The sequence below is a fragment of the Nicotiana tabacum genome, chromosome 1 (assembly GCF_000715075.1).
Source record: "Nicotiana tabacum cultivar K326 chromosome 1, ASM71507v2, whole genome shotgun sequence".
NCBI lineage: Eukaryota > Viridiplantae > Streptophyta > Magnoliopsida > Solanales > Solanaceae > Nicotiana > Nicotiana tabacum.
The window spans coordinates 209,216,872-209,288,960 of NC_134080.1; the positions used below are offsets into that span (position 1 = coordinate 209,216,872).

At 38.1% G+C, this 72,089-nt stretch overlaps 3 protein-coding genes and 1 non-coding gene across 7 annotated transcripts; 2 read left to right on the plus strand and 2 right to left on the minus strand.

The window, feature by feature from the left end:
* Positions 1–9,197: 9,197 nt before the first annotated feature.
* On the plus strand, positions 9,198–12,811 carry LOC107764311 (nudix hydrolase 11). Its single transcript, XM_016582871.2, has 4 exons — positions 9,198–9,580; positions 10,314–10,456; positions 11,813–11,932; positions 12,012–12,811. Exons 1-4 carry the CDS (start codon positions 9,253–9,255, stop codon positions 12,213–12,215), a joined length of 795 nt encoding a protein of 264 aa, XP_016438357.1. The 5' UTR covers positions 9,198–9,252; the 3' UTR covers positions 12,216–12,811.
* Positions 12,812–15,194: 2,383 nt separating this feature from the next.
* Positions 15,195–18,024, minus strand: LOC107764312 (magnesium-chelatase subunit ChlI, chloroplastic). 4 transcript variants are annotated; one of them, XM_016582872.2, is made up of 3 exons: positions 17,786–18,024; positions 17,544–17,662; positions 15,195–16,386 (listed from the first exon to the last, which is right to left on the minus strand). In XM_016582872.2, exons 1-3 carry the CDS (start codon positions 17,895–17,897, stop codon positions 15,337–15,339), a joined length of 1,281 nt encoding a protein of 426 aa, XP_016438358.1. In that variant the 5' UTR covers positions 17,898–18,024; the 3' UTR covers positions 15,195–15,336. The 4 variants fall into 4 exon arrangements, with proteins under 4 accessions (XP_016438358.1, XP_075086044.1, XP_075083663.1 ...); XM_075229943.1 differs by having other exon boundaries at positions 15,195–16,380; positions 17,822–18,007; XM_075227562.1 differs by having other exon boundaries at positions 17,822–18,007.
* An 8,075-nt stretch (positions 18,025–26,099) lies between these two features.
* On the minus strand, positions 26,100–26,182 carry TRNAL-UAA (transfer RNA leucine (anticodon UAA)). The gene has a single exon. It is a non-coding gene; the product is annotated as a tRNA-Leu (tRNA).
* A 7,807-nt stretch (positions 26,183–33,989) lies between these two features.
* On the plus strand, positions 33,990–34,454 carry LOC142164725 (uncharacterized). Its single transcript, XM_075223167.1, has one exon. The coding sequence runs from the start codon at positions 33,990–33,992 to the stop codon at positions 34,452–34,454; it is 465 nt and encodes a 154-aa protein (XP_075079268.1).
* The last annotated feature ends 37,635 nt before the right edge of the window (positions 34,455–72,089 follow it).

A 72,089-nucleotide genomic window follows, 5' to 3' on the forward strand; every position in this document is an offset into this window, starting at 1 on the left:
TGTCATATTATTACGGAGTTTTTGTCAGCTGGCTACCAAATCAATAATTTTTAAAAATAGGATACAAGTTAAAAGGTAGCACAAATATAGGGTACGATTGCAAATCCCCCTCCTAGGAAGGGCCGCACCTTTGTAATGTATGCAGTCTACCCTGATGCAAGCGTCAGTAGTTGATTCTACGGCTCGAAATCGTAACATATAAATTATACAGAGACAGGTTTACCGTTGCCATAAGGCTTCCAACACAATATACCTTATCTAATTATCAAAATGGAAAAAGAATTTTAAAAACAAAAAAAAAAGGAATGGATTGGACAGATCAAGACAAGGTGTATAATATTTATTAGAGGACAAAATTGACCAGTAAGCCATATACATATAATAACGAATTAGGAAGCAATTCAGAACCAAAATGTGGTTCTTTTGAACTCAAACTACACAAATAAGTGGTAAAAAAAATTATATTTTTATATATAGCGCCATAATACCTAGCGATATACACTAACAGTAACGGCACCGTTAATGTATAGCGCCAGGTATTGTGGCGCTATACTGTAAAATCTGACATGCCCAGGTATAGCGCCACAACACCTGGCGCTATACATACATCATTAATGTATAGCGCCAGGTATAGTGGCGCTATACATAGATATTTTATATCCCCTCCGTCTTCCATGTCGATTCATCCTCCATTATTTTAACTCCCCTCTCTTCTTGGTCTCCCACCCCAGACCCGTTTCTGCCATTTTTTTTAAAAAAAAAATAAAATTTTTGGGTCCGCCCGACACATAAAACTCGAAGAACGTAGGTCCCACATTCGAGTAGAGCTTCGTGTTATTGTTGATTCACACTTTCGGAGTCAAAATTTCAATCTTTTTGCTTTCCCAAAATTCTAAATCGAGGTATTTTGATTTATTTTACGTTGAAACATTTATAATAATGCATATTATTTGATTTGTATGTGTTCTATTTCGGTTTGTATTTTTTTCGAAACTAGCATGTTAAATTTATCCGGATTTAATATTAGTGTTTTCTAAAAAAATATAAATTAGTAAAATAAATTTATCTGTTAATATCCTGATTTATATATATGTGTTTTCATGCCATTTTGTATTTTATTTGCAATTAAATTTATTTGTTGTTTATGGTTAGTTTAGATTATTTTTTAGCGTAATAAAATCTAAACCTTTTTAGCGTAGTAAAACGTAGACCCTTATAGCGTAGTAAAATTTAGAGCCTTGTAGCGTAGTAATGTGTAGTATTTTAGCTTAGAATTCCTTTTGTTTAAGTATCTTATACTGGTTGTTGAAAATGCAAACTTTGTACAATTAAGTTAATAATTGTATAAAAATCCACACACACACACACACACACACACACACACACACACACACACACATAAAAAATATGAATTTAAATTATATTAAAAACACATAATTATTAATGATAGTTTGGTGTCACTGGTCCTCAAAATATCGAGTCCTGAACCCATCCATATATATATATATATAATTTGTACAATTAAGTTATTAAAAAATATGAATTTAAATTATAATAAAAATACATAATTATTAATGATAGTTTGGTGTCACTGGTCCTCAAAATATCGAGCCCTGAACCCATATATATATATATATATATATATATATATATATATATATATATATATATATATATATATATATATATATAATTTGTACAATTAAGTTATTAAAAAATATGAATTTACAGTTGACGACATGGACGCGACTATACATCCCGGCCCTCGGACGTTGGATCTATTAGCCCTACAGCCCTAGCATAGATCCGAGTATATATGGGACGGACAGTTGCTTACGCAGACTTTCCGGGCTAGGAGAGTGGATCTATTATGGGAGTTTTTGAGTCCTCACCGCGTTCTACATCCCCGCGTGGTCTATTACCTGGAGAAGATGGGATTATATAGGATTATTAGGATTGGCCGGATACATCTCGACTATGCTTTGATCACGGCCTTGATTGAGCGGTGGCGACCGGAGACGCACACTTTCCATTTGCCCATCGGCGAGGCCACCATCACACTCCAGGACGGTGAGATTTTATATGGCATGTCCGCTGATGGCTTGCCAGTTTTACTGCCTGCGACCATGAGATATTATTCGCGGCAGGCATATTGGGATATGCTGCACATGCTCACGGGTTTCATGCCGGAGGACGAGGCGGTAGCGTCTGGGTCCAGTCGTATACAGTTGGTCCCCATTAGAGACCACCTGGTGCAGATCCACCATACTATCACCGATGAGTCAGCGGAGGTGGATGTACAGCGATATACGAGGCTGTTGTTGCTCCTTCTATTTGGGGGGGGGGGGTCTTGTTCCCGAACACTTCAGGGAACCTAGTGAGCCTCTGTTTTCTGCATCATATTGCCCGGTTTGAGGATACAGCTTTGTACAGCTGGGGTGGTGTTGTCATCTCATATCTGTACAGGCAGATGTGTCGGGCTTGCATCGGCACATAGAGAGACGTTGGTGGCTTTCTGCCGTTTCTACAGGTGATAACATATTCAAATAATATGTCCATTAGTTACAATTCTACCTAGTTATAGTTAATCTTATACTTTACGTCAACTTTGTATGTTAGGTTTGGGTCTGGGAGCGATTTCTGCAGTTTCAGCTACCTCTACCACAGCTACCGGCTAATGTAGAAATTCCGCAACTCCCTCTAGCCTGTAGGTGGGTTATGCGTCGTACTCTTGCACGAGAGTATGAATCCCATCATAATCTCCCCCTCTGCAGGGATGTGTTGGATCTGCTGGAGGACGCACAGGTGAATATCTAACTAAACTTACTTGTTATAGATTAACTTAGTGTTGTGCATACTAACGGTTTGTGTTCTTATTTGATAGTTCATCTTGACGTCGTACAACGATGAGGTGATAGGTACCCTGCCAGCGTATTGCACGTTCGGCCGACATATTTGGAGGGCTTCTGTCCCGCTCATATGCCTCGATATTGTCGAGCACCATGCCTCCGAGCGGGTATTTCATCAGTTTGGCCTGCCGCAACCTATACCGACTCCGCCTGCATGGCATGCTTTACATTATGAGAGGGATGATCGGTCCAGGGCGGACGACACATTTATGGCATGGCTTAACGAGCAGTTGGGTACTTGGGACATGCGAGGGGACTTGACCCCACCTCCGTAGCACTTTCCTATTCAACGTTATATGGCATGGTACCATGCTGTTTCCCGACTTTTTATCGGGAACCTAGTTCATCAGGCATACGGTCGGTACGTCCCATATGCTGGGAGACACGAGGCCCTGGTATGTTTTCTGTTATTATTAGTTATATAGCTGTAATTTAGTGCCAAATATGTAGTTTATATTTTTTACTTTGTGCAGGCGATTGGATTGCATACCGTCTATCATATGGGGCAGCATATGCAGAGTTATGTCCACGATCCTATGGCCATGCAGGAGTATAGTCGTCGATTCATGGATGTGGCTGCCCAGACACTGCAGCGAGCCCGATCGGATCAGCGTTTGGCACATGAGGCTAATTATATGGACCCAGCGCAGTACCATCGAGGTTGTGGTATCCCACGAGCTGGTGGTGGCCGACGAGCTGGTGGTGCCGGACGACGTAGTCGTGGGCGGAGAGGAGGTGGTCCCCAGCAAGGGGGCATTGAGGCTCCTGCTGATGATGTTGCTGCTGATATGGCAAGCGGCATGCATGAGACGGACATGCCGTCTTACAACCTTGGAATTTATCGCACTCCAGTGCCATCGCAGGTGACCCCATCGAGTCAATTATTGATCACGGGCTCAGATATTCAAGGAGTGGATTGGGGTAGATACTTCCCAGGCCCGTCTACCACTGTTGAGAATCGACCGACCCAAGATTTTTATAGTGGGCGCCGACTGAGTTATGGCTCCACATCATATGCGCATGTATGAGTTTATTAGTATTGAATTTGAATTTGTTTTAACTGTAACTTATTTATTTTCTTTAACTTTATTAATTTCCTTTTTAAGGCTTCATGCGATACAGCGACAGATGACTACATTCAGGATCTAGAGACGATGATGGTAAGACAATATAAATTGTTGTGAATTGTTATGTAGTTTTCTATACTAAGTTTCATATTATTATGTAGCCTTCTACTGGAGCTGACAGCACCACCGATACATGTCATCCTGTGCCGCATCCGGCTATAAGGAGACGACTTGATGATGATGATCCTGATAGCGTACCCCGGGGGGGAGGGGATGCGCCTCAGGCCAGCGGTTGCATTGAGACACACCGGATGCGGGACACATTGACATAATGTAAATAATATTTTTGTATACATTAACAACATTATTTAATCGAATATGTGCATTACTTTTTTTAGTTCTCCATTCGTTTGATAGTTTTATAAAATAAAATTTAGTACAACACAAGCACTTAAACTTAACTTTCACTTCAATTAAAATAAAATGTAGTACAACACAAGCACTTAAACTTAACTTCTACTTCAATTAAAATAAAATTTAGTACAACAAACAAAGAAAACATTACTACAACACAAACACAATCACAAACACAAACATAGCAGGCCAACATAATAAAAATACATGAAATATGAAAAATACAATAAACACATACATGGCAATGTTTAGCCCCGGTTGCTATTTATTCTCCGCTCCAACCACTTAAATCGTTCTTCCAGTTGTTCTTTTTCTTATTCTACCTCTTTCAGTTTCGCCTTCACCTCCGCAGTTCCAGTTTATATTTTTTTTTCGATCCTTTTGTGCTTCACAATTCCATTGTGTTTTCCATTTTTCTTCTCCCACCTCCTTCAGGTTCGCCCTCAAAGTCTGCAATAATTCTATTGCTTTCTTTTTCATGTTCCTGTTGTCTTAAACACATATTATGAAGAAACTGCAGTTGTTCTCTGTAACATTCCTGATAACATGGTTCATCAACCCATTCCTGAAAATCACAAATAGGTTCGCCGGGAACCTTGTAAAACTGGTTCATACAGTGCCAGTAGCGGCGTCCAACTTCACCACCGTCCCAACAATTTTGCATCAAGCATACTTTTCCACAGTTGCACTTTGGTGGACGAAGAGGTTGAGCCATTTGTGTAATATTTGATTTTAGTAAAAAAAATCTTACTTTTAATAAAATATTTGCTTTTAGTAAATTTTGAGCACACAGCATAACTACAATGAGCCCGTTATTTATAGGCGAGACAACACACACATAACGTACTACCTAATGGCGCTATACTTTGCGTGTTAAATATCATGATGTTGACAAGACAACTTTATGTCAGCTGGTCAGCTTTTTCAGTTCGACAAGACAACGCACACATAACGTACTATCTAATGGCGCTATACTTTGCGTGTTAAATATCATGATGTTGACAAGACAACGCACACATAACGTACTATCTAATGGCGCTATACTTTGCGTGTTAAATATCATGATATTGACAAGATAACTTTATGTCAGTTGGTCAGCTTTTTCAGTTCGACAAGACAACGTACACATAACGTACTATCTAATGGCGCTATACTTTGCGTGTTAAATATCATGATGTTGACAAGATAACTTTATGTCAGCTGGTCAGCTTTTTCAGTTCGACAAGACAACACACACATAATAAATATACAGATAATTTTATTAAATTATTATTTAAATAGGTAAAATGGGAAAGTACAAATTATAGCTAACAAGCATAATTTTATTTCATAAATCTTGCAACATAGACATAACAACTAATTATTACAACATCAACTCATGGGTAGTTAGGTACACTAGAAGAACACCCACCACGAGCTTGATTAGTTTTGCCACCCAAACCAGTTGAAGGACATTTACGACGGTCGTGTCCTGTTTGCGAGCATATACCACATTTGCGCGCATAAACGGTGTCACTAACATCCATTTGGTTTCATATACGTGTTCTCTTCTGCACCTGTCTTTTACGCAAATAGGACTTGTTACACACCATTTTAAATGGTTCCGGAGGCCAATAATGCTCAGCACCCACTGGCTGCAACTGACCACTATATGTGTTTTGGTACTTGGAAACACTATATTGTTGATCAACATAGTTGGTCTCCGCATAACCAACACGTTGAAAACACTTGATGGCATGTGAGCAAGACATGTGGTAGATGGACCATTTCCCACAGGAGCATAACCTTACAAATTCATTTATAGTATGAACATTATTACCCCGATTATTATGGATAGCGGTGCGAACTTCAAAAACACCTCTTTTGTTATCATACTGCAAAAATGAATGACAATGTGCTTGCCGTCTGTATTTCTCAAATCTCTTCATAGGCACTGGCATAAATTCAACACCTCTCTCCATCAATTCTGTTGCAGCTGCAGACCATTCAACAAACCTCTCTGCCATCTGCTTGAACGACATTCGCACCATGGCTGTGAGGGCAATCCTCTTACCGACTTCAATAACCCATTGAAGGACTCTGACACGTTTGTAGTAAGAATTCCCCATCGTCTGCCACCATCCGCATGCAACGTCCATTTTTCAGGGTCATGTCGCATTAACCAACGATAGGCTGCCTCGTCTTCTTGCCTGATAGAATCCATATGGCTCCGAAATTTATGTTGTTGGTGGTCTGTTACTGCCACCCATATCAAATCATGTAGATCCTTGTTGGGATGTGCCTTCTGGAAATTGGCCTTAAAGTGCCTCACACAGTAATGGTGGTATGCATAAGGTTCTTGCCATGCAGACAAGTTCTCCACAGAACTTAATATACCACCATACCGATCAGATATTAGATAAATACCTAAACGCTATTTGACAACGTGCTCTTTCAGGTGGTTCAAAAATAATGTCCACGTCTCTGTGCTTTCATTGACACAAATAGCAAAAGCTAGAGGAAATATCTGTCCATTAGCATCCACTGCCACAGCTATCAATAGCTTGATATCGTACTTTCCATAGACATGAGTTCCGTCTATGGATATTACTGACTGGCAATGCGAAAAACCATCAATTACTGGCTTAAATGCCCAGAACACGTAATTGAATATGTATTCTGGTGTTCCCGGACTCTACTCAAGCTTCCATTCAACAACTGTCCCGGGGTTAAAGTGCTGCAGTGCGGCCATGTACTTTGGCAGAGATGCAAATGACTTATCCCAATTACCGTAGACAATTTCAAACGCTCGTTTGTGCCCGAGAAATGCCTTTCTTTTCGTAATGGTATGGCCATATTCCTGGTGGACCGATGTAATGCACTCTTTGATTGTATACCTTATGGACGCTTCGATGTGTGGAATAAGTACAAGAGAAATCAAGTCAATATCCAAGTTGAAGTGATTCCCGTTGAATGTGTCCATTTCGCATATGTGGGTGGGAATGTATTTACCCACTTCCACATACCTGTCTTCTTCTTGGTCGCACGCAACATCCAATTACATGGCCAAAACCACCTGCGGCAAACAACCTTGTATACCATCGGACTTGACTCCCATACCTACATCTCACGACACTCTTTTACGTTGTGCATTTTACAAGTCCTGCTTAAGCGCGTTTTATCAGGAAAAAGCATCCCCTTTGCAAGCACCGTTAGACTCATCCCACATTGCTGTCCGGATTTCATCAAAATCCTTTGTTAGAGCTTCCACATCCGGCACAGTTGGCAAGTTATCAATGTAAGGAATCTCCCTTGAATGAAACAACACTTCGGACTCATACACTCTTCGTCTAGGGGAGTCTCTCTTCAAATCAGGTCCTTCCTCCTCATCCTGCTCATCACCATCCTCACGAAAAAAGGGTATCTCATCTCTGGATTCATCGGCATTGTTATCGTAATCACTGTTCTGTTCCTCACTCTGTGCATCTACCAGATCCCGATGTAATACGTCGTTTTCGGTCAATTGAGTGAGTACGGGTGGTTCAACTTGCTCGTTTTCACTGCACAACCAACAAAAATATAAGCTACTGAATTAATAAATGATTTCCATATGGCTATATCACTTCACTTACAAGTCGTAATGTGATGAAATTTCATGATGGACGTTTTCAATTAAGTGATGACTACCAGATGGGCCACTTGTAAAATTCATATCCGGCCGGTACCCCCTATTAAATATATGAGCGTTAATACAAATTCAATACGCCAAAAATATACATAATTAACACAAATGAAAATTGAAGCTTACCACCCGTCTTGTGAATTATGGAAAGCAGGGTATAAATTATTTTCTCGCTACTCATTCGCCGACGGTGATAAGTTTAAATCAAGGAAAACTCTTTCATCCGGAACCTGTCCGGCAAAAACTGCTCCAGAATAACCACCCGATGACTGAGGGTTATCTCTGCTACGCACAACCTCATTTTTTGGAACGTCTTCGACCTTCACGTACATCTCCAACATTGTGATTACAAGAAATTCTCGGCATTCGTTCGGAGTCCTCAGAAAATCACTCAAAGTTTCATCATCGTCGATGTTAAACTCCGAGTAAAAAGCAACCCCTTGCGGAGTGACGGAATATGGATATCTTCCAATTAACTTTAAGTATCACTGAACGTTTCCTCACACTCAGTTTTTTGCATAACAACGATATCAATTCATCGTACTCTATTGTAAGTGGCAATTTAACATGACACTAAGCAGGTAAACAGTAGCCCACAGAGTTATTCTCCATCACAACCTCACCCCCCAATATAATGAAACTCTTATTCTACGCTCTTCAGACATAATGAAAAAATGCTGGAGAATTTAAGAACAATAAACGTTTCAACAAGAGTTAAAATTTTTTTTGAATGAATTTCTATACAATCCTAACCTCTTTATATAGGAAATGGCTAGCCGGGATTTTTTTTTATATAGGTACAATGCCCCAAAAAGTTGGCACTATGCGCTTTTGAATTATTGAAGTCAGGAATTATTGGCGGGGCCAGAAAAAGAAGTATAGCGCCACTATACCTGGCGCTATACATTAATGATGTATGTATAGCGCCAGGTATTGTGACGCTATACCTGGGCGTGTCAGATTTTACAGTATAGCGCTACAATACCTGGCGCTATACATTAATGGTGTCGTTACTGTAAGTGTAATAGCGCCAAGTATTATGGCGCTATATATAAAATATAATTTTTTTTACCACATATTTGTGTAGTTTGAGTTCAAAAGAACCACATTTTGGTTCCGGACTCCCCAAAAATCCAGGACCCAATTAGACTTTTTAAAACTTTAGCAAAATCTCAAATCTCCTTTCTCTTTCTCAATACCAATGGCATCTCATAACTTTCATAGATCAGACAGTCTCGTGAAATTAGCTGAAAGGCTTCGTATTTATAATCATCCTTTGAATAACTCTTCCAACAGCACCAATGCCCGCGTTCAAAATCAAAGTCCAAGATTTCAAGAATGTACAGTAAATGAGGTTGTTTCCAAAGAACAAGAATTGAAATCAGAATTTGGGACAGACCCAATAGCTAATAATTCAAGAAGAGTCAAATCCGATAGGGCTTCCGTTTTAGTATGTTTATTTGAAGACCAAAAAGGCCATCTTCGTGTAATTCTCACTAAAAGAGCTTCCACTCTGTCTACACATTCTGGTAACTATTTGATTGCCCAATTTTTATTTTTATTTTGGTTATTAAACTCTGTTTCCCCTTTTTATGACACTCTTTCCTTCTTAATTTGTTAAAAAATATTAGTCTTCAAATTTAAACTTTACATTTTACCTTAATGTTATGCTCTTATAGCCATGAAACCACAAGTTCTTAGAGTGTTTTAGGCTATGTTAAGTGTGTATTTTTTTTTCTTCTTAAAACTATAGCTGTAAGGGTGGATTAGTTTTTGTGTTTTTTTTAAGTAAATTATATCCCTAGTCAAACAACCGTCAGCTGTAAGGGTGTTTTAGTTTTTGTGTGATAATAAATTATATGCCTAGTCTTTGTGGAACGGGAACCTTGCAGCAACGGTAAAATCGTCTCCGTGTATCTATAGGTTATTGGTTCGAGCTGTGGAAGCATCCACACCCCCGGAGGTGCAGCCCTTTCCTGGACCCCGGGTGAATGCGGGATGCTTTGTATACCAGGTTGCGTTTTTGTATGTCTAGTCAAACACCGTTATATAAAATGATACAAATGAAGTATCATTTATAAAGTTTTAATAGTGGTGTCTGGCCTGGTTGGTGAACGGACTATATTCACCTGCTACCCTACTACTACATCACACAAACATAGATGTCGGATAAATCTGTTCACCAAAGCTAGAGTATTGATTCTAAGTTTTGGATCAAATGTATTCTAAAAGCCATTAATTATCTCAATATGTTGTTTTTAGGTGAAGTTGCTTTGCCGGGTGGGAAAGTTGAAGAAGGTGATGCCAATGACATTGAGACAGCATTGAGGGAGGCCGAGGAGGAGATTGGATTAGACCGTTCACTTGTAGATGTCGTCGCTGTTCTTGAATCCTTTACCAACAAGGTACTGCATCTGTCTTCATTGAGGCTATTCTTTTATGCTCATGCCGCTGACCATTAGAAACAGGTTTGGAGTCCAATGGCATCTTCATCTTCTTGTATAGAAGGTGAAGAAATCAATTCGTTTCACAGATCATATGTATTACCAAGACCAGTAACAAGAAGAAAAGAATAGTCGTAAAATGGTACTAACTCATCAGTTCTTGAGAGCAACAACAACAATAATATATCCAGTATAATCTCACAAGTATGTCTGTGGAGGGTAGTGTGTGCGCAAATTTTACCCCTGTATTGTGATGGTAGAGAGGTTTTCGATAGACCCTCGGCTCTCCCAGTTCTTGAGAGCATTGTGCAATATCAGATATGACATGCACATTATTTTTATAACAGTGGTGTCTGGATCAGCTTGCACGCATCTTGACTATTATATTAGTTATTTGCTACCCTTCACCAGCACAGTTGTTGGGTGACTATGCCCACCAAGGCTTAGGCAGATAGAATAAAATCATCTACTCTCTCCGTTCCAATTTATGTGAACCTATTTCTTTTTTGATCTGTTCCAAAAAAAATGATTCCTTTCTAAATTAGGAAACAATTTAGCTTAAACATCCAATTCTACCCTTAATGTGAAGATTTTTTAACCACACAAATACTCTGGATCCCTTTTTGACTTGTTTAGAATCACAATTTCCAAAAATCTTCATTTTTTCTTAAACTCTGAGCACAGTCAAACATGTTCACATAAATTGGAACGGAGGGAGTAGTATTTGAGTCTGAGAGCTCATGGTTCTCATCCAACTTCATTTGATCGCTAGGCTTGGGTGCCATCCAAAAACCGAAAAGGATTATTGAAACTCCATACTACAGAAACTTGAAGATGTATTTTGTATAAAGTCTTCGAGTATTAACTGATAAGGCCTGAATTTCATACTCACTTCAACATCACACAGCAGCCATTACATTGTAAATTGGTCAAAACAATGTCTTGTTTACTTTGATAGAAGAAAATAGTTCTTAATTGAAGGGTGGTTTGTGAGCACTCACATTAAACACGAGGAGCGACGGTTGTATAAGAAAAGTTATTTTAGCTGAATGTTTCTGCTCAATTTTATTGAGTTCTATTTGGAGTAGTTTTCTTGATATGGTATTGTTGGCGCTTAAGATCAATGCTTGCTGGTATCGAAGAATAATTGTAGGTAGAAAATTTCGAAGCAAGCTATTTAGTCTTCTTCATTTCTGGGGACACAGATACTCTACGAAATCTGTTACGTTATATCACAGTTATATTCTTCTATAGTGGTGATGTAACAAAATTACTATGATTTTGCCATCTCAAATTGGCATTTCTTTTCTTCTTCAGAAAGGAATTACAGTGGTTCCTGTTGTGGGCATACTTTGGGACCGGAACGCATTCAAGCCAGTTATAAATACTGCAGAAGTGGCAGCAATATTTGATGCACCTTTAGAAATGTTTCTTAAGGTAAGTAAGTCTAAAAACTCCCTTTTACTTTACAGGTTTCGTCTTCAGTTGTTCTTACCAGTATATTGGTTGATATTAGGATGAAAATCGAAGAGAACAAGAGCGTGAATACATGGGAGATGAATATGTACTTCATTTCTTTGATCATGAAACAGAGAATGAGAAGTATATAATATGGGCTTTAACTGCTGGAATTTTGATTAAAGCTGCATCAATTGTGTACCAGCGCCCCCCTGATTTTCAAGAACGAAGGCCTAAATTTTGGAATAGGAGTCGCCGATAAACAACCTCTCTACCTTCAAGATAGGGGTAAGGTCTGTGTATACACTACGCTTCCCAGACCCCACTTGGGACTATACTGGGTTTGTTGTTATTGTTGAGTCGCCAATAAACATGCTATTGCCAAATCTCTCCCAAAAACTGTCCTTTCAATCTTGAACACACAGAATGGTTCCTTCAAAATGAAGTGAAGCAAATTAAAAATACATGTATCCTATTATAGTCGAAGGGAAGCCTTGCCGTAACTGGCAAAGTTGTTGTCATGTGACCATGAGGTCACGGGTTCGAGCCGTGGAAACAGCCTCTTGCAGAAATGCAGGGTAAGACTACGTACAATAGGCCTTTATGATCCGGCCCTTCCCCAGACCCCGCCCATAGCGGAAGCTTAGTGCACTGGGTTGCCCTTTTCTACTATAGCCATTGCTCTCAGTGTAGCAGCTCTTAGCATAGTAGCAAGATTGATAGTGGAAAGTATTATATGTTGTACAATGGTTCCACATTTCCATCGAAATACAGTTGTATAACTATTCAGTGTTACTAATCATAGCCTTATTCATCAAAAGAAAACACTTTCCTTTTGATGCTATGTATCATTAACTATTACATATTGTTCCTTTCGCTTTATTTTCTTATTAGTTTGTTGTTACTGCTTTCTTTTCATCTTTCCTTGAGCCGGAAGTCTATCCGAAACAGCCTCTCTACCCTCAAGATAGGGGTAAGGTCTGCGTACAAACTACCCTTCCCAGACCCCGCTTGTGGTTTGTTGATGTTGCTATGTATCATTAACTTTACCGGGCTAGTTATTGGCCAGGCTGAAGTTTGATTTCTTGAAGAAACCATATACGATGTAGTCTTTTGTTTTCATGACGTTGATATCTAGGACAACTTGCAAGCACCTCGACTTTTCCACTGATTGTGCTCCGAATTTGAGTCAATAATGTGGATATTGTTGAAGAAGGGTCTTTTTGTTTATGCCATTTTTGTATATCCAGAATAGGTTGAAACATATAAAAGATCATTAATAAGTGGACAAAATTCAATGGCAAATGTACAAAAATATCTCATCTGACATCTCAATATAGACTTCTTTCTGTTGTTACTGTTTGTCGCCGTTACTCTTCTCATCTTTTCCTCGATCGATGGTCTATCAAAGAGAGGTTTTCTGCCTTTTTAGGATAGGAGTAAGGCTACATACATCCCATCCTTTCCAAACCCACTCGTGTGATTACACTGAGTTTGTTATTGTTGTTGTTGTTGTACTATAGATAATAACATTCTCGGTATAAGAATTAGTTGTACATTACAGATATAAACTAACAACTAAGTAATACATGGGATTGAGCCTTCTGGGATTGAGCCCGTCGCACAGTTTTTGCCTAGTTCGGTTTACATCCTCTGTGTGGTTTGCAGGCTATTACACAGGGGGAGGTTTACCCAAAGTAATACCGAGTGCTCACCCAAAGGGTAGAGGCTGTGGCAGAGGTTGTAGCGGCTGCGGATTTCCCCTCTTTAAAAAAAAAAAGTAATACATAATGAACCTATTAAAGGTGACGTAATACATTACAAAGGGAAATTTGTATTTAGAAGTTGTAGACTTAGGGGTCGTTTGGTATGAGGTATAAGAATGTATAAGGATGATATAAAAATTTAATACCACCTTAATACTCTGTTTGGTTAGCAAACCAGCTATAAGTTATTCCGGTGTTAATTTTAATACTGGGATAACTTATACCTTATAGAAGGTGGGGTAATTAGCACCGGTATAACTTATACCTTCTTAGAAATTATGCAATTGTCATTCTTAATACAACATACCAAACAATGAATAAACAACAATCCCAACATAACTAATCCCAGCATAACTTATCCCAATATAACTTATACCGACATAACTTATCCCGGTATAAATCGTATTCCAACCAAACGACCCCTTAAATGTTTAGCATGTCAATGTAAGTACAGTAATTTTATACAATATGCCATATTTATTATCGCTATACAATTCTTCTTTAAAAATAATCATTTAACCAAGTATTGAGTAAAATTATGACAAACATCTTTGTTGTTTTTAGGCATGTCAACGTTTAATTTTAACAATTAAATGTTTAATATACTTTCGGCTAAATTAGATTTGGATCAATTTCAAAATAGATTATGAATTTATTATTAGACCTGGTCCAAGTCCTAAAATCTGCAAACAAGTAAACTATTGACTTGCAATTGGTAAAATGAACAATTAGATGAATCAGACATTCAAGTTCAACCTTAAGAGAAAAATCTGTAGAGATTTATTTTTGGGCAAAGATCAAACTATTTACATCTGGTAGCCGCAAAAGTGTGTAAAATTTGTATATCTTTTTGTATATAACACACAATTATTTTTTTTGGATAACCAAGAATCTCCGATGGTCTACTAGGGCACAATTCAAAACACGATGGATAATGATCCCCTCCTATACTATTCTCCACCTAAATAAAAGTGTTTTGTTAGCGGAAGAATTCAAAATCGAATCATTGGCCTAACCTACATATCACGCGCTGAATTCTTACCGCTGAACCCCGGGGCATCTCTTTGAATTTGTTTTGCTTGGGAAAGAATACATTGCCTTCTTCCTTTTCTGGTGCATAATATAAGTTCGCTTCAACTTAAATCTAAAAGCAATCTGAAACAAGTGCAATATATCTGGGTTTTTTTTTTTTTTTTAAAACTCCTCCCAAATTAGAAGGATCTATAGTGTTTCCACACTTCCCCTCCAGCGTGACTCGAACCCAGAGCCTAACGGTCGTGGGTGGAGGTGCTTTTTACCAACTGAGCAAACCTCAGTTACCAAATATATCTGGTATTTATATCATTCTCCCTTTCCTTCCCTTTCTTCTTTTTTGGATGTCTAATAATGACTGAACTAATGGAATTATAGTAGCTGCTATAGAACAAAAATGAAGCATTTCAGAAATAAAGCAGTCATAACCAAATACAACTGGCTACAGGTAATTCTGAACCCATTTCTTAAGCACAGTACAAAGCCAAAATTAAGCAAAAGTCTAGTGTTACAATTGTCAAATCTTTAGATGATTTATGAATGGAAAATAAAGCCAAAAATAAGTATCTCACTCTATAAAACAGCTTAGGCGAAAACCTCATAAAATTTCTCAACAACAAGTACACCCGAGTCAATAGATTCCAACGGATCCTTCCTCAGCCTGTGTCTTAAGCAGTTGGGAATGACAGTGGCGATATCTTCCGGAGTTACCTTATCTCTTCCTTTTAGTGCAGCCAACGCTCGTGCTGCCCTGTTAGTGACTATATCACCTCTCAATCCATCGACATTTAGTTCTGCACAGACCTTAGAGATTTTAACTCGAAGATCATGATCGATTGTAACAGCAGAAAGAGCGTTCCTAGCTGAGTCGATTTGATTCTGGAGCTTTTCTTGCTCTGCCTTGTATGACTCACGGAATTCCTTGGGGTTCTTATCAAAACGAGCTCTTTCCTCAACGATCTTCACTCTCAGCTCTGCATCTCTCACGGTCCCCACTTGGGCATGCATTCCAAATCGATCAAGAAGTTGTGGCCTAAGTTCTCCTTCTTCAGGATTACCTGAACCAATAAGGATAAATCGGGCCGGATGTGAGATTGATATCCCCTCTCTTTCAACAGTGTTCCATCCCGATGCTGCAGAATCCAAAAGAACATCTACTAAATGGTCATCCAAAAGATTAACCTCATCGACATAAAGTATTCCTCTGTTAGCTTTAGCAAGAAGACCAGGCTCGAAAGCCTTCACACCCTCAGTAAGAGCTTTCTCAATGTCGATTGTGCCACACACCCTGTCCTCAGTAGCACCTAGCGGTAAATCAACCATGTTGATTTTGGTACGAGATATAGGAAGCTGCTGTCCGCTCCTCAATTTGTCACGGACTTCTGCACTCATTACTTCTTGGTCATCTGGATCTGAATTGAACGGATCACCAGAAATAACTTTGATTTCAGGAAGTAAATCTACCAAAGATCTAACCGTGGTGGACTTCCCGGTTCCTCTATCACCCATTATCATCACACCTCCAATCTTTGGATCAATTACATTCAGCAAAAGACATAACTTCATTTCATCTTGTCCCACTATAGCTGCAAATGGATACACCGGTCTCTGGCTCTCCTCAGCAAGTTTCTGACCCTTAAAATCGCAAAGTAGGTGAGTTTATAAATATACTTCGTGTCGTAACCCAATAAATAAAAACGGGTTGAGAATACATTGCCTTGCAAATAAATCAGTTTCCCCAAATGTTAGAACTTTCTAATCTGAACCTAATAAACTATTTTGAACTTTATATATTCATCCTTGTCCTCAAATTTAATACTCCCTCCATTTCAATATATGTTTTTAATTTTCCTTTTTAGTTTGTTTAAAAAAATACTACCATCTTTCTATATTCAGTACTGTAAATCTTTAGTTCCACTATTCCTATTTTTTTCTTAATGACACTCATTATAGGAATGACATGCCAAGTTCAGACCACAAGATTTAAATGTTATCTTTGTTACATTATACAAACATTTAGATTAAGACTGCGAGATTCAAAAGTCTTCTTTACATTTTTAAACTTCGTGCTCAATCCAACTAAAACACATAAAATGAAACGGAGAGTCTATTCTAAAACACATAAAATGAACGTCCAAACATGTTTTTGAGATCACTCCATTTCAATAGAAATTTTACAACTTTCAAGAATTCAAATTCATTAAAATATCCGAACTTCTAACCTTCAATGCCATGTTTTTTCCATCAAACTTATTTTCAACCATTAGTATAATATTCATTTCCACCATCGCTAATATACTGTACAAGTCAAATAAACATCTCATATAATATGAGACATAGGAAATATACTCACATCCAAGAAGCATCACAATTGGGTCCAAGAACATTTCAACAAACAACTTATATGCATTTTAATAATCTTTCTAGCTACTCGAGAAAACAAATTAACTAGCTCTCTCGCAATGTTGCAGCCATTTCATTTCATATCCTCAACTTAGATTGCCATTTCATTTCATACCCTCAACTTAGATTTCGGACTCTCGTATTCACACACGGTCCGGAGAAGACTGCACCCAAAGGGTATGATGCAGGCAGCCCACCCTAATGCAAGGATCAATGGTTGATTTCACGGGTTCCATTTCACGGCTGGAACCCGTGACCTAGGTTAGACAGAGACAACTTTACCGTTGCTCCACAACCAAAAACCCAACATCTCACACTATTTATTATATACAAATCTTCCCCAATGAAATTACCATATCCCAAAATACCGAAATGTAGAAAAACAGTACCTGTTCTTGAGCAGGGTTGATTTCCGTCGCAACATTTGAAATTGCCACATGGAATTGGGACCTCCCTTTCTTAACTGGGACTCTAATCCCTCCATAAAACTTCCTCCCTTGACTCTGCCCTGCAATAACAAAGTACCCATCAAATTCCAAGAACCCAGATTCATAGTACAAGAAAACTTAGCTTTAAAATTATTGAACTGTACGTATAGAATTTGTGCAAACTACATTGTGATTGGTTATACCTGAAGAAGGGAAGAGGGAGAAAACGGCAGGCTTACAGGAGCGAGAAGACAAGGGTGTAGAAGCTAATATTGCAGCTGCTGCTGAAGAGGAAGTTCCTAGTAGTGAAGCCATTTTGTTTAGAATTTTTCAGTGAAGAAGAAGAAGAAGAATTTTGGGTTCTTGAGCTTTGATACTTGGCATCGGTGTGTTGGTCACTACTCACTCACTACTAATTACTGGCTTGAGTTGTATTTTGTCTGGATAAGACGATAGATTTCCGGGTCATACTTTTCTGTAGCCTATGATCCATTGAGTTCGTGGGCTACAGATAATTTAGCATTTGGGCCAAGAAAAAAGAGGCAAAGGTGATATTTACGCAAGGTGATCACTTTTAGCCCGCGCTAAAAATTATTCACATTTGTTAGTTGAAAAAATATATAAAATTTATATAATTTTTGTATATAACATAAATATATAATATATATACACAAAAAAATATACAAATTTTATATATTTTTTCGGCTATTATTTTTACAGCGGCTATACCGTGTCATTTTTCCAATCACTTTTGAGGGAAAAAAATTAAAAAAAATAGCCTGATTTACAACTGGTAATTGAAAAATAATCACAGTTTTAAAAGACCGAAATATAGCTACTTTTTCATGTAAAGATAAATCTGAACAAAAACACCTTAAAAATTCTAAAATATTCCAACATATTATGCTGGAGTTCGAATTTTTTACATATGAGCTTCCAGCATAATATGCTAAAGTTTCATAATGTGCTGGAGTTCTAATATAATATGCCGGGTGTTTATATGCAGGAGCTCCATAGTCCAACATATTATGCTGGAACTTTCCGTGTGCTGGAGTTCTAACATAATATGCTGAAAGTTTATACACAGAAACTCCATAATCCCGGATATGATGCTGAAACTTTTTGTGCTTCAGCAAAATAATGGTTATTTTTAATAACTTTATAAATGCTGACTAACCAATCCGAAAATTGACTAGACCGTGCTATTTTCACACTTTTGAGGCCCTGCATTTACAAGTTGATCCCTGTATTTGGAAGTTGATCACTTTTTCAAAATCAGACCAGTGAAACTTGAAAGCGGTCATCTAGTCTGAAATTTATCAAAACTACAGGATTCAGGACACGGGTTTAATTTTGAACAAGTTATCAATTTCTAAATACAAGACCAAAAAAGTGGCTACTTGAGTAAATCAGCCAGAGTCAAGGCGGGAGCACCTCATTTGGTTACCAAAATTTTACTACCTTCTAAAAAAAGCATTTTTCTTTTTCTATTTATTTTTTTAATTTCTGCCATTGATTTCATGATTTACCAGATTTTTTTTTTATTTACTCGCATTTATCATAGGCATGTCACTGTGTGAAGTATAATTTTGTCTAATTATTGCTCGCACTTGGATGGAAAATTACAACAACAACAAACCCACTTTAATCACATAAATGAGGTCTGGAGAGGGTAGTGTGTACGCAGACCTTACTCCTACCTAGGGTGGCAAATGGCGGGTTGGGTCGGATATGAGCGGGTCAAAACGGATAAATTATCTGACCCAACCCATATTTGAGATGGATAAAAACGGGTTTATCCGGCGGATAATATGGATATTCATATTATCCATGGCTTCTTAAATATGATCACTTATGAGAGAACTCCTAGTCTTCCAAACTTGAGGAATTCCAATTTTAGGCTTTACAAATATAAAAGTTAAACACATTAGTTATCCATTGGTTATCCATTTGGGTAATCATTTTCTAAGTGGATAATATGGTTCTTTATCCATATTCGACTCGTTTTTAAATGGTTCATTATCCAACCCATTTTTTGATGGATAATATGAGTAGATAAATATTTTATTTTAACCATTTTGCCACCTCTACTCCTACCTTATAAAGATAAAGATGTTGTTTCCGATAAACCCTCGGCTCAAGAAATAGTAGAAATTAAATAAAGCAGCCAAGTAGTAAACAAAGGTGACAACAATGCATTATGGTGACGGGCGTGAATGATACAACAACAACAACAACAACAACAACAACAACAACAACAACAACAAACACAACATGTAATAATGAAGCAACATGACTAAGAGAATACAAAAATAGTCTTAGTAATACTGGTAGGCCTAGGATAAGCACACTACTAACTGTCAGCCTACAACCTTAATCCTCGACCTCCAACACCTTCCTATCATGAGTCATATCCTCGGTAAGCTGAAGCAATGACATGGTCTGTATTGAGGATTAAAGATAGATATATAAGGGGGTATTTTAGACAATACACACACACACATATGAGAGACACGTGAGTGTTAGTTAAGTGGTTAAATACTGTTAAAGGAAGAACAATGTTGTAATAGTTCATTATGAAATGAAATCTTTCCTCCTCTTCTTCTTTTTTATTCCCAGATTCCTCTAGAACTAGGGTTAAATTTCTCATCCAAATTCACATTCTATCATGGTATCAGAGCGGGTCATTGCGATTGTGACAAAAATCTGTAAGATCTTAACATCGAACAGTGTTAGAAGCTTCAATTCAGTCAACCATGGGAGAAATATGAGAAATGGTGAGTCTTCAAATTGATCACAATCATCCTCTATTTTTAACATCTACATACATGCCTGGAGTTGCATTGCACGATATTAAGCTCACCGGGTCTGAAAATTATTGTCACACGAGTAGATCAGTGCGGATGGCAATTTTTTTGAAGAACAAGCTAGGGTTCATAGAAGGAACCTACTTGAAAAGCTCTTACAAAGGAGAATTGGCGATTCAATAGGAAAGATGTAATGCAGTTGTTCTGTCATGGATAGGACGCACAGTATTTGCAGAATTATAGCGAGTATCAATTATGCATCAAATGCAAAAATAGTATAGAACGAGTTCAAAGAGAGGTTTGATAAATCTAATCTTACTCATTTTTATCTTTTGTGGATAAAATTGGATCATTGAAGCAGGGTACTGACTCTGTAACTTCCTACTATACAAAAATTAAAGATCTTTGGGATGAAATTGATTTACTAGTTCCAGCACCTGGTTATGACTATGAAGAGACTAGGCCTTTCATTGAGCAATTTAAAAATTTACGTTTACTGCTATTCCTAGTTGGGCTTAATGAAAGATATAGTCAAGTAAGAAGTCGGATATTGCTTAAGACACCAGTATTGACTGTAAACCAGGCTTATGCTTTGGTTATTCAAGAGGAAAGCCAACGTGAGCTAAGTGTGCTGAAGTAAATAGGGAGCCCTTGACTATGATGGCAGGATAGAATCAAGGGTATAAGACTAAAAGATTGGGATTATTTGTGAACATTGTGGATATAAAGGACACCTCAAAGAAAACTGTTACAAAATTATAGGGTATCCTCCTGATTTTAAGAGCAAGAAGAAACAACAGGGCTAAGGAAACAGATCTTATGCTACCATGATAGCAGAAGAGACTATAAGTTCTTCTCAAGGCCAATAATTGGGATAGTTTTTTACTGAAAGTCAGTACAAGCAGATATTGGAGCTTCTGAACAAAACACCTGCAGGTGATAATCATACACTTATGGCAGGTATAACCACATTGCTATCCAATGCATCTTTTTGTGAATGAATAATAGATGTAGGAGCATCCCATCATATTACATGTCATAGGGAGATTTTATCTAATTTAGAGAACATTAAGCAACAAAGGAATCATAAGGTGCAGGTTCCAACAGGTACCAAATGTTTAGTAACATACAAAGGAAATGCTTCTATTCTAGGAGGTTGTGAACTAAATGATGTGTTATATATCCCAGATTTTAAGTTTAATCTGTTGTCAGTCTCCAAATTAACCAAGGAGTTGAGGTGTTGTGCCTTATTCTTCCCTGATTTTTGTGTATTGCAGGGGCTTTACAATGGGAAAGTGATGGGAATTGGTAGAAAGGACTATGGACTTTATTTACTCAAATGGAGAGACAAGCCTGTAGCAGCATTGGTTACCAAGAAGATTGATGAATGCAACCTTTAGCACATGAGATTAGGACATCCATCAATAATAGCAATGAAGTACATTTCTGCCTTGAAAAATAAAGTAGTAGATACTTTGCAACATAACTGTGAAGTGTGTCCTTTAGCTAAGCAAAGTAAATTGAAATTTTCTCTTAGTAGCAGCAAAACTGCATGTATCTTTCAGCTTATTCATCTTGATGTTTGGGGTCCTCAAAAACTACCTACATATGATAGAAAATATTATTTTCTTACGATTGTGGATGATTTTAGTAGGTATACCTGGGTGTGCTTATTGCAGTCTAAATTTGAAGTTGTAACAGTGTTGAAAGACTTCCTTATAATGGTAAAGACTCAGTTTGGCATGAATGTGAAAATATTGAGGTCTGATAATGGGAAAGAGTTTTTAATTCCAGCTGTAATGAGTTATTAGTATCTTTAGGCATTGTGCATCAAAGCGGTTGTCCTTACACACCCCAACAGAATGGGGTGGTAGAAAGGAAACACAGGCATACACTTGAAGTAGCCAGCGTATTAAACTTTCAAAGTTCTGTGCCTAGCAGGTTTTGGGGAGACTGCATCAAAACAACTGTCTATCTGATCAACAAGTGGTTTACATCTCTATTACAAGGAAAGTCTCCTTATGAAGTTTTGTATAACAAACAACCTGCTATTGACCATTTGAAGGTGTTTGATTGTTTATGCTTTGCTAGCAATCTACCAAAAGGAGACAAGTCTATAAAGAGGGTAAGAAAATCAGTCCTCATAGGGTTCTTAGAAGTTCAAAAGAGATATAGATTGTTTGATTTAGAAACTAAAACTATCTTTGTAAGTAGAGATGCCAGCTTTAGAGAACACATCTTTCTTTTCAAGCAAAATGAAACCACTTCAGAAGACCACTTTTCCACACCAGTATCTATACCACTACAACTTGATTGCCCATTACCTATACCCACAGATACTCATACTCAACCTACAGACACCACTCTAGCCATAGGAGATACTAGTACACCTACTACAGAAGTACTAGAGATTGACCATACAACCCAAAATATAGAAGCAGTTGATATTGAGCATGAAGTGCAAAATACCTCAGTTGAGCTTAATCCCAAACACTGAACTAGAGATCATTATTGTTCTTGACACCAGCATGCTTGAACCTACTAATACTCAAGCTTCCAGGAAGACCACTAGAACCTTAAAACCTCCAGTTTGGCTAAAAGACTATCAAACCACTAAGAAGTTTTCTGGTCATTGCTTATATCCATTGTCTAACACCCTGACTTATGCTAATCTCGAAGCAGGTTATCAAGCATATTTGTAGGCTTTCTCAGCTGAAGTTGAACCTACTATTTTTCAGCAGGCTTCCACTGATAGCAGATGGGTTACAGCTATGCAACAGGAGATCCAAGCCCTTGAGGATAACAATACTTGGGAGATAGTGGACTTACCAGTTGGGAAGCAGACAATTAGGTCGAAATGGGTATATAAAATTAAATACAAGGCTAATGGAGAGGTACACAGATACAAAACTAGGCTGGTTGTAAAAGGTTATAATTAAAAGGAAGGGTTGGACTACCATGACATATTTTTCCCTGTAGCAAAAATGGTCACAGTCAGTACCATTATCAGCATAGCTGCTGCCAAGGGCTGGCTTTTATATCAAATGGATGTTAGCAATGCCTTCCTACAAGGAGATCTCTATGAGAAAGTCTATATGCAGTTGCCTCAGGGGTTCCATAAGCAGGGGAGTTGAAAGTATGCAGCCTTATAAAATCTTTGTATGGTCTCAAACAAGCATCCAGACAATGGAACATAAAGCTCACTGATGCACTTGTTCAGAGTGGTTACAAACAGAGTGCCTTTGATCACTCCTTATTCACAAAGCAACAACGAGGAGAGCTGGTCATTATACTAGTATATGTGGATGATTTAATGATTATTGGAAGCTATTCCAACTTAGTTAATGATGCTAAGACAATTCTGCATAGCAAGTTCAATGTTAAGGACTTAGGCCAATTAAGATATTTTCTAGGAATTGAGGTCTCAAAGTCAAAAAAGGGGATTTTACTCAATCAAAGGAAGTATGCTCTGGAGTTAATTTCAGAGGTAGGCTTAAGTGGTGCAAAACTAGTTGCAACTCCTATAGAGTTGAATCAAAAACTGATAACGGAGTATGATACATGTATTGGGAAGATAGGAGACTCAGAGTTAAAGGATAATTCAACATATCAAAGTTAATAGGGAGGCTGTTATACCTGACTATCACCAGGCCTGACATAAGCTTTGCAGTGCAAACTTTAAGTCAATTCATGCAAAAGCCCAAACAGTCACATATGGAGGCAACATTGAGAGTGATAAGGTATATTAAAGGAGCTCCAGGCATGGGGTTATTGATGGAAGCAGGAGCCATTGATCATCTTAGTACATACTGTGATTCAGATTGGGCATCATGCCTCAATACAAGGAGATATGTGACAGACTATGTTGTGAAACTAGGTAATTCTTTGATATCATGGAAATCAAAGAAGCAACCTACAGTGAGCAGGAGCTTAGTAGAAGCTGAGTACAGAAGTATGGCTGCTGCAACTGTAGAAATCATATGGTTAACAGGACTATTAGAAGACTTGAGGATTAATGTGTCTAAAACTGTTTCTCTATTCTGCAACAACAAGGCAGCAATACAAATAGTTGGGAATCCAATATTTTACGAGCCTACAAAGCATGTTGAGATAGACTGTCATTTTGTAAAAGAAAAGATCAAGACTGGACGTATAGCTCCATGCTATGTTTCTTCTTCCTTGCAAGTAGCAGACCTTCTGACAAAAGGACTGACAGCTGCACAATATTCTTCGTTAGTATCCAAGCTTGGGGTATTAGACATCTTCCACTCTCCAACTTGAGGGGGAGTATTGAGGATTAAAGATAGATATAGGAGGGGGTATTTTAGACAACACACACGTGTGAGAGACACGTGAGTGTTAGTAAGTGGTTAAATACTGTTAAAGGAAGAACAATACTGTAATAGTTCATTATGAAATGAAATCATTCTTCTTCTTCTCTACTCCCAAAATCCTCTAGAACTAGGGTTAAATTTCTCATCCAAATTCAGATTCTATCAGTTTGCCTAATAATCTCTCCCCAATACTTCTCAGGCCTTCTCCTTCCTCTTCGGAGACCAGCCATAGACAACCCCTCACACCTCCCGACTGGTGCATCTATGTCTCTCTTCTTCACATGCTCGAATCATCTCAACCTAGATTCTTGGGCGGGAAATTACAATTTTCTTATTAGTATAGTACATGTACTAATGTTGCCTTTGTATTAATTTTCTCCAGTTCTAATCTGTGCAAGTAAAATGCACGATACAGGAGACATAACTCAAGTCCCTAAATTTTCATTTTGGCTTTACACGACCATTTCCAATGAACTCTACAAGTCAAAAACAATTAGTTTTTAACTAAATTAATTTTCTATACTAGAAAGACACCCTTATTTTATCCCCTGTTTGTTAATTTCAAATCCAGAATATGCAGTTTATTTTTATTACATGAAATAAAACTAATTCATAAAAGTACAAGTCACTCACGATCAGAGATCACAAGTTTAAAAGAAACAATTTACGTCTAGAGCTCATTGGCAAAATTAAACATAAACTTTTGGAATAACTTTTTTTATATTTTAAGGATTCATTGGCAATATTAGTATATTACTTTAAGTCTTTATGAAATCTCAATATTTAAATTCCGAGGAATATTAGATGAATTGGCGACAGGGTTTACAAATCTTTTTTATACTCCACGTATGATTGTTAATCTAGTTAAATAACCTTCAAAATATATGAACTTGACAAGATATATAGCTAAAATCATTTGCTGTATGAAATACATTAATTTATTTGGATAATATTCAATAAAGGAGGACGGTAATATTCAATCTTTGTTCTTATCCCGAATTTGCATGTCTGATGTTCAGATGCTATATGCATCTCACAATCCCTGTTAGGTTTTGTGCATTTGAAAGGTCATTTAAAACATACTTCATCTTCTTTTTTTTTCGTATTACTCCCTCCGTCTCAATTTATATGATATCTTTGCTTTTCAAGAATCAATTGATTTATATTTGAAGTTAATTTGATTACAAAAACTCAAGATTTTTTAAATTCAAATTTCTAAAACTATACAAAAAAACGCTAGAAGTAATAATTTTTCTCATGTTTAAAAGGTCAAATTACATAATTTGAATCTCAAAAAATAGACAATGCCACATAAATTGAGTTTGCACAGCACCTTAGTTTTGTGAGAGGAAAATCATTTAAAAGTAAATGTAAAATGCTGGCTATGGGGTTCGAACCCATGCGCACTTATGTGCAGAAGATCTTAAGTCTTCCCCCTTAACCTCTCGGGCAAACCAGCTTTTATGCGTAGTTTTGTTTAGCTATGAATAACATTAATATCTATCAGAATGAGCTATTCAAATGATAATTAAGCTTCTCACCAATGAGTCTCCATCCCTATTCTTTTAAAAATCTGATAATTAGTTGCTGCCTTGTTGCAATACACTTTTTATCAAAGTCATCGTCGGCATGTTTACTTATAAGGTCGTTGAAAATTACATTGTATATATAAGGTTAATTTTTTCTATTTATTTGTATATGTATATTAGATATTAATTCCCCTTAGATTTTTTTGCATGTTTACTTTCTTTTATTTTTAAAATCTGAAAATCATGCATTCACCACTAATTGCCGACCATTTCTCTGTTTATTCTGTGGACATAGTCCCCTTTAAATCCTTAAGCATGGTCCAAGAGAGCTAATTAAAACCTTTCATCATAGGCTGAGATAGAAGCAAATCCATGATTTAAATTTTATGGGTTTGAATTCGCAATTTTATCACATCTTATCCAACTTAATGGGTGTAGACAATTAAAATTTTGTCAAATTTAAATCCATAAGAAATTTGGATTTTACCACAAATTAAATATATATTGGTCCAATTAAGTAACATGGAATGGTATAATTAGGTTTGTTATTTAAATCCAATTAAAATTGATTTAAATAAAGGTCCAATATATTATTGGGCTAGCCCGTCAATTGATCTTCTATCAAATGGGTTGGCCCATAAGCCTCAAGCTCAATAATCCACTAGGGTTTTCTTGGAGATTACTCCACCCACACCTATATAAAGGGGTCAAAGGAGAAGGCTAAGGGACAAGCAGAAGCTCTGAAGAGTAGCATCGAGGTCTCCATCCATATCTGCAATCGTCGTCTGTGGTCAAACTCCAAAGGCGAACTCAAATCATAGGCGGGCGGCTTCAAATCTTTCGTTCGTGAAAACCCAACACCAAATCCTGGTTCGTGATGACCTTCAAATTGTTCGTGACGTACTACAAATCTGAAATCCGTCAAGTTCAAGATCAAGCTCTCAAGCTCTTGAACCATCATTCGTGAAGAGAAGAATTAGAGGACTATATCTCTTTAGATTTAGAGATATTTTAGAGATTATAACCCCATCACTTAAAATCGAATATAATATTTGTCTCTATATTTCTTGTCTTGATTATTATTTTTTAGGAGCGAAATTTAATTGTTACAAATTTTGGCACGCCCAGTGGGACTATCTCTACCTCTCATCTCTTCTCAACTCTCAACATTCAAGATCACTAAGATGGCTTCAAAGAAGATTGACTCAAAAGTTACTGTCTCCAAGTTTTCTTCTGACGTTGAAAGTATCCTAAACGTTACTATGGGGAGTCTTGGGCCAATCACCTGGAGCAAGGCGAGTGTCTTGGGACAACAATCACTCCAAGTGTCTTCTGCACCAATTCATGCTTTGAGATCTTCATCATTTGAAGAAGAAAAGTCCTCTGCTAGCAAGTCAGAGAGAGGAGATAATATTGCAGAAGTTGTGCAGAAAGCTCTTGCTCAACTTACTTTATACAATACCAAGAGTCAGCTTACCCAACCTGATGATGAAGTTTTAAGTGTTGGCTCTACGCCAATCTCGCCACATGACATGTTCCAAACTGAGTTCAATCCGTGGGAAAGTCTCGGTTATTCTTCATCATCTGCAATAATCATGGAGGCAATGATGACTAACACTTCGACAATGGAGGAGCAACTCGCAAACCTGACAAAGGCGATTGATGGCTTAACAAAGTATGCTCAAGATTAAGATGTCTGTATCGCAAAATTGACAGGCATAGTTGAAAACATGATAGATGGGGAATCAAGTCATGCACCTGGAAAGCTTCCTGAAGTCCACGAGAAGGCTGATCCTCTAACAAAACAAGTGTCATCCGCCAAAGAACTTCATGTCTCCTCCGAAGGATCAATTTCTATTGAACAATTGAAGGAATTCATTATGGGAACTATCAAGGATAAGTATGAGGTCGCTTCAAAATCTTCTCTCACGTACACAAAGCCATATACTGCAAGAATCGATAGCTTGAAGATGCCTGCCGGCTATCAACCTCCCAAATTTCAGCAGTTCGACGGCAAGGGAAATCCAAAGCAACATGTCGCGCACTTTGTTGAGACATGCAACAATGCAGGGACTTATGGAGATTACCTTGTCAAGCAGTTCGTTCGCTCACTAAAGGGGAATGCTTTTGATTGGTACACCGACCTCGAGGCTGGATCCATTGATATTTGGGACCAATTGGAGCAAGAGTTTCTCAATCGCTTTTATAGTACGAGGCATACTGTGAGCATGGTGGAACTTATGAACACTCGCCAACGAAAAGATAAACCAGTTATTGACTTTATCAATCGATGGAGGAATTCAAGCCTTAACTGCAAAGATAGGCTACACGAAGCTTCTGGCATAGAGATGTGCATCCAAGGAATGCATTGGGCACTTCGTTACATCTTGCAAGGAATTAAGCCCAGGACATTTGAAGAACTTGCCACCCGTGCTCATGAATGGAGTTGAGCATGGCTTCTGCGGGGAAATGAAGGGCTGCCCATCGATGAACTTTGCAAGGGAAGGGATAAGCAAGAAGTCAAGAAATGGAGCAAGTTCGTACCCAATAATGAAAGCAAAGAATCCATGAACATCAATGCCTCTCCTTTGAAGTTTACTACCAAGGTGAGCAAGAAACAGAGTATGAAAACAACTTCCTCTCAAGACAATGCAAATCGGAAGTTGACTCTCAAAAAGATGCAAGAAAAGGAGTACCCATTTCTAGACTCCGATGTGCCTGCAATATTTGAAGAACTCCTCGAGTTAAAGCTTATTAAGCTGCCAGATATGAAGCAGCCAGATGAAGCTAGAAAAAGCAATGACCCGAATTACTACAAATACCATCGGCTTGTAGGTCACCCTCTTGAGAAGTGCTTTGTTTTCAAGGACAAAGTAATGGATTTGGCTTGTTAAAATAAGATCGAGCTCGAAGATGAGAAGGCAAGCACAAACCATGTGTTCATTACCTTTGGCTCATTCGATCCGATTGAGATATGCACCTGTGAAGGGAATGAAAATTAAGAATTGTTGGAGGATAACAAAATCCGAGTTGATCAACTTGATAAAGAAGGATGGAGCCTGGTGACTCGTCGAAGATGCCATAAATTGAGTTTGCAAAAAGGATCAACGAAGCAACCTACGAGGAATAAGATGGTGAGAAGACTAAAGAAGCTACAAATTGTTAAGAACCCAAAGAAGGTAGAGATAGAGACATACCATCACCAAAAGCCACGCCACCCAGTGACTTTGGGAGAATTTTTGCCGAGTTGGTTTCGCATGAGGATTTCTGACGATGATGATAAGGCCTTGTGCTGTAATGCTGATAAAGAAGAAGAGGAAAAGAATGAAGTCAAGTCAACACTCTCTCCATCACTGTCTAATAGTCTTGTTGAGTCCTCCTTCCAAGAAGCAGATGTCTGTAATACAAAAATTATCTTCACTGAAGATGATCTCCTACTTGGTGAGACACCACACAATCGCCCTTTTATTTATGGTGGGTTATGTGCTCGAGAGGATGATAAACAGAATCTTGATAGATGATGGATTTGCATTTAACATTCTTCCCATTCGCATAATGAAAGATCTCGACATCTCAACTGAAGAACTTTCTGAAAGTTGACTGATGATTCAAGGATTCAATCAAGAAGGACAAAGGGCCATAAGAGCTATCAAGTTGGAAATCACCATGGGAGATATGCAATCAACTGCATGGATGCATATGATTGATGCAAAGACTTCATACAATTTGTGGTTGGGCAGGCCGTGGATACACGAGAACAAAGTTGTCCCATCAACTTACTACCATTGTTAAAATATAATAAAGATGGAGTCGAAAAGAAGATAGTTGCTGACGACATGCCGTTCGTAGAAGCCGAGGTATACTTCGTTGATGCAAAGTTCTACTTGAAGAACCACATCATGAAGGGAGTAAAAGTTGATGACATCACGAAGGCCAAATGTGATAATATCGTGTCCAAAAGGGATGAAGTAGCTTCTGGTGAAGATAATGTTACAATAGAAGTATGCCAAGTCTCTAAAACTCATAAAAAGAATGTTGCAATTGCAGGCAAGAAAATAGCTCCTTTATTTCGTTACGTCCCAAAAGTGAAGAAAGATGAAGGAGAATCATCAATCTCTCCAGAAAAGTGCACTAAGAGAATTAACCCTTCCTATCAAGAAGATTGATACCATAAAGTTATCTTCAAAACTACTAGAAAATTTTGTGGCCCCTAACATGCCTCAAAATAAGGCACTCCCCACGAAACGCACAAATGAAGGTTTTGATCCGAATGCTTACAAGTTGTTCGCAAAGGCTGGATATGATCCCAATGAACCATCTAAGCTAGGGAAGCTCCCACCTGAAGCTACTAGGAAAGCAAACACGATGAAGGATAAGGAGCATGTGGTCAAGCAATCACGTGAGGGTCTAGGTTACACACAACCCCCACCAGTTCACATCTCCATTAGAAGAGCAAGTATTAACTATATCACGATGGAAGATGAACCCACTGATCCTAATAAAAGGCCTTCTGTCTTTGATCGACTTGGAGAACCAACTACAAGAACTTTTGTATTTGAGAGGTTGGGGCCATTGAAAAAGAAGAAGAACAAGTCCCAAAGAAATTATGAAACAATAAAAAGACCTTTGCCATCTAGAGTCCAAAGTATCTCTAAAGAGTGTCAAAGCCCGATCCTTTCTAGAATGAGGCGACAACCAAAACTTTTGATTTCATACGGAGAGGTACTCAAAGTGAAGACTCGCACAGTGGTCCATACTAGAGAGCTTGAAGAAGATGAAGAAAGTGTAGGATCTTCATATCACATTACTGCGAATGAGGAGCAACACACTTCATTCCTAAGGAAAATCAACGAAAATTTGGGAGATGCCTCTTGGTGTGGCCATATATCTTTTAATGATAGTGATCCTCAAGAAGATGAAGATGTCAAGGACGCTCCTGCGGAACTAAAAGAAGGAATTAAAATGACTGTTGATGCATTGAAAGAAGTCAACCTTGGCACTGTAGAAGACTCCAGGCCCACCTATGTAAGCACCCTATTAACCACAGATGAAGAAAACACTTATGTGGAACTACTCGAAGAATATAGAGATGTCTTTGCTTGGAGCTACAAAGAGATGCCTAGTTTAGATCCTAAAGTAGCAGTTCATCATCTCGCGGTCAAGAAAGGAGCTCGTCCTGTTAAGCAAGCCCAAAGATGCTTCAAGCCAAAATTGATCCCATCAATCGAAGCCGAGGTCAATAAACTCATCGAAGCTGGTTTCATTCGGGAGGTTAAATATCCTACATGGATTTCAAGCATTGTTCCTATGAAGAAGAAGAATGGCCAAATTTGAGTTTATGTCGATTTTAGAGACCTCAATAATGCTTGCCCTAAGGACGAATTTTTGCTCCCCATTCCAGAGCTTATGATTGATGCCACCACCGGATATGAGGCGATGTCTTTCATGGATGGATCATCTGGCTACAATCAAATATGTATGGCACCAAAAGATGAAGAGCTTACTGCATTTCGCACTCATAAAGGCATTTATTGCTACAAAGTAATGCTTTTTGGTTTGAAGAATACTGGCGCCACATATCAAAGGGCAATGCAAAATATCTTTGATGACGTCCTCCACAAGAATGTGGAATGCTATGTGGATGATTTAGTGGTGAAATCAAGAAAGAAAGGAGACCACTTGCAAGACTTAAGAATGGTGCTCGAACAACTCCAGAGATATCAACTTAGAATGAACCCGTTGAAATGTGCCTTTGGAGTTACTTCTGGAAAATTCCTTGGCTTCATTGTTCGACATCGAGGGATTGATATAGATCAAGCCAAAGTTGATGCAATCTTGAAGATGCCCGAGCCTAGAAATATACATGAACTGAAAAGTCTACAAGGAAAATTGGCGTACCAGAGAAGATTCATCTCAAATCTAGTAGGGAAGTGCCAACCTTTTAGCCGTCTCATGAAGAAAGGTGTACCTTTTGAATGGGACCAAGATTGTAGCAACGCATTCTAGAGCATCAAATCCTACTTGATGAGACCTCCGGTTCTGGCAGCCCCTATACAAGAAAGATCAGTTAGAGCCCTTGTGGCCCAAGAAAATGGTATAAGTAAAGAAAATTCCTTCTACTACTTGAGTAGGATGATGACCCCAAATGATCTGAAGTATTCTCCGATCGAAAAGTTGTGTCTGGTGTTGGTTTTTGTAATTCAAAAGCTAAAGCACTACTTTCAAGCTCATGTCATCCGTCTCGTCTCAAGGGTGAACCCGATCAAGTTTGTTATGTCAAAATCCGTCTCAATGATCGATTAGCAAGGTGGTACCTCCAATTTCAACAATTCAAGATTGTGTATATCCCACAAAAAGCTGTGAAAGGACAAGCTTTAGCAGATTTCTTGGCAGATCATCCAATTCTTGATGATTGGGAGTTGACTGATGAACTACCTAATAAGGATGCGATGGTCATCGAAGTGCAACCACCATGGAAAATGTATTTTGATGGTGCCGCACATGTGAAGGAGCTGGTGCAGGTGTTGTGTTTGTCACTTCTCAAGGAGAAGTTTTGCCATATTCCTTCACCTTAACACAACATTGCACCAACAACGTTGAAGAATATCAAGCACTCATACTTGGGCTTGAGATGGCCGTTGATATGAGACAACTCCAATTACATATTTTTGGAGACTCTGAGTTAGTGATCAATCAATTGCTAGGTAGCTACGAGGTCAAAAGGCCAGAAATGTGTCCTTATTATGATTATGTACAGAAATTGATTGGATGGCTTGGCAACATAACTCTCCAGCATGTGCCAAGGAAGGAAAATAAGAAAGCTGACGCCTTAACTACTCCAGCTTCGACATTGACTCTTCCCAGCCAAACACAAATCAATATCTGCCAAAAATAGATAGTGCCGCTAGATGAGAATGAGGATGAAGAAGCAAGCTTGAGCGTTAGGTAGCCGTCACTGAAACTGTGAAGGTTGATTGGCGACAAACCATGATCGACTACTCATGTTATGGGATACTTCTAGAAGATCCAAGAAGAAAGACCAAAATTCGTCGGCGTGTCCCTCGCTTCCTTTACTACAAAGACACTTTGTATCGAAGATCATTTGAGGGAGTTCTCTTGCGATGTTTAGGGGAAGATGAAGCAACTCAAGCTATTCAAGAGGCACACTCTGGGGTTTGTGGATCACATCAATCCGGGCCGAAGCTCCACTTCCACATTAGGAGGATGGGTTACTACTGTCCGACAATGGTGAAAGATTGCTTAGATTATGCTCGAAGATGCAAGGCTTGCCAGTTTCACGCAAATTTTATATAGCAACCCCCTGAAATGTCACACCCTACTGTTGCATCTTGGCCATTTGATGCTTGGGGATTAGATATTGTTGGACCACTTCCAAAATCTTCTGGAGGACATCTATACATCTTGGCCGCAATGGATTATTTCTCAAAATGGGCCAAGGCCGTCTCTCTCAAGGAAGTGAAGAAAGAGAATGTTGCAAACTTCATTCGAGTGAACATCATATATTGTTTTGGCATTCCTAGTTATATAATAACAGATAATGACAAACCGTTCGATAACAAATTGATGGCCAAGATCTGTGAACTTTTTGGCTTCAAGCAACGTAATTCGTCAATGTATTATGCTATTGCAAATGGACTAACCGAAGCATTTAACATGACGCTTTGCAACTTGTTAAAGAAGGTTGTCTCCCAGTCTAAAAGAGATTGACATAACAGAATGCAAGAAGCTTTGTGGGCATATCGTACAACTCATCGCACACCGACACAAGCAACTCCTTGTTCTCTTGTTTATGGAGTTGAAACAGTTCTTCCTCTTGAGCATCAAATACCGTCCTTGCGACTCGCTATCCAAGAAGGTCTTACTAAAAAAGAAAACGCTCGTCCGTGCCTTGAAGAACTTGAGTCCCTTGATGAAAAAAGGCTAGAAGCTCAACAAAGCCTTGAATGTTATCAAGCTCGTCTTTCTCGTACTTTCAACAAAAAGGTTCGCTTAAGGTCCTTCCAAGTTGGAGATCAAGTTCTTGCAGTAAGAAGACCTATTATCACCTCTTGCAAATCTGGGGGCAAATTCACTTCAAAGTGGGATGGTCCATATGTTGTGCAAGAAGCCTATTCAAGTGGAGCTTACAAGTTAGTTAATACAGATGGCATGAGAATTGGCCCTATCAACGGGAAATTTTGAAGAGGTATTATCCTTGAAGAATAAACGCTCCTCGACACACAAGCCTAAACTGAAAGTCATGAAGCTTCTTAATGCACGAGCCTAAACTGCATGTTGCTACGCTCCTCGACGCACGAGCCTAAACTGCAAGTCATGAAGCTCCTTAATGCATGAACCTAAACCGCATGCTGCTACGCTCCTTAACGCAAGAGTCTGAACTGCATGTTGCAATGATCCTGGCCCGCACGAGCCTAAACTGCGAACGACACCCAAAAAAGGAGTCCGATAGGTTAAAAATCTCGAAAGAGGCGGCCGAGGCAAAAGTTAGGACATAAAAAAATAACCTATTTTGAACTACGTTATGACTTGATCCTCTTCACCGGGGTACGTAGGCAACTTAGAGTTTCATTCTAAGTTCAGTCGCATAAGCTTAAAAAAGTGTGTTTCAACGTGACGTAATCATCAAAATTCGAGCTGAAGCATCACGTTGATTACTCAAATAGGCGTATATTGTATAAAGAAAGAAGGAAATTTGTGTCGAGCCAAAATGGACATTTCATTGCTTCAATGCTACAAGGATCTAATACATCATTGTCAAGAGACTAAAAGGATGAAGATATTTATACTTTGTCCTATATGAAGAATCTAAGTCATAAAAACAAATGACGAGAAAGATTGTCCCTATCTTGTCTTTAAGGCCTTTCCAAGTTCGCTTCATTTCTTCAAGACATGATTCTATCATAAAGCTTTGCGTAGTTGAATCTAATGTGAATTGTTCCCTAATCATGTAGCCTAACTATGAAATTTCTAATTTGGGTTCCAAAGGGTCAAGCAATACATGATCTGGAACTTTGACTAATCCAGAAGGTCTTATGCCGCAAAGACTTCTATATGCATGTGAATATGGAAGTTCACGGCAGTCGCGCCAACTTCGCAAATTTTCTGTTGGTAGACCGAAAAAAGTTCTGCCATGAAATTTGTAGATATTTTAGGTCTCTGAGTTTACTTTCTAACGGCATGGACGGATTGCAATTCTGACACTCCAAGCTCAAGATACAATTATTTTCGCCGAAGGTACGCAATTCTGGGAATTCACTGCAGTTGAGTCGACTTCGCGAATTTTCTGTTGACAGTCCGAAAAGACTTCTATATGCATGCGAATATGGAAGTTCACTGCAATCGCGTCAACTTCGCGAATTTTTTACTGGTAGACCGAAAAAAGTTCAGCCATGAAATTCATAGATATTTTAGGTCTCTGAGTTTACTTTCTAATGGCATGGACGGATTGCAATTCCGACACTCCATGCTCAAGATACAATTATTTTTGCCGAAGGTACGCAATTCTGGAAATTCACTACAGCTGAGTCGATTTCGCGAATTTTCTGTTGACAGTCCGAAAAGAGTTCTGTTATGAAATTTATATCAGTTTTAGATTTCCGAGTCAACTTTCTGACACCACAAACGGATTGTAACCCCGATACTCCTAGCTCAAGATATAATTATTTTCGCTGAAAGTACGCAAATCTGAAAATTCACTACAGTTGAGTCGACTTCGTGAATTTTCTGTTGATAGTCCTAATGGAGTTTTGTTACGAAATTTATATGAGTTTTATATCTCTAGTATACTCTCTGACACCACAAACGGATTGTAATTCCGATACTCCTAGCTCAATATACAATTATTTTCGCCGAAAGTACGCAAATCTGAAAATTCATTGCAGTTGTATCCAATTCGCGAATTTTCTGTTGGTAGACCGAAAAAGGTTCTGCCATGAAATTTGTAGGTATTTTAGGTATCTAAGTTTTCTTTCTAACGGTACAAACAGATTGTAATTCTGACACTCCTAGCTTAAGATATGACTTTCTTTAACAAAAGCGTACGAAGCAACAAAGCCAACATACAAGACATGTGCTGAAATTTAAGAAAGAAATAATTGGGAGTAACGGAGGGAATCCAGGATATCACATATTAAAAATAAAGATACTTTTATTTCTCCAACACATAATTACTCCATTACATGATATTAGTTATAAAAAAAATCGCAAGTTGAGAATCCTAAGCAAAAAAAAAAAAAGAAGAGAAAAAACTCTAAAATCATGGAAAAGGTTTGAAGCTAAGGATTTGTTGGCGGCTTGTCTCAACTTCCCCTTTAAAGAGGGATAATTTCTCTGCTTCATCATCAGATAATGGATGATTGGCTTCAATGGTATAAATCTCCCTTTCGGTAGCGTCAATGTTCTCTTGACTTTTAGCGAACTTCACCTGTTGTTTGTCCAAGAACGCATCGATCTTCTTCTTTCCGGTGGCCAAGGAAGCTAGTTGTTATTCAACACTCGCAAGACTGGCTTGAAGTTTCTATACAGACTCTCTCACTTTTTCATATTCCTGTTTTGCATCATCGAGGCGTCGTCGTGCATCAGAAAGTGACTCTTGGTGAAATTCTTTAGTCATCTTGGACGATCTTAAAGCATCGTAATTTGCGTACGTCATGAAGAAAGCCTCGACAAGAGCCTCCAAAGTAGAAGTATCAATAATATTTTCTTTCTTAATTTCCTCAAGACTCAAAGCAATACTTTTCTCCAACTTTGTGAAGCTATCCAGAGAATCAAGAGAGAACTCTTTGATCCATTCATACAAGGTATGCCACATCGTGTTAACAAAATAAAGTTTAATACGGGAAATAATCTCTTGTGGTTTGAAGTTTGGAGCATCAAGATGCAACGGCCATGGAGTAGGCTCGAAGGCTTTTAGAGGTTTTGCTTGACTTGTGGAAACCTCCATCTTACTCGTCATGGCCGACTTGGAAAGCACAACATCTTCTCGAAGAACGAGGTGTGACTCTTTGGGTAGACTCAAATCTGTCGACGGAGCATTGTTTGCAGCATGATGTTCAACACCATCTAATGAAGTGTTCGGACTTTTTGCGGCCACACCGAGGGAATTTGGGCTTGTAACACAGTCTTCCACCACGTCGTCACCAAGTACATCATCATACAGCTCATTGACGCCCAATTGGAAAAAAAAACTTTAGTGTTCAAAAAAAAAGAAAGGGACTAAATTTGAAGGAAATAATATTTACTCATTTCTCCAGTTCAGACAACAACATCGTTGAGTTAGGGTCACCCTCTACAAAAAATCCAGTATCGATACTAAGAGCATCTAAGTCAGCAAACTCACTATGGCTCGTGTCCTTAGTCTTCTTCTTTGAACGATTACAATGTATGTCGTGACTAACATCACTCTCGTTCGAACTGGAAGTTGAACTAACATTCAAAATCTCATTGGGCAAAGCAGAAGCTTGAGTCCTTTCCTCGTTTGTTGGCACGACGTTGGTTGTCTTCGCAACATTTTTGTTTGGTGAAGTAGAAGACGCTTTCCTTTTGCAAGGATTGTTCGTCACCTCCACAGTGGCAGTAGTTGTCTTGGAAGTCAACAAAACATGTTTAGCTCCTTTGTCCACATGGGCATCCCCGCCCATCGAAGGGGTTGACTTGGATAAGACCTTGGTGCTCGGCGAAGGATCTTTCGATCTTAACTTGGACTTGGAAGACCCTTCGTGAGTGTTCTTTTGATGTTGATCTTCTTTGGAGGATAAAGGAATATCATCTTTCCTTGGAACTTTCAAAATGATATGAGTACTGTTGATACCCAATTTTTTCCTATATATTTTTAATATGCAAAATAACTTCAAAATAGCATATATATGCATATATAAGCAAGTCCAAGTGTTTTATTATTTTTCCACAATTTTTTAAAGGTTTAAGTTGATTTATTTTCTCCCTTTTTATCCATAAAATCACAATAATTATTTTTAAAATTATTATTTTTGATAATTCATCTATTGGCTTTTTATATTTATTTCAAAATATGGGTAAGGTAATTTTTAAATATTTTTACAATTTTATTTAGTATTTTAAAGCTAAATTGCATACAATTGCAATATTAGCCCTTTTAAGATTCAAATGTATTTTATACTCAAACAATTAAGTCTTGTATTTTTAAATGGTCAATTGTATGTTATAAATCATTTTAGTGTTTTCAATTTGTTTTTAGAAATTATCTACTATTTTTTATAAAATTAAAAGGGAAAAGTGTCTATTGAACTCGTAGCCACATTTGTATTTCAACTATAACCCAAATCAGGCCCCAATTCCCCTGGCCCAATTTTAATTAAACCCGACCCTAACCCAATTTTAACCCTACCCAAACCCGGATCCCCACCTACCTCATTTAATCCAGGTCGTTGATCATTCAGATCAATGACCACCATTCCACCTGCCTAAAATAAACCTAAACGACCCCTTACCCTAAATCATTTCTCACCACCCTACTGCCCTTGAATCACCTTCCTCTCCAATTCTCTCTGCAACCTCACCTAAAACCTAGCCGCCGCCACCCAAATTCACCCTAATCCCTTTCAATCCCCTCAATCCATGGACTACCATGGCAGTTTGAGACGTGTACTCGTCTCCTATGTCTACTGATTACCTATTTTCGTGATTCCATGGACAGATCTTGAAGAGATCTGGTCCAGTCCTTACTCAACTTCTATCCATAGCCTTTCTCCAGCCATTCATGGCCGTTCGAGTCAGATCCTTGACTTTTCCAGCTAGATCGGTAATCTTTCAAAGTCTTTCTCACTTTTCTGGGTTCTCTGAAACCCTAACCTTTAAGGTCTTTCGATTTTCTCTTAGATCTATCTTAGATTTGGGTGTTTTACGAACTTCTTGGTGTTTTCTCAAAGGTTCTTCGATTTTCTTTCAAAGTGACTCTTCGTTTTCAACGATTAGGGTTTTCTCAACCTCTTTTAAAAGATCTCTTCTCCGGTTTTCAGTGTTGTTTTATGCTTTTACTATGTTTGAACAGTTTGCTTATATTTTTTTTCTCTTCTTCTGCCTGTATATTCTTCTACCTGGTTCATCGTGTTAAAAACCCTAAGTGTTTTGGTTCTATCCGGGGTTCTGAAACTCTCTTTGTTTATTTTATACGCATGCTTGGTTCGATTAAGTTCTTTGTGTTTGAATCTTTTTTCCTTGTTTTTCTTATCTGATTTTGAGTTCTTACCATTTTTTTAACTCGACTAGTGTTGAAACCCTAATTTCTTAAAAGGTTTTCTTCACTTACTACTGTGAGTTATTTACTTGTTTCTGACTTTCTTTACCTGTTAGACTGGTTTCTTCACTTTGTTTCTATGTGTGAGCCATGAGTGCTTGACCTTGTTGATTATCATGCTTTGAATAGCCTTTAGCCTATTCATGTCACTCATGTATGTTTATGTTCTTCTAGTTTGCTCCCTTTTGTCAATATGTTTGACCTTGCATGTCTGATACTTCTGTTCATTCTATTTATATGTCAAAGTTCAAAATCATGATTCTTTCTTAATTGATCTTGATTTTCCAAAGTTACGATTGATTGCAAATGTTTTCTTATAAAACCCCTATTTCTACCCGTTTGTTTGAATTGATTGATTCCTTTCCTTTATTTGCTGTGATATTGTACCCTTGCTGAATCCCTTCCCAAAACTAAGCGTATTTTGTACTTAGACTCAATTATTTACTTCATACTTTTACTGCCCCTTATATGGCAATAATCAATCTGTCTCAAACTGATTTCTTTCCTTAATTAACCCTGTTAGTATCCGTTTGAGCAGTAATCCCTTGATTAAAGGGAAGTACTTGTGTTAATTGATTTTGATTATGATTATTTTAATGTTTGTGTTAAAACCTTACTTGTTACCTTATTCTCTGCTCATTTTCAAAACTATAAATACCCCAATGCTTTCACTAAAAAGACATGAACAATTGAGTTCAAAAAACACATACTTACACATTCAAACTCTCTTTCTTTTCTCTATTACTTGTGTTGTTGCCTTGTCTAGCCGGCTGAAAGCTAAGGCTAGACTTTGGAACACTGATTGCCTTACTTCTTTTTCTGCACTTTGCTCCTTCAACTGGTACGTTCCTAATTTAAATGATGAGACTCAACCTATATGTTCCCTTGCTGTAAATCACTGCCTCTTTCTAACTTAATGGCTCATGCTGTTGAGTTATACTGTTTGTTTACTGCTTTACTCAGCATGCTTAAAATTTTGCTCTTCTTTAAAAGTGATCAGCATGTTTACCTGTTCCTATTTCTATCCTTCAACTAACATGCCTATAATGTGCCTAATGCATGACTAATTGTGTGTTTCTGCTTTGGGTCCTCTACGTCCCAAACCCCTATCCCTTCCATCTGTTTATTTCTGGCTGGTTTGATATTATGCTAGCATCATCTATTGTTGTGCATGTCCAAACCAGACCCCTGCTGGGGTTATGTGTTTACAGACAAATGTCTGTATGTCCCCAAGTCCCTTGGACCCTTTGTGTGGCTACTGATTCTGTGTGTTTGTGTGTTGTTTATTACTACAACTGATTTCAATCACCTCTATCACTGATTACTTTCAAAAAATGGACTTGCCAATCCAATTTTAAACAAACTCTTTTTTCAAACTATGTGTTCTGCACTTCCACTACACTCTTAGAATCTAGGTTATGCCCCTCTTGTGAGAGCCTTGCTTTGAGACCTTTAAGCTCCCTCTGAACCTGGACACATAAGGGCTGGCTCTTCTATACCGCACTTACTCTGTTTGGTTATGTAAAATCTGGGCGTGAGCATTGCCCATGATCCTTTGAGGTCCTTAGGGAACTCTGACACACCCAGATATGAGAAAGGCTTTGGACTGACATTGGCATTTGAGGTGGTTTACTCCATAACTCAGAGAGGAAGTCAGAATCAGGCTTCCTATGGTTGTAACTTCTTATGTTTGCATTTTTTTTATGTAATTCAATCATTTAGTTTGTAATAATTTGTAAACAAATATTGTGGTGATTAGTGAAAAAGGTGGGTAGTTGTGTATTGTGGGTAAATTGGGTAGATAATATGCCTATAGGGTCTATTTTGATTCAAAATACGATCTATTATATAACATGCCTATAGGATCTGCTTTGGTTTAAAATAAATTTTGCATGCTTTACTTTTACACAATTAGAAACCATGTCTATAGGATCTAAATGGCTATAATAGAAATCATTCCTATAGAACTTAAAACCAGTGTAGTTGTAGAAGAAGTTTAATTCACGTTGTTTATTCTGAATTGGATTAGGCAATTAATCTGTCGCTTCTTTAATAAGTTAAAAAGCATGTCTATAAGATCTCAAGTTGTCCGTTTAAAATTGATCATTGTTTTACTATATTCCTAATCAATATAGATATCATGCTTATAGGACATCAGTATTAAGCCTAGGCAAGCCTTAGGTAATAACTCCAACAAAAATTGAAATGCCTTTGTTTAATTATCAACTGCTACAACCTACAGGCAAGCCTGATTCGGACTTCTTATCTGTGTCATGTAATAAATTTAGTTCTGCTTCAACAACTTAAACACCCTGCTTTAGTATTTTAAATTCAGACTTTGACTGTGTATAAGTCATGCTGTCTGTGTGCATTATTTGTGGAGGTATAACTGAGCCTTCTATCTGCCTACATGTTTTCCCCTAATTGCAATCTTACATGTTTTGTATGCTGCTTTAGTATTTTTACCTTTAAACCTGAGGTCTACCAAGAACCTCCTTCTTTTAGGAATATAAGTCCTAAAATTCCCCCAGGACTGATAGGAAGGGATGGGTAGCAGCATGCAATAAGAGTCGAGACCAATCATCGCTCTAATTACCTTTACGGGGTGGGAAAGGGTATATATGGATATGATGACCGGTGCATTAATGTAAGCACGTGATTTTTGCCCTATGAAAGAATTACTCCCAAAAAAATTAAAATAAAACGATTTTCCTTGGTGTGCAATTTTGAGAATTTTTGTGACATTTTTGGATAATTATTTGTATTTGTCTGTGCATGTTTATTTGTTAAAATGATAAAAATATAAAAATATGTCGCATTTGCATTTAATATTTAATTCTACAGTTTGGAGTAGTTAAGTTTGTTTTACAAAATGAAAAAAATCACAAAAATATGTATTTTTGCATTTTTAGCATTTAATGTCTAATTGTACAATTTTATGCTTAATTATTACTTAATTGTGTGTTAATTGTTATTGGGAGTTAATTTGAGCTTTTATAAATTAATTTAGTTCTATATGATAATTTAAGAATTTTAGAATTTAGTTTCAGTTTAAAAAAAATAAAAGAAGGAAAAAGAGCAAAAATATAAAGAAAATCGGAATTGGGCTCTTCTCCAATTTTGAACCGAGGCCCAAAACACTTATACCCAACCTTCCCCTACGACCCGGTCCATTTCAAACCAGGTCGACCCAGTCCATAACCCAAATACCCAACACCCTATCTCCCTATCTTACATTTTACAAAACAAAAAAAACAAAAAGAAAAAAAAAACCCTAAACCTAGACCAAACCCATCCGCCCCCTCTCTCTTTCCCTCTTCTTCTCCATCACCTTCCCCAAGCAAGCAGCCATGGCTGCTACCCTTCTCCCTCACATGACCTCCCTCTCCCCATCGACAACACACACACACACACAACAACACACAGCAACACACACACACGTACAACGCACAGCACACACACACACATACACAACAAAACACACGCACACAAACACAACAAAACACACACACATACACGCAGCAGCTCGTCCATGGCTGCTTCTTCTTCTTCTTCTTCATTGTCCTCACAACATCCCAACGACCCCTCCCTCCGTCGCGAGCTCCTCCAGTCGCCGGGAAACCAGCGACGCAGCCAAGCAACCACCAGCTCAACACCCATGGCTGCTGCTGCGTCTTCTTATCCACCCCATCGCCACTACTTCGTCTTCGACCACCAACAGCCCAAGAACCCATCGTCTTTATCGTTGACTACTTGTGAAGTGTTCGAAGGAGCTCCAGTCGTCCAGTTCCAGTCGTCGACATCCCTGCTCCTCCCATGAACGACGTAAGCTCCAAGCTCGACTGTGTGTCGTCCAGCATCTGCTTCAGCTTCCAGTCGTCCAGCATCTGCTTCAGCTGCGTTGCTGCGTCATCGTCGAGCATCTGGATTCAAAACCAGTGCCCCCATCGTCCTACTTCTAACTCCAGTCAACTAGCGCGTCGAGTTTCCGTTCGAATCCGAGCTTCAAACTAGTAGGTTTCCATTTCCTTGTCTCTTAGTTTTCATTCAGCGAATTCATCTTCCGTTCCTTTTCTTCTTGTGTTTGTGTTCCAGTGGTTTGGTTTGAATTCGAACCCGGGTCTTTGTTTGTATTAGAGATAATTTGTGTTCATTTTGTTTGAAGTTTGTTAGATTTTCGTCAAGTGATTTGATGTCGAATGTTCATTTTAGTTTGAGTCATTTTCATCCTTGTTATAATGTTGTTAGATTTAATTTAAAGTTCAATTGATGCTTTGAGTTTAGTGATTTGAATCTATTTGTTTGTTATGATCAATTTGTTATTTTTGTTAAATCTGATAGTAGGGTTGTTGTTAAAAAATTTGTTCAGTCAAAATAATTCTTGCTTTTTGTTGTTCATGGTATGATTTCAGTTTGCATTACATTTCCGTTAATTGTGATTCATGTTGTTTCAGTTTACTTTTGTTGTTGTCTCCTTGCTCATTCATTTTTTGTCTAAGTTAACCAGGATTGGTTCCCAATATGGTTAACTTATTCCCATTAATTTGATGTTGTATGATTCAATCTGTGTTCATGAGATTTGTTGTTTGAATTTGTTTAGAAATTGGTCATATTTGCTGTATTTTGGTTGGAATTGATTAGGTGAATTGGTTATAGTTGATGGGGGTAGATTGTTAAATTGCAGTACGTTCAGGGGTAAAATGGTAATTTCAGTAAGGTCGGAGGAGTATTTTTGGAATTGAACATTTGAACAATTATTTAATCTGAGTGCTTTGTCCACTAGGCATTAACAATATTAAAATAATACATTGTGGGGGACAAGACATAAATTAGTGGGGAGGTGATATAATTGTTTAATATAATGGGGGACAAGACATAATGTAGTGGGGGAATAATGTAATTGTTTAAGTTAAGCATGGGGGACAAGACATAATGGGTTGAGAATAATTCTTTAGTTTAATAAAGTGGGGGACAAGACACAAAATAGTGGGGAATAATTCATTTGTTTAAGGTAGTGGGAAACAAGGCATGCCATTAGGGGAATATTTCGGGTTAGTGGTTCAAGACAAGAGTCTTGTTATAAATAGAGTCATTCTTTGACACAAAAGGGGTCTGGGACTTGGACTTGGACTTGGAGAGAGAAAAAGGAAGAGACTTTAGAAGAAGAAATAAAAAAGAAAGTTGAGAGTGTTGACTGAATTTTGAGAAATAAGAATTTGAGAGCAAAAGAGAAAAACAAGCTGAACTTTTACTTGAATAATTTTCGTTTGCCTTTCCTTGAGTGTTATTTAAAATCAGTAAACTACTGCATCTTGTATTCGTCTCCCTTCTACTTTGACTACGATTGCATTCCGGTACTGCTGGTTTTTCAATCTGTTACTAGGTTATTCTACTGGTCGTTACTGGTTTTGCTGTGTTGCTGAACCTGTTGTTGCTGTGTATTTACACTACTGTTGCTTCTACTGATCTTCATCTTCTTTCCTTGCTTTCCAAATACCAGGTACACAAACTGATACACTGGTTCATCTTGTAAGCCACTCGAAGCATGAATGCAAAAATGAGAAAGATGTGAAGTTGTAGTTTAATGTAGTCTTTTCTTTCTTTTACTGTCTGTATGTAGAATATTCTATGCGCTGCCCATGTAAACTCTTTAAACGACTCACTTTCGAAATTTAACTATAATAACTCTAAAGTATGTATATAAAGTAGGACCTTTTCTTCATTTATTTTAGAGAAAACGAAAAATAGAAAATGTAGTCATTCTAAGATTATCCTTTTTTTAAAAAAATAATGAGACGAGCCTCGCCAAATAAAAAAATGCAAATTGCGGGTACCTCAATAATGGGTCATAATAAACACTTAGAATTTGGGATGGACTGTTTAGTGAATTTCACTGCCTTCCCCAAAGATAATAACGCGTTAGACTCTTTAGACGCGATTTAATTAAATTACATTCTTAAACTCGGGTGCACATTTATGTGACCCAAATCCAAATCTCAACGGAGTCGAAATGTGTCTCTAATCACGAGTACATTGATTGTGACGTGGTTCGAGATGCGTGTCCATGACGTTGCAAATTCCTTTTAAAAAATAAGAATGAGATGAGCCTCGCCGAATAAAAAATACAAAATTGCAGGTCCTCAGTAAATATTTGCTTTAAAATTGCTTAGACTTCGGGATGGACCGTTTAGCAAAATTTTATGGCCCTACCCAAAGTAAATGATACGCTAGTCGCTTTAGGCGCGCCTTTAATAATTTAATTTTCTTAAACTCGGGTGCACATTTATGTGACCCAAATCCAAATCTCAACGGAGTCAAAGTGTGTCGACGACCACGGGTACATTGATTGTGACGCGGTTCTAGATACATTTTCACAACGTTGCAATTCCCTGTAAAACAATAGTAATAATAATGAAAGCGGTAAAGAGTTAAAATCTGCACATAAGTTCATATTTTTATAAAATCAGATAAACAAGCCGAATATGACAGTTGAGCGACCGTGCTAGAACCACGGAACTCGGGAATGCCTAACACCTTCTCCCGGGTTAACAGAATTCCTTATCCGGATTCCTGGTTCACGGACTGTAATACAGAGTCATTATTTTCCTCGATTCGAGATTAAATTGGTGACTTGAGACACCCTAAATCTCCCAAGTGGCGACTCTGAAACAAATAAACAAATCCCATTTCGATTGTCCTTTAATTGGAAAAACTCCTTCACCCCCCGCGGGGACGGAAAAAGGAGGTGTGACAGCTCTGGCGACTCTGCTGGGGACAAACCCAGAACCACTGGTTCAGGGTTAGAAATTCGAGCTTAGATAAATTGTTATATTTGGTTTTATCTGATTTTGTTATATGTTTGGGCTCAATGTGCTAAATAATGCTTTTACCGCTTTGATATTATCTGAACTGTATATAAACTGTGCCGAAACCCTTCTTCTTACCTCCGGGGAGGAGCTCGCTAGTCGAGACTCCCTATTCTGTTAGTGTCAATACCTGAAATAAGAAAGAGGCCGGACAAGTTACAAAGCCGGACGATCCCACGGGTCCCCGGTACGTAGCCCCCTCCTCGACTCGAGTTGTCCGCTCGGGTACACAGTCTAGAACAAATACCCAGGTTATGAACCTAGAATAACTTAGCTTCATGCCGGATCCCTAGTAGGAACGTTTGTTTGCATCACGTGCATTTGACTTTGGAGGCTCAACACAGGGGTTGGGTCTGTCTAGGACAGGTGTACCAAACATGAAAATGACCATCCTAATGCATCTTACTTGCTGCTACTTGCGCATTTATTTGATTCAGACTTGTGTGTTGACCGACTTTTGAATATAAGGAATATTGTGAAATTGAGGAAAAAAAAGAAGAAGAAATAGCGGTTAGGGAGTTAATTGTTTATTTTTGGAAAAAAACCAATGCCCAAATACTGTCGAAACCCTGCCGAAATTTTGAGAAAATGAAAAAAAAATGTTTTATTAGTTTGTTTTGCTAAAAGCAAAGGAAAAATAGAAAAAAAAAGTCGTTATTTCTGTCTTGTTTTCAAAAATAGAAAAGGAAATAGTTTTTCTTCCCATGGAAAATGAAAATGAAAAAGAGTCTTATTTTTAAAATAGTTTTTTTATTTGTTTCTGAAAATGCCAAAAATGAAAATGAAAAGAGTCGTGCTTTGAAAGTGGTTTTGTTATTTGCTGCCAAAAATAAAAAAAATAAAAAAATCATGTTGTAAAATAGTTCAGTTAATATCCCGAACTACGCGGGTCTGATTCTCACCGGATGTGAGATACGTAGGCAAACCTCTTCGGTTCCGACCTACCATATTCCAAAAATCCAAAAAATATTTTCCATTACTTAGTCTTTTAAACCTCAATAAAAAAAATAATACAAAAATATTTCCTTTTAATCTCTCTCAAAATCCAAAATATTTGTTTAAAAATTCAAAATTCAAAAATATTTTTTCTTTTCTTTTGTAGTATTTCTTTCAGAAATTCAGAGTAATAGTCCAAAAATCTTTCCTTTTTCTTTAGAAGATTTTCGAACTTTCCAAAATAAAAAAGGGGAAAAGAAGTTAAAATCCAAAAAAAAAAAATAAAAAATTTTAGTCTTCGTTTCTTTTCAAAAATAAAATAAAAAAATAAAAATAAAAAAATCGAAATTCAAAAATATTTTCTCTCTTCTTTGTAAGTATTTTTATTCGAAAAAAAGAGAGTTAGTTTATTTCCTTTATTTCTGATTGGCGAACTACGCTGGTTTGATTCTCACCGGATGTGAGATACGTAGGCAGCTCTAATCGGGTCCAACCTCCCCTTTTGCTAAAAAAAACATGTCAAAATTTTAATTTTTTTCATAAATAAGTCGGGTGATGTCCAACCTCCCCTTTTGCTAAAATAGCCAAAAAAATATGTCAAATTTTAATTTCATCATAAAGAAGTCGGGTGACGTTGTTTTGTCAAAACATAGCCGAATGTTCCCGAAAGGGACGCCGGAAGGCTGACTTTGTATAAACAGCCACCTTGGGTCATTTTTTTAGATTTGGTCCAGTTGACCTCACAGCCTTAAACATTTATGTCCCCGAGGTGTTGAAAGGCCGTGTGTGCAATATTAGGTCTTCTATTTTGAAAAAATAAAAAAGAGTCATAAATAATTTGGGTGATACTGTTTTTGTCAAAAATAGCCGAATGTTCCCGAAAGGGACGCCGGAAGGCTGACTTTGTATAAATAGTCACCTTGGGTCATTTTTAGGATTTTGGCCGGTTAGCTAACGCAGCCTTAAAATCTTTGTCCCCGAGACGCTGAAAGACTGTGTTTGCAACACCAGGCCTTTTATTTTATTTTATTTTTTTTAAAAAAAACAAAGAGTCAGCGGCCAGGTGAATACCGTTTGTATTTTTAGTCAAAATAAGCCGAGCCAGCTTCGGCAGTGTCTTAAATCGTTCTTGCCGAAATAGCCTTAGAGTATCTTTCAGTTGTCGAAAAGCTATTTTCGTAAAAGAACGGACAAGTTTGTAAAGTGTCATAAAATAATCCTCCCCGACCTCAAAATTCATGTGAAATTTGGAAGGGGCCACATTTGCAAAAATAACCGTTTGGTTGCATTTGTCAAACGGAGAAAGGAAGTTGGCCGTTTGTTTTTGAGTTTGTAAATCTTTTGATTAGAATATGTGGGTTGTTTGATTTTCGAGTTTGTAGGTCATCTTTAAACCTTTGAAACCCAGTTTGTTTTATCATGAAAATTGATAATTCCAAAAAAAAATGTTTCATTGTTGTTACCCAGTCTATTTGTCCGAACTACGCAAGGTCTGATTCATACGGGGTCATGATACGTAGGCAATCTCCATAAGATTCGACCACAACAAAAAAAAATGGAAAAAAATGAAAAAAAAAGAAAAAAAAGGGGAAAAAGATGTTGTTAATATTGAGGACCGACTGAGTCCATTCTAACCTGTTTTGTTTTGAATCACAAAGAAAGTTAAGGTAGTTGGTTTGTGGTAAGCCGGAAATACAAGATCCAGAAGCACACTTTGCGGGGATCAGGCCTGATGACAGAAACACTCGAGTCCTATTGGGAACTTGTTGACTAAGGTTGATGATATTGAAGTTGGTAATGGTCTTGGCAATACTGATGCGAGGCTCAGTGGCTAAGATGCCAGTTTTGATAAAGTGGGAGGACGCTCCGTTCCTTGGTTAGCAAGAGAGAAGCTTTTGGTGGCTTATTTTGTTGTCATTTCTGTTGTCCGGATTATTCTTAGGATTGTAATACGGATGTTGTCTTGTGTCAAACCTTCTTATCTTTCCATTTTTGTCGTAGCGGTTTGTGTAGTTTTGTCCAGGTTTGTTTTAGGATTTTTATTCTGGTTTGTCTTTGTTTGTTTTGTTATTCAAACCATTTCACCGTTAGTCTAATGCAAATCCGGTTTTTTATTATTTCCAGTCATTTTTTTGTTTAGTCCTTTTATCATTTTGGTTCAGCGCCGATTCTAGTAACATGACATGCGCACACAGTTTGGGCCTAATCTTAAAAGTTAATCATAAAACCCCGGAAAGGTGATCAGAACATTTAAAGGAAGTAAGGACGGTTTGAGATTATTCGGAGCTCGAGTCATGTGGAACTGGGGCAAGTAAAACATAAAGAAAACCGTTAAAGGCAAGATTCGCCAAATTGACATGAGGGTCGTTCATAATAATGAGAGTAAGAGTGTTGCCCAACAGTGCTTTAGAGATGACAAATGAAAAAGCAAATGTGTGAATATAATTGTCAAGTCCAGCACCATCAGAAGAGACTACAAATCTTTGTTTAATTGTGTTGTTTGCACTTGGCATGTTTTGAAGACTGGAATGACAAAGGCATTTTGTTCTGCTACCTAAACACTTTATCCTTCGTTACCCCTTTTGAGCCTTATTTGTTTTCGTACCCCTCGTTCGGAATCAGTAGCAACGACTAGAAAACATAAGCATGGCAGGTAAACAAAAGAAAAGAAAAAAGAGAAGAAAGAAAAGAAAACAACAAAACGACAAAAGAGAAAGGAGAAATGAGAAAAAGAAAGAAAAGAAAAGAAAATAATAGGTAAATGAAAAAAGAGGAATTGGGAACTACGTTTGACCTAATTCCTCGAAGAGGATACGTAGGCGCCTCACAGCTCGGTCATAGGGTGCATAATGTGCATAGTGTAACAAAGTATAACAAAAATAAAAATCCCCCAAGCAAGAAACTGGGGCAAGAGTTGCGCTTGTTGTAAGCAAATATGGTTCCGAAGGTTGTAATTTTGAACCCCAAGTTTATTTGTTTTCGAGCCTTTAAAACCCTTTCTTTCTAGCCTATCCAAAACCCCACATTACGGTCCAAAGAAAGACCTTCTGATCAGTCTTCAAAAGATGCCAAGTCATACAAATGAGGGTCTTACCGATGAACATAACACTCTGTTCCACAGCAGAAAGGACTCTAATCCCCAGCAGAGAGAATCATACCGGCAACACTCCAAATCCCCAGTTGGAAAGTGATACAAATGATAGAGTCTTATCGGTGAAGATCTTCGTGGGTACCGTAAGGCGATAAAAACTGAGAGAAAAACCAAAATGAGATAGGCTTGATAGTGAAAACCCTTCGGGCACTACAAGTCGAATAAGATTAAGAATCAGATGGGGAATCGCCAAGTGAAGATCTTGAAAGACGATTGACGGTAGAGGATAGGCCACATGTGCATGTCATGACCATTAGAGTCGGTATCTGCGTTTGATAGGTTTTTATTTATAGTTTCTTTTGTTAAAGAGTCTCTTTTTCTTTTGTCTTTTATTCTATTCCTTTTTATCTTTCTCCTTTCATAGAAAAATTCCCCAGTAGAGTCTGTATGGTCAGAACAAGTGAGAAATGACTTCAAAATATGCCATAAGCTGTCCAATTATGCAAGACCAGATCCGATTAGAACATCCAAATGGTCTAAGTCAGGAAGGAACAAGCGCGAGGCCAGTGTCAAGAAAGATATCCCCCGCAAAAGGAGATTGACAAAAGGATGGGCGAGTGTCAAGAAGGATATCCCCGCCGAAATCAAAGGTTGTAAACCTCAAGGCCAAGGCCCGTGGACAAATCAAGGAGAGCAATGAGCATGATTTGGGAAATTCATACGAGACTAAAAGTCAGGAAAATGCCAGTTTCTGAGCTATACCACAAAATAATAGGGATATCCCCAGCAGAAAGGGATCATCCCCAGCAAATAATATCATCCCCAACAAGTTTTTTGGAATGCAGAGCAGAGAAGGAGAAAGGGAAAAGCCATCCCAGTAGGAGTATCACAACCAACCACCGCATTTTAAACTGACAAATTTTTGTTTGATTTGAAACAGGTAAAGGAAATGGCATTGATGACGGAAATGCATGCCACAAGGGAGATTATCAAACTGAGGCAGAAAATTTTCCTTTCATTTAGAAAATTTTCTGGAAGTCAGGTACCCATTTGGGGAAGAATAAAGATAGCACCAGTCTCAAAGAAAGTGGTCTTTGAACCAGTGTTGCCCCCAGAATAATAAGTTTTAATGAAGGAAGTTGTTCCCCAGCAGACAGAACAAAAGGATGAAACTTGTGCTCGCAAAAAGCAAAAGGCTAGTGTCATTCCCAGCAGCCTTTCGAAGAGTGAAGCACTAGTTTTGAAGGAATCAAAATCCCCCAGCAGTGTTATCCTCGACAGCGTTATCCCCAGCTGATAACATTTTATCCCCCAGCAGGTAAGTAAATAATTCCCCAGCAGTGTTATCCCCAGCAGTTTCAATGGAAGACAACACAAGTTTTTAAGAAAAGCAGTTCTGTAAGAAGGTAATTCAGGAAGAAGGAAATGGTTCACGCATAGGAGACGACTTACTAAATTATTTTCATTCACAGGAGACGCACTTCCTAGTTCAAAATCATTAAAAAGTTTTACCCATAGGAGACGCACTTCCTAAGTTTATTTTTACCCCTAGGAGACACACTTCCTAAGTTTAATTTCATGCATAGGAGACGCACTTCCTAAATTAAAATTTCATGCCTAGGAGACGCACTTCCTAAATTATTTTCATTCATAGGAGACGCACTTCCTAAATTAAAATTTCATGCATAGGAGACGCACTTCCTAAATTATTTTCATTCATAGGAGACACACTTCCTAGTTCAAAATCATTAAAGTTTCACCCATAGGAGACGCACTTCCTAAGTTTATTTTACCCATAGGAGATGCACTTCCTAAGTTTATTTTCATGCATAAGAGACGCACTTCCTAAATTATTTTTATTCATAGGAGACACACTTCCTAGTTCAAAATCATTAAAGTTTCACCCATAGGAGACGCACTTCCTAAGTTTATTTTACCCATAGGAGATGCACTTCCTAAGTTTATTTTCATGCATAAGAGACTCACTTCCTAAATTATTTTCATTCATAGGAGACGCACTTCCTAGTTCAAAACCATTAAAGTTTCACCTATAGGAGACGCACTTACTAAGTTTATTTTACCCATAGGAGATGCACTTCCTAAGTTTATTTTCATGCATAGGAGACGCACTTCCTAAATTATTTTCATTCATAGGAGACGCACTTCCTAGTTCAAAACCATTAAAGTTTCACCCATAGGAGACGCACTTCCTAAGTTTATTTTACCCATAGGAGATGCACTTCCTAAGTTTATTTTCATGCATAGGAGACGCACTTCCTAAATTATTTTCATTCATAGGAGACGCACTTCCTAGTTCAAAATCATTAAAGTTTCACCCATAGGAGACGCACTTCCTAAGTTTATTTTTACCCCTAGGAGACGCACTTCCTAAGTTTAATTTCATGCATAGGAGACGCACTTCCTAAATTATTTTCATTCATAGGAGACGCACTTCCTAGTTCAAAATCATTAAAGTTTCACCCATAGGAGACGCACTTCCTAAGTTTATTTTACCCATAGGAGACGCACTTCCTAAGTTTAATTTCATGCATAGGAGACGCACTTCCTAAATTAAGATTTTGTGCATAGGAGACGCACTTCCTAAATTAAGATTTCATTAATAGGAGATGCACTTCCTAGTTTAAAATCATCAAAGTTTTACCCCTAGGAGACGCACTTCCTAAGTTTATTTTTACCCCTAGGAGATGCACTTCCTAAGTTTATTTTCAGGCATAGGAGACACACTTCCTGATTTTGGTTCATACAAGTTTTACTCGTAGGAGACGCACTTCCTAGTTGGGTTCATCCACCCTCAAATAGGATATTTTGGATTCATCCGCCCTCAAATAGGATATTTTGGGTTCATCCGCCCTCAAATAGGATATGTTGGGTTCATCCGCCCTCAAATAGGATATGTTGGGTTCATCCGCCCTCAAATAGGATATTTTGGGTTCATCCGCCCTCAAATAGGATATTTTGGGTTCATCCGCCCTCAAATAGGATATTTTGGGTTCATCCGCCCTCAAATAGGATATTTTGGGTTCATCCGCCCTCAAATAGGATATTTTGGGTCATCCGCCCTCAAATAGGATATTTTTGGGTTCATCCGCCCTCAAATAGGATATGTTGGGTTCATCCGCCCTCAAATAGGATATGTTGGGTTCATCCTCCCTCAAATAGGATATGTTGGGTTCATCCGCCCTCAAATAGGATATGTTGGGTTCATCCGCCCTCAAATAGGATATGTTGGGTTCATCCGCCCTCAAATAGGATATGTTGGGTTCATCTGCCCTCAAATAGGATATTTTGGGTTCATCCGCCCTCAAATAGGATATTTTGGGTTCATCCGCCCTCAAATAGGATATTTTGGGTCATCCGCCCTCAAATAGGACATTTTGGGTTCATCCGCCGTCAAATAGGATATTTTGGGTTCATCCGCCCTCAAATAGGATATTTTGGTTTCATCCGCTCTCAAATAGGATATTTTGGGTTCATCCGCCCTCAAATAGGATATTTTGGGTTCATCCGCCCTCAAATAGGATATTTTGGGTTCATCCGCCCTCAAACAGGATATTGAATATCGCCAACCTAAAGAAAGGAATGACATTTTATTTTCAAAGTTGTTATTGAAATCAGGAGCCCGCCTGAAGAGAGGAAAGACGTTTAATTTTTCAAAGTTGTTGTTGAGGTCAGGAGCCCGCCTGAAGAGAGGAAAGACGTTTTATTTTTAAAGTTGTTTAAATCTCGCCAGCCTAAAGAAATGAATGGCATTTTATTTTCAAAGTTGTTGTTGAAGTCAGGAGCCCGCCTGAAGAGAGGAAAGACATTTTATTTTTCAAAGTTGTTGTTGAAGTCAGGAGCCCGCCTGAAGAGAGGAAAGGCGTTTTATTTTAAAAGTTGTTGAAATCTCGCCAACCTAAAGAAAGGAATGACATTTTTATTTTCAAAGTTGTTGTTGAAGTCAGGAGCCCGCCTGAAGAGAGGAAAGGCGTTTTCTTTTTCAAAATTGTTATTGAGGTCAGGAGCCCGCCTGAAGAGAGGAATGGCGAATTTATTTTTAAAGTTGTTTAAATCTCGCCAACCTAAAGAAAGGAATGACATTTTATTTTCAAAGTTGTTGTTGAAGTCAGGAGCCCGCCTGGAGAGAGGAAAGGCGTTTTATTTTTAAAAGTTGTTGAAATCTCACCAGCCTAAAGAAAGGAATGACATTTTATTTTCAAAGTTGTTGTTGAAGTCAGGAGCCCGCCTGAAGAGAGGAAAGGCGTTTTATTTTTCAAAATTGTTGTTGAGGTCAGGAGCCCGCCTGAAGAGAGGAATGACGAATTTATTTTTAAAGTTGTTTAAATCTCACCAACCTAAAGAAAGGAATGGCATTTTATTTTCAAAGTTGTTGTTGAAGTCAGGAGCCCGCCTGGAGAGAGGAAAGGCGTTTTATTTTTAAAAGTTGTTGAAATCTCGCCAGCCTAAAGAAAGGAATGACATTTTATTTTCAAAGTTGTTGTTGAAGTCAGGAGCCCGCCTGAAGAGAGGAAAGGCGTTTTATTTTTCAAAGTTGTGTTTGAGGTCAGGAGCCCGCCTGAAGAGAGGAATGACGAATTTATTTTCGAAGTTGTTGGTTGAAGATGGGAGCCCGCCCATATAATAGAGGAATACATTGCAAGTCAGTGAAGCAGAAGAATCCAACAGGAATCCCCAGCGGGAAACAATAAAAATCCCCAGCACCGGAAAGCGGAAGGTTGCAACAAGAGATCCCAGCGCAAATTCAAGCGCATGAGTCAAAAGGAAGAAAAGACGCATCTTGAAAGAAGCGGCCTGTGAACATTGAATTATGCCCAGCATGACAAATCTGATGAAGAAAGTTGTATCCCCAGAGGAACCACCGAAAAGCTTAATGGAGGAAGCCATATCCGCAGCGGACCGAACTATACAGTGAGAATTGGTATTCAGAGTAGCAAAAGGTCGGTGTCACCAACATCAGTTTTCGGAAGAAAGAAGCACCGGAATAGACGCAAGCCGACAAGACAACAAGGCATCAAGAACAAATGGAAGATAGATGGGATCTTGTAATCCGTAGTCTAGCCTAGCTTCTTGATTTTTCTTTTAAGCATGGTGTAACAAGGAGATCGGCAAGCAGTAATAACAGCATGCAACAGCAGCAACATTGCAGTCCCATGGTAGTCCCAGCTACCAAACTTCCCAAACTACATTAACCTGATTCCCTTCAAGCCAGGGATATGTAGGAAACCTTTGAAGCAAAGGTTCGGTTAAATCTTTTTCAAATAAATGCTTCACACGGAGTACTCGGATGGGCAAAAATCGCTCACTTTATCTTTGCACGAAAACCCTTCGTGTCTTCGGGCAAAAAGGGGCAGCTGTAAGCACGTGATTTTTGCCCTATGAAAGAATTACTCCCAAAAAAATTCAAAATAAAACGATTTTCCTTGGTGTGCAATTTTGAGAATTTTTGTGACATTTTTGGATAATTATTTGTATTTGTCTGTGCATGTTTATTTGATAAAATGATAAAAATATAAAAATATGTCGCATTTGCATTTAATATTTAATTCTACAGTTAGGAGTAGATAAGTTTGTTTTACAAAATGAAAAAATCACAAAAATATGTATTTTTGCATTTTTAGCATTTAATGTCCAATTGTACAATTTTATGCTTAATTATGTGTTAATTGTTATTGGAGTTAATTTGCGCTTTTATAAATTAATTTAGTTCTATATGATAATTTAAGGATTTTAGAATTTAGTTTCAGTTTAAGAAAAATAAAAGAAGGAAAGAGAGCAAAAATATAAAGAAAATCGGAATTGGGCTCTTCTCCATTTTTGAACCGAGGCCCAAAACACTTATACCCAACCTTCCCCTACGACCCGGTCCATTTCAAACCGGGTCGACCCAGTCTATAACCCAAATACCCAACACCCCTATCTCCCTATCTTACATTTCACAAAACAAAAAAAACAAAAAGAAAAAAAAAACCCTAAACCTAGACCAAACCCATTCGCCCCCTCTCTCTTTCCCTCTTCTTCTCCATCACCTTCCCCAAGCAAGCAGCCATGGCTGCTGCCCTTCTCCCTCACATGACCTCCCCTTCCCCATCGACAACACACACACACACAACAACAACACACAGCAACACACACACACACACACACATACAATGCACAACACACACACACACACATACACAACAACAACAACACACACACACACACGCAGCAGCCCGTCCATGGCTGCTTATTCTTCTTCTTCATTGTCCTCACGACATCCCAACGACCCCGCCCTCCGTCGCGAGCTCCTCCAGTCGCTGGGAAACCAGCGACGCAGCCAAGAAACCACCAGCTCGACACCCATGGCTGCTACTGCGTCTTCTTCTCCACCCCATCGCCACTGCTTCGTCTTCGACCACCAACAGCCCAAGAACACATCGTCTTCATCGTTGACTGCTTGTGGAGTGTTTGAAGGAGCTCCAGTCGTCCAGCTCCAGTCGTCGACATCCCTGCTCCTCCCATGAACGACGTAAGCTCCAAGCTCGACTGTGTGTCGTCCAGCATCTGCTTCAGCTTCCAGTCGTCCAGCATCTGCTTTAGCTGCGTTGTTGCATCATCGTCGAGCATTTGGATTCAAAACCAGTGACCCCCATCGTCCTTATTCTAACTCCAGTCAACTAGCGCGTCGAGTTTCCGTTCGAATCCGGGCTTCAAACTAGTAGGTTTCCATTTTCTTGTCTCTTAGTTTTCATTCAGCGAATTCATCTTCCGTTCCTTTTCTTCTTGTGTTTGTGTTCCAGTGGTTTGGTTTGAATTCGAACCCGGGTCTTTGTTTGTATTAGAGATAATTTGTGTTCATTTTGTTTGAAGTTTGTTAGATTTTCGTCAAGTGATTTGATGTCGAATGTTCATTTTAGTTTGAGTCATTTTCATCCTTGTTATAATGTTGTTAGATTTAATTTAAAGTTCAATTGATGCTTTGAGTTTAGTGATTTAAATCTATTTGTTTGTTATGATCAATTTGTTATTTTTGTTAAATCTGAAAGTAGGATTGTTGTTAAAAAATTTGTTCAGTTAAAATAATTCCTGCTTTTTGTTGTTCATGGTATGATTTCAGTTTGCATTACATTTTCGTTAATTGTGATTCATGTTGTTTCAGTTTACTTTTGTTGTTGTCTCCTTGCTCATTCATTTTTTGTCTAAGTTAACCAGGATTGGTTCCCAATATGGTTAACTTATTCCCATTAATTTGATGTTGTATGATTCAATCTGTGTTCATGAGATTTGTTGTTTGAATTTGTTTAGAAATTGGTCATATTTGTTGTATTTTGGTTGGAATTGATTAGGTGAATTGATTATAGCTGATGGGGGCAGATCGTTAAATTGCAGTACGTTCAGAGGTAAAATGGTAATTTCAGTAAGGTCGGAGGGGTATTTTTGGAATTGAACATTTGAACAATTATTTAATCTGAGTGCTTTGTCCACTAGGCATTAACAATATTAAAATAATACATTGTGGGGGACAAGACATAAATTAGTGGGGAGGTGATATAATTGTTTAATATAATGGGGGACAATACATAATGTAATGGAGGAATAATGTAATTATTTAAGTTAAGCATGGGGGACAAGACATAATGGGTTGGGAATAATTCTTTAGTTTAATAAAGTGGGGGACAAGACACAAAATAGTGGGGAATAATTCATTTGTTTAAGGTAGTGGGAAACAAGGCATGCCATTAGGGGAATATTTCGGGTTAGTGGTTCAAGACAAGAGTATTGTTATAAATAGAGTCATTCTTTGACACAAAAGGGGACTGGGACTTAGACTTGGACTTGGAGAGAAAAAAAGGAAGAGACTTTAGAAGAAGAAATAAAAAAGAAAGTTGAGAGTGTTGACTGAATTTTGAGAAATAAGAATTTGAGAGCAAAAGAGAAAAACAAGTTGAACTTTTACTTGAATAATTTCCGTTTGCCTTTCCTTGAGTGTTATTTAAAATCAGTAAACTGCTGCATCTTGTATTCGTCTCCCTTCTACTTTGACTGCGATTGCATTCCGGTACTGCTGGTTTTTCAATCTGTTACTGGGTTATTCTACTGGTCGTTACTGGTTTTGCTGTGTTGTTAAACATGTTGTTGCTGTGTATTTACACTACTGCTGCTTCTATTGATCTTCATCTTCTTTTCTTGCTTTCCAAATACCAGGTACACAAACTGATACACTGGTTCATCTTGTAATCCACTCGAAGCATGAATGCAAAAATGAGAAAGATATGAAGTTGTAGTTTAATGTAGTCTTTTCTTTCTTTTACTGTCTATATGTAGAATATTCTATACGCTGCCCATGTAAACTCTTTAAACGACTCACTTTCGAAATTTAACTATAATAACTCGAAAGTATGTAAATAAAATAGGACCTTTTCTTCATTTATTTTAGAGAAAACGAAAAATAGAAAATGTAGTCATTCTAAGATTATCCTTTTTTAAAAATAATAATGAGACGAGCCTCGCCAAATAAAAAAATGCAAATTGCGGGGCCCTCAATAATGGGTCATAATAAATACTTAGAATTTGGGATGGACTGTTTAGTGAATTTCACTGCCTTCCCCAAAGATAATAACGCGTTAGACTCTTTAGACGCGATTTAATTAAATTACATTCTTAAACTCGGGTGCACATTTATGTGACCCAAATCCAAATCTCAACGGAGTCGAAATGTGTCTCTAATCACGGGTACATTGATTGTGACGTGGTTTGAGATGCGTGTCCATGACGTTGCAAATTCCTTTTAAAAAATAAGAATGAGATGAGCTTCGCCGAATAAAAAATACAAAATTGCGGGCCCTCAGTAAATATTTGCTTTAAAATTGCTTAGACTTCGGGATGGACCGTTTAACAAAATTTCACGTCCCTACCCAAAGTAAATGATACGCTAGTCGGTTTAGGCGCGCCTTTAATAATTTAATTTTCTTAAACTCGGGTGCACATTTATGTGACCCAAATCCAAATCTCAACGGAGTCAAAGTGTGTCGACGACCACGGGTACATTGATTGTGACGCGGTTCGAGATACATTTTCACAACATTGCAATTCCCTGTAAAACAATTGTAATAATAATGAAAGCGGTAAAGAGTTAAAATCTGCACATAAGTTCATATTTGTATAAAATCAGATAAACAAGCCGAATATGACAGTTGAGCGACCGTGCTAGAACCACAGAACTGGGGAATGCCTAACACCTTCTCCCGGGTTAACAGAATTCCTTATCCAGATTTCTGGTTCGCGGACTGTAATACAGAGTCATTCTTTTCCTCGATTCGGGATTAAATTGGTGACTTGGGACACCCTAAATCTCCTAAGTAGCGACTCTGAAACAAATAAACAAATCCCGTTTCGATTGTCCTTTAATTGGAAAAACTCCTTCACCCCTCGCGGGGACGGAAAAAGGAGGTGTGACAATTAATACCACATATATCTCCTCTTTTGAGGAGTGTCATACCGGGTATTGCATTGACGTGATCCATATTACAAACAAACCTATGACCCCCCTTCCCTTTTACAAGTATGTTTAAATTATAACTTTTTCTCACCTTTTCTTAGTTGTTTTCTTACATATGTGTATTCAAACTTAAATCCCCTATTATTTGAGCCAATACTTGCTTATTTGCTAATTGTACAAATTCATAAAACTGTCTGGCCAGGAATCACACTAGTGGATCCCGAGGGGTGCCTAACACCTTCCTCTTGTGATAATTTCAAGCCCTTACCCTATCTCTGGTTGTCCAAACATAGTTAGAAATGAACCCTATAGGTGTCCTAATGCACCTTAAATCATTAGGTGACGACTCTTCAAATGCAAACCTCGTTCCCAAAAGGAATGAGTTGTCCCATACTAAATGTCATAAACCCGATTTTTCGATGTGAAGAGAAAAAAAAGGGGCGCGACAGCATGGCGACTCTGCTGGGAATTTTTAGGCTTTTACCATTTCAGATTGTTCTTGTGAATTTGTACCTCCCTATGTGCAATTACTTGTTTAAATTTCTTTTTCAAAAACAAAACTGACGTATCTTTCTTGTTTCCTTCCTTTACTGCTGCTTTAAATTATAAAAATGTTGTATTTATCGCTTTCGTAACGTGCAAATACATGTCAATATGCTTTTAATTATTGCATAATCATGCTCAACATCATACTCCACTCGTGCCAAACAACTACTATAGCAACGCTTTTAATAGTGGTTGCGCTCTTCCTATATTATTACCCCGTAAATTCGGAAAGGCATATTTGTAAACTAGTCGATCAGCAGTGCAGTCAACAGTTACGTGCCTTCCCCCCTTGAGTTGTTCACTCAAGGGGTACCATTCTAAAACCCCATAGAAACCTTACTCTGTTAAATTGTGCATGCATCATTGTCAAACCTAGCCGGGTCAGTTATGTTGTCCACATAATGATCCTTTAAGATAGCCTTGTCCAAAGTCCACTGGGTTTCCCTAAACCCAAACGCACGTCGTCACATTCTATGCATTTATTTGGAGAACTAGATGCTCCGTGCTAATTGTTGATGTTAAATAGTCGAGTCTGGTGGGGGTAAGGGCCTAACCTTATTTGTCTTGCAGAAATATGAGGCACGAAGTCCCCAAATTCGGCATGGTCACCAACATCCACCCAAGATTGCTAAGTTGGTGGAGAGATTTACACTCTAGTGATCAAACACTCATCCGAAAATACTTGGGAAACCTACCATCCCTCCTGGAGGTCCAACCTTACAACATGATCATAGAAGCTACTACTTTGTTCTTGGATTGTGAAAGGGCCATATTCCGCTTTGGGGACATTGAAATGACACCTTTGCTGGATGAGATATGAGGACTGGCCGGTCTAGTATGAGAAACTCCGGGTTTGCTAATGCCTAAGAACCGCAAAGGCAGGGGTTTCCTCAAAATGATGGGTTTGAAGAAGAATACAGAACTGACATGCCTGAAGGAATCATACATCCCTTTCGACTACATGTATGAAAGGTATGGTCACAGTAAATCCTACCGTACCTACCCTAACGAGTTTGCCATCACATCCTTGGGACATATTCATCGTAGGGTGTTCACCTTCATGTTTTACTTCCTGGGTCTGATCGTGTTCCCGATGAAGAAAGGGAGAATCCACACTAGGTTGGCTATGGTAACCAAAACCCTAATGGAGGGGATTAGTGGGCAGACGTTCAGCATTATACCCATGATCATTGCAGACATATATCGAGCCTTGAGAAGTGTAAACGAAGAGCAAAGCACTTCAAAGGATGCAATCTACTACTCCAACTATGGCTCATGGAACATCTCCAAAAGTGCAAATATCGACAAGAAATTTAGTGGATGGGACTGGGATGACCACATTGCTTTCCACCATCCAAAGCGAATGAATTACATCCCCGACATGTTCGTTCAACCTAAGAATTCCAAAGGATGGGTTGAGTTATTTGATAATCTGACTGAATATCAGATTCAGTGGATGTTCGAGTGGTTTCCGACAGAGGACTTCATCGCCCGATCCAGAGATGCACCTTTCCTGATTCTAACTGGACTACCCTTACATCCCTCTCCGAGTTATAAGGCAAGCTGGTAGGAAGCAAATTATACCCAGGGTCGACAAGATGAGCCATTTTCGAGTTGACTTCCGAAGTGATGATAGTCCTTACAAGTGCCAAGCCCAACACATGTGGCATTGCAAGATCGTAATGGGGAGAGACACCATCGAGCCAGACAGATATCATGCCGTGTATACTCCTTTCTATACAAGTTGGTTGGAAGACAATCATAATGGTTTGGGCCAGCCCGGGTTTGTTCGAGGACATAGAATTATAGATGAAAAGGCCGAGGCGCAAGTCAAGTACAACCAGATGCGCAAAAGGATCCGTGAATGTGAGAGCGAACACCACGAGATACAAGAGTCCAACCAGAAGCTGATTGAGGAATGGAAAGACATGGCTATCAGTGCCAACAAAAGGCTAGGATACTTGGAGCGAGGCATAGTAGAATTGAAGAGAAAATTTCTCAAAAAGGTTGAATATTGTCAAAAGGCTGAAGGGAACGAAGGCGGGCATCTAGCCAGAGCATACCTGTTGTTGGGACTTTGCGAGTTAGGAAAGCTGTTCGACAGAGCCAAGGATGCCGAATCTGGGAAAGGTCCTTCTAGGACCAAGTAGATAGGAGTTTATCTTTTTTGCTTTATAAATATAATAAGGCCAATGTCCATTAGTGGCTTTTATTTCATGTTTATTTAGTATCGTTTTGGGATTCGTCTATTTTTATCAATAAAATGAGGCATTTAGCATTTTAAGTTCTCCAAATCAATTTGTCGCTAGGCCTACCTAGGGCACAAAGAGGTTCCCAAATTAGGACATGTTTTACATTCCCGCACTATGTGTTTAAATACCGCAATGCTTTTTATGATCCTCACTAACTTGATTACCTTTTTGTTTTTACTTTTTTTGTTTTGTTATTCCCCTCCCCAAAGGTTAGTTCATGCATCCTGGCATCATCATCTTATTCCACGAGATCCAGGGGTCCCCCACCCACTCCTCCTCTCAGTCCCATTAAAGGTAGAGGCAAGAACAAAATGGAGGATTTGAACAACATTAGGAAGGAGAACACAACTGAATGGGTTGAGGTCACTGATGGCCAGAGTATTCGGGTTCCTAACGAGAATGTGTCACAACTTGAACAAAAACTATTGAAATTTCAGGAAGAGCTTGATCAGGTTCGGAATCTGGCAAACCTATCATTTTCCCTCAGCACCCCAGATATCAACTTCCCCAACACTCAAAATCCTATCACAAAGTAGTAGAATCATCCTGCACCTCACCATCACACAGCTCCACCAAAGAACCAATGCAACACCTACCATACCCCAAACAACACTCCACTACTCATCCTAGAACCTCAGAACTCTACAAATAACCATTTCCACACCCATACACCAAGCCACCATAAAAATCCCATCTATGTGGAGACCATGCCACACTCCACCCAACCTATTTCATGCACACCTGAGTCTGATGAAAAGGATCTGCTTATCAGGAATTTGGCCGAGGAACTTAAGAAACTAACCAGCCGGATTCAAGGCGTTGAGGAAAACAAAGGAATTGAGGGGATGGACTACGAGGATTTTTGCATACAGTCTGATGCCGAACTGCCCGAGGGGTACAAACCTCCTAAGTTCGAGATGTTTGATGGTACGGGTGATCAAAAGGTCCATCTGAGGACATACTGCGACAAACTGGTTAGAGTAGGGAAGGATGAAAGGATCTGCATGAAGCTGTTCATGAGGAGTTTGAAAGGAGATACATTATCTTGGTACATCAGCCAAGATCCCAAGAAGTGGTCAATCTGGGTAGGCATGGCATCTGACTTTATGGACAGATTTAGGTTCAATACAGAGATCGCACCAGATGTGTTCTATATTCAGAATTTGAAGAAGAAGCCTACGGAGACATTTTGCGAGTATACTACTCGTTGGAGGTCCGAAGTTGCTAAGGTCAGACCCGCCTTAAAAGAGGAGCAAATGAACAAATTCTTTTTCCGGGCCCAAGACCCATAGTACAATGAGCGGCTGATGATGATTGAGAACCATAAATTCTCTAACATTACCAAACTGGGTGAAATAATTAAAGAAGGTATCAAAAACGATATGGTTACAAATTTCGAGGCCTTGCAACCTACAGATAAGGCTTTATAGTCCGATGGTGTGTCCAAGAAAAGGGATGTAAGGGCCGTGATGGTTGCACAAAGGACCAAATCTCCCCTCAAGTACCAAACTTACCCAACACCTCCACTCACATACCAGCCAACTCCAAATTACCAAGCACCCTCACCCTCGTACCAAGCTCCGCCACCAACTTATCAGTCACCTCTACCTCCTACATACCAACCTTCTTCACCCAGATACTCCCAACCCGCTCATGTCCCCCAAACTTATAATGCTCAACCATCTTATTATCAATCACCCCTTGCACGCCAAAACTTCCCTAGACCCCGACCTAATTTTGATCGCAGACCTCTAAAATAATACACCGCCATCGCTGAACCCATTAACCAGCTATATGAGAAGCTCAAAATTGCTGGTTATATCACCCCATCCCTGCTGCAACCCCTGAGAACCCCTCTTAGTGGGTTAATCCAAACAAGTCCTGTGTATACCACTCCGGCATGAAAGGGCACACCATCGATGAATGCTGCTCCTTGAAGGACAAGATATAGTCTTTTATTGATAACAAGATCATTGTGGCAAAGGAACCCACTCCAAACGTCCGCAATAACCCTCTGCCAGACCATAAGGGTGGAGGTATCCACATGATTGAAATAGACGATGATTGGGATCCCGAGGGATCAATCGGGTTGATCGCAGAAGGTGATGACCCAAAGAAACCAACAATTAATCTTAATCCAATCATAGTCCAGATCCAACCATCTGAGGACGCTGAGGTGAATATGTCTGTACCACTTGAGTTTGAAGCAACACCATCCGCAAAAACACCAGCACTAATTGAGGTTGAATTGTGTCTCCGTCAAATGCACCCGCACCATTTGAGGTTGCGGTCCTCCACCCAAGGCACCAGTTTTTCAGCAACATGATGGAGTCTCTCTTTTATTTTTTTGATTGTCTATTCTATTTTAGGCAGTAGGATAGATGTATTCTTTTGTATATTCTACTAGATGCCCATACACTTGTAACACCAGGTCTTGGCACACACATTAGTAGACTATTCTTTTAGAATGTAATCACTTAATTATGACATCATTTGGTCACATCAGTTTCAAATTGCCTAAACTATTCATTACTATTGAATGTTTTAAATTTAATCTAAGTAAATGTTGGAAATGTTTTGGTAACATAAATTTGGCTTGCCTAACCACAGTGTTGGACTCCATAGCGACCTAGATTGAAAATTGGGTCGTGACAATTCTGATAGAAGGAAGCGGAAAGAGGTGAAATTTGGTGTATTGGTACTAACGAAATTGATTCAATGGGTGGTGAAAGAGAAGAAATGGAGAGGGGAAAAGACTTAGAAAACTTGGTGAAGGTGGAAGTAATGTTTTGATTCAAATAAAGAACTTGTATTTATAGATTCACGGCGACGGTTCGGTGGCGCTAGTGGCCGACCATCCACTGCCAGACATTAATGATTTGGGGAACCGTACCAACGGGACGTTTCGGTCACCTCGACTGCTTACGTCACGGAGATGACGTCATTATCGGGGTCTCCAGAAAATCGAGGCCCAAGTCATTTCTTATCATTTCACTCTTAGAAATGAGAGGACTATCTATATACGGTGGAAATCGGGGCTACCCGATTTTATTCTTTGATCAAAAAAGATACCACGTCGAAAGACCAGGACGTCGAGTCCGGGATTGGAGTTTCCTCCCAAGATCGAGGTCAACATCGCTAACCGAGGTTAGAAGAGGGCATACTTCGAAATGATGCCGGTATCGTTCAATAACGGAAAAAGCGAGATATTCGCAACGGATTGAAGATCGTGGTGTGAATTTCGGAATGGATTGATCTTCGGCGGTTTATCAGTTGTCAAATATGATTTCCTACTATAATTAGAAGTGTACCTTGTTTATAACTCCTCTATTATATAAAGAGGAATCCCATTTATTTGTAATCATCATATTCACTAATAAGAATATATACACTCATTACTTTTTGTTATTTCGCTTATTGTTCATCGGAGTTGCTTTAACATTTGCTATTCTTATTATCACACCTCGAGACTACCACAAGTCGAGGTCGAAATTTGGCTATCATACTAGTTTGATTTATTTTATTTTCTAATTTATCTATTTAATTCCTTGTTTATCCATTGATACTAAATTGAATCAGATTCTTAAAATCACAATATAACTTTAATTATTACTCAAATTTCAGGCTAAACAATATCTTTTTCTCGTATTGCGCACTTCTAGTATCAACCACAATATTCAACCAACGCCGGATCCAGCACACATAGGATTCAACCTCGAAATACTGCATTTTGCCGAACTCATAAACCAATGCATGGTTAAATCTGTCATTGTATTCAACAGAGTAAAAAACTAAATACATCGAAGAAGTTAAGCTCATTCAATATTTAATGTATATATCAAAATAATTAATTTACATACAAAGTGTAATTTTCTAGCGAATGAGATTCGAATGAACTCTTCTGCCCTAGCTCGACCCCTGTGGGTGGGGAATATGGGCTTTTGAAGCACCCGAAGGGGCATAAATGATGGAATCAATGACCATTCTCTTTGAAATTTGCTTTTTCTTTAAACTAACCACTGTCTTATTATGTCATTCTAAGTCACTCATTGGGCTCTTATAATTTGCAGATCAGGTTTATTGGACTGAGTTTATTAGTTAATATTTATTAAAAGCCTAAAGGGCAAAAAGATAAAGTTCTGATGGATTAATGTAGTTGATTATTTAATTTCAGATATATGCCGGCGCACATTGCTTTGTATACATGCCTTGTTGGATGATACATAGTTATCTATCTAAGCTCTTGTAACTAAGGGGTCGTTTGGTAGAATGCATTAGATAAAATAATGTACGCATTAGCTTTATCTTAATAATATTTTATTTGGTACATTTTTTGAACTTATGTATTAATTATGCAAATGTATTTATATCCTATTTGGTATTATTGTATGCATAACTAATGCATAAGAAACCATAGTACAATATGCAATGAGTATTAATGCATGCATTAACTTAGTCAAAAATAAAATTATCCTTTAAAATTTATGCTTCATTAAAATATGCTATTATATTAATGCAAATTTGAAATAATCCAAGAAAGTGAGAAATAAAATTATATCCCTAGTAAATAAATAAATACTTAGTTTTTTTAATAAATAAATATTCAGTTGTATACTACAATATAGATAAACAAATCAAATAATTTTTTTAAACCTTTTTCATATAAAAACATTTCTCAACATATGTTACTTTTAAAAAGATAAAGTAATGGACTGATTATAAGGGTATTTTTGTAAATAAATAATTTTTCAGAAATTGTCCAATGCGTTAATACATCAAACCAAACAACAGATAAGAATTATGTCAGCATAACTAATGCAAGCATAACTAATACCAGCATTACTAATATATCATATTTATCATTATTTTATACACTCTACCAAACGACCCCTTAACTCTAATTGGCCACCTACAAACTCACGAGCCAAAAAATGTTTAAATATTAAACAAAACGTGGTAAAGAAAAGACACTTTAGAAGAACACAACAAGATTATGTTCCTTTTGTAGCTTGTCTTTGTTCTTTCCACGTAAGGAAGATTAGTTAAATGATTTTAGAACTTTGTAATTTCATATGACAATGGTGGCTCCCCAATAGCTTATATTTACGCATAGGCAAATTATCATCCATCTCCACTTATCACTATCAAACTGGAGTCACGATTTAAACTTTATGAGTTAGAATTTCGAAATACTATCACAAGGTATTTGATTTATAGGGGTCGAAATATATTATTTGTATTTTTTTAATATATTTGTTAACTTTTTTTTTGTTTCCCACCCGGTGTTCGGTACTCGCATTGGAGCCTGACTATATTCGGATTCGCGCCGCGTAGGGCTTCATTCGGGGGGAAGCGCTACCTACCAAAGATTTTTCCTTACTCAGGGCTCGAACTCGAGACCTTTGATTAAGGGAAGAACAATCTCATCCATTGCACCACATCCTTTGATGGTGAATATATTTGTTAACACATATATACGCCTGAGCTAAAGTTGTTGAATTTGAATGAACTGATAAATTATACAATTAGGCCTTTCTATAACAGTTATCCTTTACAATAATACTTCACTATAACAATCAAATTTTCTTTAAGACTATTCTTCATATGTCATAATATATATTTTTTTAAAATAGCATTTCAACATAGCAGTCAAAAAATATCGAAACAAATGAAAGTGTTACAGAGAAATTTGATTGCGCATTAAATCCGCCCTTGCATGTTACTTTCTATTGATGTCTTCAAGCACCTTGGAGACAGCAGGCAAAAACAAGATTCATCAACAGACTCTTCAATTAAAAGAAATAACTGTCAGTTGGATAAGCACACTCTTAAGATAAACAATTACCTACAACTTGCCTATTTAGGAACTTGAAAGAACAATTAGGAGTATGTCTTAAAAAATCATTTAAAAGTGTTCATGACCAAAAGATTCTTCATTATTCTAATGGAGAATGCCAATTTTGGTGCGGCGATTCGAATATAAAGAAGGATATATATATATATATATATATATATATATATATATGGAAGAATAAATGACAACAGAATCTTTCATGCCTATGCATATTTTGTCTCATTTTCTAAAGTAAACCTTGTCCGAGAAAGTGTTTTTACTGTTGATGGAAAAGCGTTTTTATTGTTCATACTTTTTTTATGTTTTTTTTTTCATCATTTATTAAATTTATTTATTTTCTTTTTGATAAAAACAACCCACAATAGGTCTTGGACATTTATATATTTTACGTATAAGAGAAATGTACATGAATCTAATCTTTCGTATGCCACATGGGTGACAACAACAGTTATTCGTAATCGAATAAGAAGCCTTTGTCTCATATCACTTATATATGGATTTACAATATACATTGCGATATAAATTTTAACGTATTATAACATATTTCAATTAATATTTATCATAGATTAACATATAATTACCTTATATATAAGTAATCTGGTTGTTTAGATATTTTTTTATGTCATCGGTATATAAAACTTAAACTGGACCATTATACATGAAAAGTCCTTTAGTGTTGATTTTGTGGGGGCTAACTTATTTTGAAAAGATGAATTTTTATAAAGCACTATAATTTAGAGCTCAATTACTATACGTAATTATAGTTTGTCTAATTACTATTCATAGCAATTGTAACTATAGTTTGCCTAATTTATCATTTGTAGCTACAATTCAATTGTTATCGTCACTTGTATTCAAATGTGCAACGAATACAACATGTATCAACTATATTCGTTCGCGCAACAAATACAACCAAGACGAAATACAGGGGTATATACAAAAAACAACCCCTGTAGGGGGTGATTTGTGTGGTACCCAATTTTCACTTAACTTGATTATAGAAGGACCTTGTTCTTCTATGTGTTCCAACTACTGCTGTTGCAGAATGATAAATACAGAAAATAAGAACACATAGATTTTACGTGGAAAACACCTGACTCAAAAGGTGAAAAAAACATGACCTACCTTCCAGTAAGATTTTTCCAAACTCTCCACTAAAATCACTGAGCCAAAAACTGCATTTACAAAAACTCTTTTGTAAATCTAGTATTAACTCTAATCCCATTGTAGCACACAACCTCAACTATTGCGACAACTTCAAGTTAACTCTAACTTGAAAACTCTACGTACCTAATACAATAGCTTCTAAATAAGCTAAAAGGTACAATGTAAAATCACATACTACAATTGAACTAGAATAAAAGAACATACACTTGGAACTGGTTCTTTTATCTGGTTTAAGTAGCTTCAGGTTTGCACACTTGAATTACACACATAAATTGCTTGTGAAATTGCCTTGCTATTTTGCTCTCAATTCACGTTTAACTTCTGCTTATGTGCATTACCTGTAAAAGAGAACAACACTGATATTTAAGGAGTTAGCAATTAGAGATTGACTAGGATACAGATGCTACTCTTCCATGGTGGAAGAGTTCTAGTTGAGCTCATACTCTAACTCTATCCTTTTCATAAACCGTGTTCTCTTTGTGTAAGGAGTCTTTCTCCTTATCCAATATGCAACCTTTTCGATCATGATAAGGAGATATTACTTCTGATAAGTTAGGTTTATCTCCTTCACGTGCATCTCACATGTTTGGGTTGACACGACTGTGCTTCACAAGATGGACTTGGTCCATGTTTGAGTTCCTTTGTTAGTCTTCAAAACTTCACATTTACTTGGGCCAACAAATTCTCCATTTTTGATGATGACAAACTCTGTGCTTTTCACTCACTTAAGCCCTATTAGAACTCAGCTTATTCATCAAAATAAAGTTTAGAAAAATTCACTTGTCATCAAGGACCAGGTTAATTAGGTTATAAACATCACTTATTCAGAATATGTAAAACACAATATCTCTTCCCCCTTTTGGCATCATCGAAAACTTGCATAAACAAAGTGTGAGTCCCAGAATTTAATAATTACTCATGGCTACTGGGGCAATTGCAAGTGCAATCATGGATCAATCATCAGTAATCAGGCAAATATATTTAAACTATCAAGGAAATAATAGCAGTCAACAAGAGCAAAAACAATAGATATCATTGATAGAAGATATGTTGCTACCACAATCCACAACCAGAAAGCAAAAATATTCAAAGCATGAGCAAAAAGAAAGAAAAATCCCTAATCTGGGTCACTGGTGGTACTAGATAGGTTCAGGAGAGGAAAGCTAGAAATCCTAAGGCTTGGGGGAGCTAGAGGGTTGGTTTTGGGTTTGGAGAAGGTTCAGCATATTCTGAAGAATCCCATCATTCTTCTATTTTTCCTTGGTGAGCTCAGTTCTGAGAGTATCCCTCTCAGATTCAACCTCTGCTAAGCGAGCCTTCAGCCTAGCTATCTCAGCATCCTTTGCTCCACTCTCCTGCACTAGGGCTCGGACTTTGCTGTTTATAGGTGTTTTCTTAGATGAACCAGGTTCATTGGGAATGACATTGATCTCATAATCACAGGCAATCAAAGTGTTGATTCCAAAATGATCTTTGTTGGAGGCCATTTACCACTTCTTCAGTGGCATCTTGCAGCGATCAAGAGCGGTAGTCAAAATGAACCCATAAGGAGTGGCATGGGCCTTGGAGCCATTGATAACCCTGTCCAGCAGCTTGGTAATGAATGCAGGCTAGTTGATCTGCCTTGTACTTTCAAGGCACTCCATCAGAACCAAGTCCATGTAATTAGCAGTGTGTCTCCTTTCCTATCGAGGCAGCAAACACTTGTTGACAAATTCAAACAAGACTTTATGTTGTGGCCTCATTTCACTCTTCTGAACGGCCCTAGCCTCATTCACATCTACAGCATCACAGAATCTCCTAGTAATTGCAAGGGCAGTAGGAAGGGAGTCCAGACATGGCCACCATTGTCTTGTGTAGTCATCATACCCTTTAGAGGGTATGTCTAGGATCTCACCTAGCTTCTTTGCATCAAAGTCCACTTGAAATCCTTTCACCAGGCTACTAACTCTGCCATTCTTAACCTCTGCATTTGCCATGAACTCAATGATCTCATTCCTGGCTAGCCTTACATCCATCTGAAGGACCATGTCCTTCCAGCCCTGAGCAGCTAAGGCATCCACCAATCTCACCATTCCTGGTTGCACCTGGTCTTTCAGCAATCTACCCTTCAAAATTTTTCTCTTGCCAAACTTGGCCACCTTGTCTTGTTCACCATCAAACTCACTTTCTTCTTCATCACTCCATTCCTCCTCCTCAGTAATTCTAACTTGTTTGTTTTTCACTGCAGACCTTGTCCTCTTGGCCAATGAGGGTTCAACAATCTTAGACACAGAGAAAAACTTCTTGGAAGAAGTCTTGGTCTTTTGGGGCTTGGGAGTCTGAACCTCCA

What these genes read in the sequence shown, in the direction of transcription:
- LOC107764311 (XM_016582871.2), top strand. Translation starts at nt 9,253, where the DNA reads ATGGCATCTCATAACTTTCATAGATCAGACAGTCTCGTGAAATTAGCT. An exon ending in TTGAATCCTTTACCAACAAG is followed by an intron (nt 10,457 to 11,812) that starts GTACTGCATCTG and finishes TTTCTTCTTCAG; the next exon opens with AAAGGAATTACAGTGGTTCC. An exon ending in CTTTAGAAATGTTTCTTAAG is followed by an intron (nt 11,933 to 12,011) that starts GTAAGTAAGTCT and finishes GGTTGATATTAG; the next exon opens with GATGAAAATCGAAGAGAACA.
- LOC107764312 (XM_016582872.2), bottom strand. Translation starts at nt 17,897, where the DNA reads ATGGCTTCACTACTAGGAACTTCCTCTTCAGCAGCAGCTGCAATATTA. An exon ending in CTCCCTCTTCCCTTCTTCAG is followed by an intron (nt 17,663 to 17,785) that starts GTATAACCAATC and finishes TTGTTATTGCAG; the next exon opens with GGCAGAGTCAAGGGAGGAAG. An exon ending in TCAACCCTGCTCAAGAACAG is followed by an intron (nt 16,387 to 17,543) that starts GTACTGTTTTTC and finishes TGCGATTTTAAG; the next exon opens with GGTCAGAAACTTGCTGAGGA.
- LOC142164725 (XM_075223167.1), top strand. Translation starts at nt 33,990, where the DNA reads ATGCAAGAAGCTTTGTGGGCATATCGTACAACTCATCGCACACCGACA.